The 72,089-nt window shown below is 40.6% G+C and overlaps 1 protein-coding gene across 1 annotated transcript; it reads left to right on the top strand.

Moving 5' to 3' along the window:
• The first annotated feature begins 698 nt into the window (after nt 1-698).
• Nucleotides 699-52,939, top strand: LOC115621465 (GATA-binding factor C). The gene is made up of 10 exons (XM_030515125.1): nt 699-810; nt 2,934-3,468; nt 22,374-22,660; nt 23,360-23,488; nt 23,525-24,146; nt 32,707-32,852; nt 46,075-46,218; nt 52,341-52,524; nt 52,608-52,795; nt 52,913-52,939. The coding sequence occupies exons 2-10, from the start codon at nt 3,177-3,179 to the stop codon at nt 52,937-52,939; spliced, it is 2,019 nt and encodes a 672-aa protein (XP_030370985.1). The 5' UTR covers nt 699-810; nt 2,934-3,176.
• The last annotated feature ends 19,150 nt before the right edge of the window (nt 52,940-72,089 follow it).

The following is a 72,089-nucleotide window of genomic DNA, read 5'->3' on the forward strand; positions in this document are numbered from 1 at the left end:
GATTATTGAACGATGCACTCGAGCATGACGCGTCGAAAAACAGCAACTACAACTACAACTAACATGCAACTGCAAATGCAAGGCAATAACAGCAACAATAATAACATCAACTTATGCAACAACAACAGCAATAACAACAGTTGAAAAACCGGTTTACCTGTATTCAACAAACAAAAAACACGCCCCACACAGCAAGTGCGACAGAGACAACTGTATGCCTGCAATATATATTCACTCTTACTCACACACACAAGCGCTAGGCTAAGCGCACGACCATCTTGTATGTGACAAGGCCCAACCCTCGTCAGACGAGTTCGCGCGCACACACACACACGCACACACTCAGCAAAAAAGTATAATTGCATTCGTGTTTGTTTCGCTGTGTGCGTGCGCGCGTCTGTGCTTGTCTTTCCTGTTTTGCGCTCGTGCCTGTTCAGTTGGTCTGCGACCGTTGACGTGTTTACAAGCGTGTTCGTTCGTTCGTTCGTCTCGACAGTTTCGTGCGTTGCGTGTGATAATCGAATCGAGTATCGGAACATAACGACCGACCCACAAGATATCGTCGCGCGTTGCGTTGCCGTCGTATTGCACTTGTTCTCAGCACAAACCAAAACAACAACAACAATCATAAAGCGACAACCACATACTTCAATAACAGTAGCAACGCGCATTTTTGCGACGGTAGTGCAAACATAAATTGAAAAATACAAAAAAAAATAAAAATAATGAATTCATGCAAAATTTAAGCAAAATAGTGTGACAGCATAAACAAATAAATTGAGCAAAGGCGCTTTAACAAATGTGCGAAATGTAAGCAGAGGCAAAGAAAAAAGCAAAGCTTAAGCAAACAAATGCTCTATAAATAAGATTCTTTTTTGGCGCAGTCGTTATCATTAGCAACTAATAATGTCAAATTGATAAGCGTTTTTTACTTTTTTTGGCATGCACTTGATTAAAAAAAACGTGATAAGCAGGCACATATGTTCGAGTATTGCAGCCAACATTTTGGGGATTTTATTTATCAATTTATTGCAATCAATTTACGGCTGTCAATTTATAAAGAAACATACAACTAAATCAGAGACATTCTAATGAAAAGTGTGCGTTTTCCCAAGCCACCACAACAACAATAACAAACAGTGCGGCTATTACCAATCGATAAATTGATTGAGTTTATGTCAGTTAGAGTATGTGACAAATTTACAGCCAAACCTTTAAAAAGCAAACTCTGAAATCAAAGACATTGTCATCATCGCCCAAAAATTATGTTGCCTTATCAGTCGTGGTCGTCTCCGTAGTCATCGTCTTGATATTTGTAGCGCAATTGTCAATTGTGTGCGATAAGCATCGAGCCAACAACAACAACATCAACATCAACGTACATGTCTTGGCACAACAACATGGGCTGCCTTTTTTCTATTATTAAATTCCAGAGCACTCTTCTAAACCAAACTACGCAGTGCTCCCCACCCTACGCACCCTACCGCATAGGAAAAAATCAACAGAAACTGAAAAATATTCGTAGTAGTAGTCTGATAACAAACTTAAACGTGGACTTTAACAAATCATCTATGTGTAACGCTGATAAAACTGTCAAAGCTGGCACAGCTACCTGTGGCAACCTGCCTTCATCAATTCTCGAAATGAGGCCCTCATCGAATGAGGCAGTCAATGAGGCATGCAATTTTAGCACCCGACCTAGTTGCATTGCATTGACATTTTAATTGTGCTAATTGCGGTTACCCGCGATCGTTGAAGCGGTACGAGAGAAAAGGGATAAACAGTTGCATTAGCGACGCGCATACATACACAGCTATTTAGCTGCTAATTGGTGGCATGTCCAGATGCCTCTTCTTAGCACCTTGAGTTGCCGTTGGCATACAGTATATATGTACAAGTATATGCAGAGGCGCATACGCACTCGAGACAATAAAAGGAGTACACATCCAGAATTAGACAAAAGAAAGAAAGGCGTGCGAAACTGTCAGATCTGACATTGTTTTGGTTTATTAGTTGATGGCTGGAATGTAAACAGGAATGTGCAACAAACAAACATTATTTGGCACAATGCAGGCGACAGACAGACAGACAAGTTTATTAGATCCCCTGGGAGGTGGCTGCAAAAGGCCTCTCATCTCTCCTGTTTCGTCCTTTTTTGCAGTCATCAATCAAAGACCAAAATACGTTTGGCAGTTCCCACACTTGAGTGCAAGGACTTGAGCCATACAATTCCCACAAAAAGGAGAGCCACACACAAGCACGCTCTACAGTGCACGCTCCTTATAGTAGGATGTATAAATAATGCAATTATCAGGCCTGCTGTTTAAAACGAGTTTCCACAAATTACTTCAAGTTTATGGCAATATTTGATGACATGTTTGACTCACACTATCTATGTGCAAGATTTTATGTTCGAATCTGATATCGAATTACACATATTTTGGAGGCATAGCATTATATTATTGATTGGGCACCCATCTGGGTGAATTATCTGACATCCAAAGTCAATTCTTACGACCACATAATTCTTTAAACCTTTTCTGTGAAACTGTTCCCCATATCGACTCCCATCTGTAATGTTTATATATAAGTGTGTTAGTGTGATCGTAAATCAACTGACCATCGATAGTTGACAAAATTTCGTTTAGTTTGTGCCTTATTTACAATTCGGAGCCGAACAAGTCATAGGCATACATAGCTCACAGGGTTATAAAAAGAAATGAAAACAAATATTGAGGCATTTTTGGGGGAACTGATAAGAAGACGACCACGCCGAAGGCGACAACGACAGTTTCTGTTTGGAGATATGAAAAGTGTTTGCAGATAACGACTGGCGCAAGGTGCTACTGAAAAAAAGAATCTTATCTTATGAATGCGTGCCACAGAGAGACAATTGAAGTGTAGAAAACCAAACCAATTATTTTAACTTGCAGCGTGCGCAGATTGTGAGGAGAACGACGAGAGAGGAAAGCGGGAAAGAAAAATGTGCTACAAGCTGCGCTAAAATCTGTGACAAGCTAAATTTGCAGGCTAGAGCAACAACAGCAACAATAGCAAGAACAGCAAATAACAAGAACAACAATAAGAGGAACAGGACGCTGCCAAATTTGTCGGGCAGCCAATTAAATTTTGCGCCCCGCCGTTTGTTCTAAAAAACATTCAAAATTATACTCGAAATGGATATGACCTCGACAGCGGAGGCTGCCGCACGCAGCTGGTACGACAGTCCGCGCTTAGGGGGCTCACCACAGACCAATGGATTGGGCAGTACCGGCAGCAGTCTGGCCCACAGCCACCACAGCCTATCCAGCGGTGCCTCGTCGGCGGGCAGCAGTGTCGGCGGCTTAGGCGGCGGTGCGGGCGGCACTGGCGCCGGCCTGGGACTCGACACCAGCGATATGAGCGCCTTCTATGCGCTGGAAAGCAATGGCCATCATCGTAGATACTATCCGAGCTATCATCAGCACAGTAAGTAACGCAGAAATCCACTAAAATACATAAACCAGACCTAGATTTATGCTTTTACCAACCAATAGCGATGGCGATGGCAATAGCGATGGCGATAGCGATGGCGAAGGCGACCACCATTTGTTCTAATGTCATTTCTAATGCGTTTTTAATGAATATTGTTGTCACGAATAGTGGGGGGCTGTGGGTTTGGTTGTTGGTTGTCGCAACCCACAAATCGATTTATTCGCGCCTTTTTTATGTTACCGACTGCGAGTTTCCTGTTGGCCGGTCGCAGGGTTGAAAGGACCCGCAATATAACTGACCGTCTGCTGGTTGTTGTCAACTATAGAAGACCAACTCATGTTGTTTAATTTCTCGGCTGAGAATTATATAACATTTTAGTGAAGAGTCGGCTTTAACATTCCATATCCAGACAGATTTCTCACAAATAGAACAATTTATTTTAACTTGTTAGTTTCTGCTTTAGAAGGATATTCTGCAAAACATATTCTTGGAAACTAAGTATTATTTAAAAATGATGAACAATTTTGACGAAATGTGCAAATTATTTTAACTTAGTTTATGTTTTAGAAGCATATTTTTTTTTATTAGTAGAGTGTTTTCATTTAAAACTGTCCACCGTGGATATAATTTATTTCATTTATGATGAGGTTTTAGTATCTGGCTAGTCCCAGGGGATATGAGAAAAAACATACTTATTCTTGAAAAATAAATTTAAAAATAAATTTGGTTTTTTAGAAGAACATGAGAAAATGTCGTATATGAGTAAAGGATTTTAACTAGAAATGCTGATATTTTGTAAAACATATTCTTGAAAACATTATTATTATTAGAAGAAATCAAAGATAAATATTTAAAGATAAGTTCATTTTCCTTAATGGCCCATCAAGTGGCGAATAAACAAAGAAGATTGGTACCAGCTTTTATTTATGAAGCCTAGTATACTATATAAATATGATTACCGACAAAGATGAAACATTGATTTTTAAATAAGTAGAGGTCACAAAGCCGTTAAAGATAAAGTTCTTTCAACACAACATTAACTGTTCCTCTTTCCTTTTAATTCACATATTCATCCCAAACTGTTGGTACAAACATTTTATTAGTTTCTCCTAGATATGTGAGCTTGAAGTTGTATTCAAATATCAAGCGAATAGAGAAGTTCTTTCAACACAACAGAGAGGAATAGTTATTCCTCTCAATTAATTTGAATTTCACTTGATTCACATATTCATCCCAAACTCTAGGGCCAAAACTTTGTTGATTTATGTTAGATAGCTATAGTACAAGTAGTATTCAAATATTAAGCGAATAGATTAGTCCTTCAACACAACACTAACTATTCCTATTCCTCGCAATATATTTGTATTAATTTTTGTTTGCATATTCATCCCAAACTCTAGGGACAAACATTTTATTAGTTTCTCCTAGATATGTGAGCTAGAAGTTGTATTCAAATATCAAGCGAATAGAGAGTATAAATAGAAGAATGTGATTACTTTTCTTCAAAATTTCTATTCTTTAAAGCGTTACACTTGACAGCTCGCTTGCGCTAGGCCCAGAACTGCTGGCCTGTGTAATTTTGACCATGTTCTCTAATTGCGCACAATTTGTTGGCAAACTAAACAGCAAATTATCTGGGCTCATTAGTGGCTGCCATTCCAGCCTGTGTGTTGCTCCAAAAATTAAAGCAAGCGCAGAGTAAAAATTTGAAACAGTTTACACACCACCGAGAGGGAAACTATGCTAGACCTTTGTCTGTGGCAGCGACACCATTTGGGGTTCACACGCCCACAAGAAATGGAGACGAGCACTCCGTTTGCCTCTACTCGTAAATGATGCTGAAAATGTGGGTAATCCACTACTGTTGTGGATTGATGGTTGACGGTTGAAAGTTGAAGGTTGAAGGGGGCCGTGGGTGGGGCGTGGCAGCTCAAATTAAAGTTCCGCTAAGTTAATTTTCAATTTGGAAAAGTAGGTGCCACCGTTGCGGCGTCTGTCATTTTTGACAGTTCAAGTTGACTCGCCAACGATACGAGTCTTTTCACTTGACACTTTTACCCCAAAAAAAAAATAAAAAAACAACAACTACAGCAGATACAATGAGCCAGTTTAAACATTAAGCTTTGCATTGGCATTGGTATTGCCATTGTTTTGGATCTGCCTGCATTTTGACAGTTCCACGTAAAATGCGCTTTTTGCGAATGCGAATGTGACTGTGACTGCGATTCTGGGTCTGGGCCTGGGGTCTGGGCTCTGTCTGACTCCCCCGTCCCAGGCGACGTGACATGCATCAATGCGGTTGAATTTATTTCCTGCTCGCAAGAGCGAGTGTGCGAAATTTTAATTTAAAATTTTGTATTTATTTATTTTTTTTTTTTGCCCACTACAGCACTTGCCGCTTAGACTTTTCACAGAGGCTGTGTGGCAAGTGATCGATCAGTTTTGGAGCCTTAGCTGTTGCCATTGCCTGCTGCTGTAGCTCCTTTGCATTTGGCTGGCATTTATGTTTAATTCATGTTATTCATACGTTGACTTTATTGATGCTTGATTTGATTCCCTGCTCGAAACTCAGAGCTCGGAGCTCGCAGCTTAGAGCTGAGGCCTCGCAGCCGTAATTCATTCATGGACCTGGGCTATAGAAAATCACTCAAAACGCGCATTCAAATCGGCATTACGTCTGCGTCTGACTCTTTGTTACTTTGACAGACAGTTTGTCTGCCTTTGCTTGACTGGCTGACTTACAGCAGCAACAGCAGCAACAATGTTGGGGCATGATTGGAACGAATGCAACGAGAGATGGCATGTTGCGCGCACCTGTGGTGAGCGTTGATTTTAAAATTCATTAGTCTGCATATGTCATTTGACTTTTTGATTGAAGGGCCGCGTGTAAAAGTTGTCAAAAGTAAATTTAGTTGTCATTATGAGTGGCTCTGGCTCGTTTGCTCGATCGTCGTTGTTACCACATTTAGTTGCCGTTATTAAGCCAAATTAAGCAACTTGGGCGACGCTCAAATCGTGCCACATTTACATACATTTAGACACATGCTGAGCAATGAATTTTTATAGCTTTTGACGCGCAAACAAACAGGGCGGGAGCGAGATAGACAGCTTTCAGTTAGCCAGCTCGTTCGCACAGATTTTTATGATACCCATGGCCATAAAACTACAACAAAAACATGCTGCGGTATTAGCAATAACGTAAAATTTAAATTTCAAAAGCAAACATGCCGAAATTTGGCAATAACTTTTGTCTCGCACTCATGTGTGTGTTTTTTTTCTCCACTCTTCTCCTTTTTTTTGCTTAAACAATTTTTGTACAAAAAATACAAGTTAAAATACAAATTTTTTGTTTTGGAAGCGCCGCGTCTGTTTGGTCTTGTGATTTCTCTTGTAGTTTTATTTTATTGTCATGGCGGCATGATGACGGTCGCAGCAGCAATAAGGACTGTCTTAGCCGCAAACAAATGTGTAATTATTGCCAAAGAGTTGTTGCATTTGAGCAGACATGGGTTCAGAGGTCATAGTTGATTCTTGTAGTTGAACGAAATTGTATTGCCATAACCAACTAAATCGCTAGTAGACCAACAGAACTTCTTTTACTTTGTTGCCCTTTTTAAATGTCCATTGATTTCAAATGCTGCCATAACTTTGGATCCATTTCAAACATAGCTCTTTATGTGCTATGGTTCGGCTATTAAATCGAATCGTTTTTCTCTCTCATTCAAGTGCAATTATATCGCGTAATTGTACACCTAATACACGGTAGATTGGTTCCAGAAACAAGCGTGTAAAAAAAAAACATTGATGATATGCAAAAATAGGTGATTGGTTCCTTATCTCTAAAGAAAAATACATATCTATCAATCTCTAATTCTGCAGTTGTCTTTGTAGAATTCAAACATTACTTAAAATTATATTAAGCGATATTATTCAGCCCTAAACATTGTTCATTAAGCTATAATATTGCAAAATTAATTTTCAGATACAAATTATTACCACTCCTTGGAGCATTATTGATGGATATTATTGATGGTTAGCTACATGATTATTTTAATTATTCACAGCCCATCTAAAATATGCTTTGAATAAATTTGAAAACATTCTCTGTTCATTACAAGTGAAAATATTACAAGTACAATTTTAACGAAAAGAAAACGTACTTCGGATCTAGGACAGTGAATACTGCAGCCGCTATTCTAGCTTACCTCGAGATAAATTAAATCGTAAATCACCTTAATAGAATGATCCTAGTTTTGTTGCCTACTTGTCATTTAAAATGACACAATATTTCGAGGATGATTCTGAAGTGACAGCGTCCTGTTCCTGAATAGAATTTTTATCTATTTCAACTTAATGTATCTCATCAAGGTTTAAGGTTCTCATGGATGCTATTGTCAAGCGTCGGCTTTCAATTAAAAAAGGAATAATCAGACAAGAGTTCTGAGGTAACAAGCACAAAAAAAAAATTACAGTCGAATTGAGAACCTTCTTTTTTGAAGTCGGTTAAAAAACATCGTTTTTCAGCGGACAATTTTGAAGTTATGGATAGAAAAACTGTTCTTTTCCATCACATTTTCTTATGTTATGGAATTCACGTTCAATTTGCAGATAATTGTAAGGTTTCTGCAACCACTTGAAAAACTTAACGAACACTCTTTGCTCTGCCTCCACCTCCTATTTAACATTTTGTAAAACAAAGTATCTGCTTTTGATGACTTTGCTTGCGTCTTTTATCAACGAAAATTTTCCCATGCACACACACATACTGGAACCCCTTCGAAATGATGCCAATGTGTCACGCACAGTGGCGAAGCCAAAGGGCGAGTGAAGTTGGATTTCCATGCGGGCCCATTCAAATGGCCAGGCAGGCATCAAAGTCTATTTAGCAACCAATTTCATTTTGCGAACAAGCCAAGCAATGCAATTGCCTAGCCTGTTAGACATTGTCCCTGCTACCAGGTGTTATTGCTGCTGTTGTTGTTGTTGTTGTGGCACACACATAGCAAGGAGTCATAAATTTAGTTGGCCAAGTTTAACGCACATAAAACTTAAATTTCCAAGAAATTACAACAAGTAACAAAAGCACAAACATAGACACAAACACAACAGCAACACATACTGCTATATGCTCATAATCTCGAGTGCATTTAAACACTCACATACATACTAGTGCATGTGTGTGTGTGTGGAGAGTGGCAGCTACATAGGCAGCGACATGCCTGCCACAGCCTGCAGACAGTCAGGCACTGGAGTCGCCGAGTCCCCGAGTCTGGCACTGGTTGGTCGAGGCCTTGCATAGAGAGAGAAATATGCCTGGTAATAGTTGTTGTAATTTACTGACTCCAGGGTGCAGCAGCGGCTGCGGCAGTGGCAGCGACAGGAGCGGCAGCTTATGCAGTTGGTCTTGGTCTGGGTCTGGGCATGGGCATGGCGTGTTGCGCTATGGTTCTATGTTTGTAGTTGCTGCAAGTCTTGGCAGCTTGATATACGAATCGGAGCTGCAAATCTTAATCCCGGTGCGCAAGTTTTCAACGAATTGTGTGGAAGTGAGGAAGAAGAAGTTGCGCGTATTCAAACTATAAAAATGAGTTATGGTATTGCAATTGAACAGCTGGGCCACCGCTGCGTATGATTGATGTGCTTTTAAATGTGTTCTGTTGTGTGTGCATGTGCGTGCGTCTGTGCGTTGTACGACTGGAGACCGAGTGACACTTTCTATAGCAAGAGCAGCAACAACAGCAACAATAAATATAACAAAAGCAGGATTTAACTAAAACGCTACCGTTCGCAGCTGTCGTTCAATAAGTGAGGCAAGGGCGTAGGCGCAGACGAAGGGGTTGCCATTCGTTTTGATTAAAATGTCTTGAAATCATGCCACATTAATTATGACCCAAATTCCTGGAAACATTCTTTATGCACATCATACGATGCAACAATAATAACAACGACAACGGCAACTGCAACTGCATCGTCGGCAAAAGTTGAAGCCTATCGTTTAGTGTTGCTTTGCAAATTGTTTATTGCATTGACAGTGGCGGTCATTCATTCATTCCTTCATTTATGCCGCCCGCGTTGCCTCTCATATTGCTGTTGTTTTCTTGCTACTTGTTGTTGCTGCCGTGAAGGCTGCTGTTGCTGTTGCTGTTGCTGTTGCAGCAAGAACGCGCGATATTTTAATTGAGGCTGCTAGCAGCAAACTGTCTGCTTAATTAAATGACATAATTATAACAATTCTAGAGCTCTGGCTACAACACAACTTGACAACTTGCAACTTCAAGCAACCTACGCGGCATGCAACACGTGATGTTGCCCCGCTGTCGTTGACATTGGCGTTGCTGCCGCGATGCTTCAATTAATTTCAACAGCAACAGTAAATGCAGCAAGCTGTTCGAGTTCGAGGCTGCTTTGCATGCCTGCCACATGGCCTGCCACAGACAGCGGCAAGGTGTTGTCACTGATGGCCTGTCCTACTACTTACTTACTTACCAAAAGGTGCCGCCAATTCTCTCCATTCGCTATTCGCCATTCGCCATTGTCCATTGTCCGTCTTGCAGAAACGTCTTCGCAGTCGCATTCGTTTGCTACACGTTTCGCATTCTAATTTGACATTTTTCCTTTGCCTAGAGTGTGAAATGCCCGCCAACAGCTGTCCTTCAATCAATGTTGTTACTTTTGTTGTTGTAGTTAGCCGTTGTTGCTGTTGCTGTTGTTGCTGCTGCTGCTGCGCATCAATCTCGGCAAGATGGCGGCATTTGCATCGTTTGTTGTCTCCGCCATCTAGCCAACTAGGCAGGCATTTCCAGCGAACTGTCCAGCGGTAGCCATAACTGGGCCGGAAGTCTTTGAGCTTCTTTTCAACTTTTTATTTCATTTTTTTTTTATTATTTGCAAACCTACATCCTTTGGCCTTGTATGCCTCATTTGTCAGACTCACACACACACACACAAACATTTATTTATTGTGTGGAATTCGTGGAAGATATGGTCATGTTGCTCGGCTTGATATTCATCATCAATAATGTTGTTGTTGCTCATGTTGCTGTTGTTGTCTTTGCCATATTAATTTGTTAAATCAAAACTGTGCTCAGCACAGATTTATAAGCCACACCGCCACTGCCACCGCCACAACTGACGCCCGCCTTACGCATGTTGCAGCAACATGTAATCGCAACGTGCAACACCGGCAGCAACAGCAGCAATCGCGCCTCTTTACTGTTGTTGTTTGTTGTTGTTATTGTGATTTGTCTAACACAGCAAGCGGTCAATATGTTGGGGGCCCAGGCCCAGGCCCAGGCACAGTCACAGGCCCAGGTTCAGGACCAGGCACAAAACGCAATGTGGCAGTGCTCATTAATTTTATAGCCAGCCATTGACTTGGCAGCAACGACAGACAGCACTCGTACAGGCTGTGCAACATGTTGCCAGGCTGTCTGCAAGCAGCCAAGCAGGCGGCGGTGGCACGATTTGTGACTGCAATTACAATATTGAATATTAGCGCATTGTTGCAGTTGCCAACTCACGGCTGCCGTGGCAAGCTGGTGATCGTTGCAGTTGCAGTTGCAGTTGCGGTTGCATCGCCCCCGCTGCCAATCTACACACTGGTTCATAGACGAGCAAAGTTATTGATAAATCAATAAATCCACGGCATCTATCCAGAATTCCTCTTCTCTTTCTCATAAAGTTCATCATCTACTTATAGGTCGCGTAAAAAATCAAGCGACAAACAATCCTAAAGAAGTTTCGGCATTATATTGCTTTATCGATTACAAAATAAACGAATCTTACAACACTATATTTTAGTATTGAGTACTACTTCCTTTTTTGTAAGTACTTTAAAGCTTCCAAAGTATCCTTCCTCTTTTCAAGGAAATTAGATGTCTTGTGTAATTCAGTTGCAGACTTTCGTTCAACAGAGCAACAACTCGTCGTAAATATTTACTTTATTTTAATATTATATTTTTTATTTTCATTTCATTTATTCACAAAAACAATATTATATTAATATTTTAGAGGGGCCATTGCCTCTCTTAATTTCGTCGAAGGAAAGAATTGCCTAATTTGTACTTTAGTAATGCGTATTATGATGATGATTATTTTTATTATATAACGATTTTATTTATATTTATTATTTATACTTTTGGTATTTATTTACCAGCGTGCGAATGTTTTGAAACAAAAAACAAAAAATGCAGTTTTGAATCCTTGCCAAAAATAGTGTCTGGTTATAGTTTTGGGCTATATACATATATAGTAGTTGAAGGCAAAAATGTAAAATAGCTGTTCCTAAAAGTTTAAAAGAGGATACTAAAACCTAATTAAAGTCCAGATAATATCCTTCTTTACTCGTTAGTTAGTTAAGGAGCCTGTCTATGACTTCTAATACCCAGAAGTCATACAATAGTTTAACGCTAGAATGCCAAAATAGTTGTTTTTAATTATTGAAAGATGAACCTAATACACAATTTAAGTCCACTAATACCCTGCTTCATACAGTTTGTTAGTTATGCAGGCTGTCTGTGATTTGTGGATGTTACAATATAATAATGCTGAAATGGAAAAATAGCTGTTAAAGTTCGAAATAGGATACTAAAACCTAATTAAAGTCCAGATAGTACACTTCTTCACTCATTAGTTAGTTATGGAGCAAGACAGGGTCCATAACTATTACCATACAATAGTTTAACGCTAGAATGCAAAAATAGCTGTTCTTAAAGATCGAAAGATGAACCTAATACACAATTTAAGTTCAGCTATTACCCTGCCTGGAGCCTGTAAGTTATGGAGCCTGTCTTTTTTGGGGGTGCAGAGTAAATGAATTTGTTTGCCTTCTTGTTAGGTTTGCAGCCAATGTGCGATGTTAGTGGCAACATTTGTACTGCTGATAAATTGTTGCTAATACATTTGTGCCGCCGTTGCCATTGTAAGTGGAATCGAGTGTGTCGCAGTGTCAGGCTTACAAATGAGTTTGGCAGTTCGAAACGGTGGCTGCGACACTGCTCTTAACTGATCTTGGGCGCAGCTTTCCCATAGAGAGCCAGCAATGGTAAGGGAGCGAGAGAGAGAAGCTAACATCAACAAATCAAAATCCAATGCCTTATTAATCACAAAAGCCCAAGTCATTGTACTACGATCAGCTTAATGGCTTCCAAGAAGCTCGTTTAATGTGCAAAACTATCAAATAGAACAATCTAACAAGTTTAGCCAGCGACCGACCAACTACCTAGAACTCCAACCAGAACCAACAACAACAAGATGAGATAGATGTGTGGACCACCTGTTTAGGTTTCTAGACAAATGACGCCCCCCCTCCTACATTAACATTTGTCAATGTTCGCATTGATGTGCGTTAAAATTTGTTGTTGTTCATGTTGTTGTTGTTGTTGTTGCTGTTATCGTTGTCGTTGTTAGTGGCTGCAAAAACGTGTTTGCATATTTAAGCAACTAGCGGGTAGCGGCGTTTCTGTGTTTTCTTGCTTTCATCGGTTTATTTGAAGACAGCTGAAATTTAATGCCCAAGCATTTAGCATAAATGCAAAACCAACTGCGCAGGTTTTGTTTTGTTTTCTTATGGTTTTTTTTTTTTATTTTGTTCATTTCGAATCGCAGCTTCCTTGAATCGAAGCGGGCATGGGCGATGGACAATGCAGCAATAAATGCGACAGACGACAGAGCACAAAAGTCAAAAATATGTCATATGAGTGTGTCGCAAGAGCCGCCGCCAAAAATTTGTTGCACGCAGCCACAGTTCGCGGCATGGGGATTGCGAAAAGGATCGCTGCAGACCTACAGGCACGATTTTCGTTTGGATCCTTTTTTGGGGCGGCCTATTTAGCATAATTTGCCAACCGCAGCCGAGTCCAGAGAGCGAACGATAGAGATTGGGGGCATGGTGTGGGGAAGGGGGGAGAGGGTGCGGCTGAGGCTGAGGACTCTTCTCTGATCGTTGATGTCGGCGCGTGTGTTTAATAAAATATTTTATTAATATGCGCGCTGGTCAACGTGTGTGGAGGAGCGCAGTTCCAGCTTCAACCTCAACAGCATAAGCAACACAGCAGCAGCAGCAACATCAATTGAATTTCTCAAGCTTATGAATTTATGCAACATTTTTTTACTCCTTTCTTGTTGTTGTTGTTGAATTGTTGCTGTTGCACAGTTTTCGGCAAAGCGCAAACGTTGCAAAATGCTGGGCCAGGGCCATGGCTTTTGTATCTCAGGCCCTTTGTTGCTCTTGTGATAAATGTCAACGCGTTCTTATTTATGACATGTGAAGCAGCGCCTCGGTGGTATGAGGTATGAGAAGTAACAAATAATGGTGGGCACCAGCGTCAAGCTCAACCGAATATCGAATACCCTGTACTAGAGAGGAGAGCCTGTCGAGGGCATCAAAATATCATTGAAACCTGAAAACACTACCCCTTATATTTAAAAAAAAGGCAGAATACCTGCAAGGTTTCTATAGCAAAGGTTTTTTTCATCTTAAGATAAAATATCGCTTCTTCATTCGTAAATAAAATGGGTCGATTTAGAACTAGTCTATTACGTCATGCGTGATGCTCATTTATTAGCTTCAACTAACTTAATCTGTGTATAGCTTCGCAGACGATCTGCCTAAATCGATTAGAAAGCTAATGTATGTATATTGTCAACGAAACAGTTAGCTATTTAAAATCTACCTGGCCTACTCTTGCTCTACACGTTTACATACAAATGCTTGAATTCAATATGCCCGATGTCATTGTCATTGTCTGGGCCGGCTGGCTATAAAGCGGCAGCAATGATGACAATGACGAAGACGCCAAGGCGATTGTGGCAGAGCACGTAGGCGCTACATTTAAGCAACTTGTCAGAGAAAGAGGAAAAAATAACAAAAACAACAACACTTCAAACGTTGCGTGGCTTCATACGTTGGCCAAATTTGGATTTGTCATAAAAACTTGTCAATTTTAATGATTTTACTGACGCTTCGAACTGTCATAAGTGTGCGAGGCATCCATGGCGGTCGGCTCCCAATCATCATTGGTGGCCATTGGCATCCTTAGCGAGTGGTGTGGTCCTCTGCCGCCTGCCTGCCTGCCTGCATGCATCTATAGGTGTTTTACCACTGCTGGCTGGCTGGCTAGCTAGCTGGCTGGTTGGCTGGCTAGCTGGCTGGGTGGCTGGCTCATTAACTATGCCTTAAATGCGCGCACTCGTGTGCTTGTTACCAATAAATTGAATGGCAATGTCCGCCATGTGTCAACGTTTCAAATGCAACACTGCCGCAATTCCTTTCCTCCAGTTATTCATCCGTTCATTCGTTTTGCCCGCCAAGCGACACAGTCAGTGAGTGAGTGAGTGAGTGAGTGAGTGAATGAGTGAGTGACAGTCCAAACAGTTGGCCAATCACTCCTGTAGGCCAGCAGCATTTGCATAAATTTATTATGTGCACTGTTTGCGTGTGGCAGGATCAGCACCACCAGCAGCAGCAGCAGCAGCAACTGCTGCAACAACAATGTTGCCTGGCTCGGGTTCAATGCACGCGTGTCTGCTACGACGAAATGCCAACTGCAAATGCAACCGCATTATTAACATTTTTGTAGCAGCAACAGCAGCGAAAAAAGCGGCACCCACCACAGCAACAACAACAACCAACGAAAAAGTAAAAGCAGCAAGAAAATGGTGTGGCCGTGCTACAACAACAACAACACTCACAACAAATGGCAACAAAAATGGCGCACTTCAAACCCTCGCACATTCAAAGTTGTACGAGTTGTGTTTTTGTGTTGCTTTGCAACATTTGTCGCTGCTTTTGTTCCTGCTCTTGTTGTTGCTCTTCTTGTTGTTGTTGTTTCGGCTTGAGCTTTTTCTACTGCCTGACTGGCTGGCCGGCTACATGTATGCCTGGCTAACAAGAAACTAAATAAGAAATACTTATACCGCTCGTCAACCGTTTACCGCTGACATTTTCATGCATACATCCACGCATACAGTAGGTGGTAATAGTGTTTTGACCCGCTTCGACAAGTGTCAGCGTAATTTCAACTTCACTGAAAGTGGGTTCCTTATGCGCTAATTGTTGACACATTTCGGAATTTTCTAATTTATTAAAATTTAATCAATTATCTACTTATTTTGTGTCCTACTTTGATATTTAATTTCAATAAATTACATTTACTATACAAGTATTTACAAAAATAAATGAACATTAGTTTTAGTTTAAAATACAAATACTTAAAAATATGATAATGTTCAAATAGAAGTTGAAATATTTATCCTACTTATTAAAGATTAAAGATTTGTTTACTTTTTTTGGGTCACAGCTCGTGATCCAATAGGGATCTACAATATTTTCAATATACAACTACGCGTATTAATAGTGTCTGTCAAAAGAAAGCCTCTGAGCAATGCTTCATCCCAATAGCTACTATATAAGAATGTTGGCGGAAGACTAATGTAAACAGACATTTGGATATAGATTTGCCTCGACATGCTGATCAGTAATAATTCCATTTGGTCCCCTTCATAAGCAATATACCCCTACGCTTTTAAGTTTAGGATACACTTCCTAATCCATAATTACAAAGCTGTATTTTACGGATTGAAAAATATACTAAAATTGTGAGCAACAATTGCAATTTTATTGAAATGTAAAAAAATGATTAGCCGTGCCAACAGCTTGGTTAAGTTATTAACTAAAACAGAGTGAATAAAATGTTGACCCTATAAGGCAATTCTTCATAGCACAAGTACTGAAAAGATAAGTATTTTATTGGTACATTGAAAAAAGGTTAATTTTTGTAGCTTAGACACTGTTTCGAGTGTGTACAGAAATATATGTTTTACTTGTATTTTTAGGAAGGCAAATATTTGCAGATTTCTTTGAGGTTTCTCAACTTGATTTGAAAACTTTTGCCAGTTACTGTGCCGGCCCGCATTGCTTGCAGCATTTGCTGTGCGACATTTTTGCACGTTGCCACGTATGCAAGTTGCAGCTTTGTAGCTTTGCAGCTTTCCAGCTCTGAGCGCGTAATTCACACGTTGCGCTAAATATGCTCGTTAGGCCTTACGGGCGCATTGTCTTGCCCATAAGTTGGGCATCGCCGGGACCATAAATAATATGCAGCCGTAGCCGCAGCAGCAGCAGCACTTCTGCACTTCTCCTCTGGCTGCATCTGGTTGTTGCGCAACAGCAGCAGCAGCAACAAAAAAAAAAAAACAACAAAAAACAATAAGAGCAATAAAAAGAAGGAAAAACTATACAATAATATGATGCCGCATAACTTGCAGTGCAATTTAATGCGCTACTTGAGTTATTAAACATATTAACATAAATACAATTGACAACTTATGACTAATGATAAGCTGGCATGCAACTTCCAGCCGGCGCAAATAAAGTGTTAATAATATAGATGGCAAGGCAATGAGGCAGGCACTGAGGCAGGCCCAATGCAGTTTGCGCTTAATAAAGTGCAGCAACTGTCAGTCAGTCAGGCAGGCAGTCAGACAGGCAGGCAGGCAGTCAGTCAGTAAGTCGAGCCGTCAGTCAAGCAGACATTTGCTCAGTTGGCACGCAACGGCAGCAGAAATTATGAAAAAGCAAAGAAATAATAATTAAAACAAACAAGCGCGCAAAATGCTAAACAGGCTACTCGGCTCTGCTCTGCTCTGCTCAGCTCAACTCAGCTGAGCTGAGCTCAGCTCAAAACTCAAGTCAAGGTGTCTTTTGAAGGTGCCTCGGACTGACCTACGTATGTGCGAGTTGTTGTTGTTGCTTGGTCGGTGGTTGGTAGCAGGAACATGAATCCGTTATAGTTTATTGCTGACGCTGCTGCATTTTTCAATTTGGAGCAGGTGTAAGCGTCGGCATGCAGCAGACACTTGACCGCATTTTGGAGCAGACACCAGCACGAACAACGGCACAGGCACGCGCCTCGAAGGATCACCTACTATACAACAACTAAACGGGAAGCCGAGCAGGTGAAAAGTCTTTGTCTTTCACGATTAGTGACGCCACAAAGGGTCCGTCCGTCCGTCTGGCTATAAATTAAGCAAGTGCCCAGCCGAGGGGTTGCAGCTCAAGATGCTCTTAAGGGAGAGTCTCACACAGTTGCCAGCTCTCTCTCTCTCTGTCCAACTTTTGTATGATTGATTGTTGCTTAATGTGAGCGGAAGCAGCTGAAGCTGAAATTTCACTAAATCGATTCTGAATGACGACTGACAACACATACAAACGTTACATATCAGTCAGTCAGTCAGTCAAGCAGTCAAGCAGTCCGTCTGTCCGTCAGTTAGAGACTCGTTTCACTCATTTGCGGATCTGATTTACTTGACGATAAGGCGCCAACGACTCACCCCTAATCCCCCCTTCCCCTCTCTCTATTTGCGGCTGGTGTGAATTTAATTTACCAAAGAGCTGCCAGCCAGCAAATCCTTTTTTTTGTCAGCCAGAGGAACAGAACAGAACAGAAAAGACAAGCCAACAAAAAAAAACAAAAAGTATGAAACTGTTACATTTTTCACATTTCATTTGTAGCCCGCTCTCGCCTCTGGGCTTATCAAGATGTTCGCGCTTTTGGTTACAATGCCGCTGCCTGTTTGGTGAGTGTCGCTCTGCTCCGCTTCGCATTCAGCAGCATTCAAATGAGAGATTTTTGCTCTCTGATAAGCAAGGGGTTTGAAAGGATGCTCGGGCTTTTGTGAGCGTCTCTCGGTGTGTGTGTGTGCGCTAGAGATTTTCCGCTATCCAATGATAAGCAGCTGCAACCTCTGTGGCCATTGCATTTCGCTAATTGAATTGCTTTGGTCACTCTAGCAGCTGCAAGGAATACCAAACGTATTCCATCTATTTTCTCAATTTTTTGATTATAACTAAAAACAGTCTTTCTCTCTCTGTCTCTCAATGTGACGCTGTCTGTGCATGTCATGCATGTCATCTTCAAATGTCCAACACGTCAGCCTGAGTGCCGTCAGCTCGGACCAAGCCGTTAGCGTCGATCGCAGCTAAATACGCTGCGCATACAATTAATTATGTCATTCACGTAGCACGGCGCTGCAATTAAAAGGCGCTTTTGCCGTGGCCGGGGCCGGAGTCGAAGTCTTTGGGCAATCGAGAGATAGAACGAGAGTGACTTAAAAGCCCACAGCAACGAGCATGGCTTGAGCTTTTTCAATTACATACAACCACATACTATAGAGCCACAGAGACGGCATAAAACTGTCTCGCAATGTCTTCAGATCGTACTTTTGCTGCTGACTGAGCGTTGAGTGCTGTCAAACGCTTTTAAAATGCCACAGAAATGTCCAAGCGTGGCTTCAAGTGTCTTTTACACACACACACACACACACACACACACTGCTTTGTATGTATGTATGTAGCTGAGCCAGCTCAGTCATACACACGCTTACAGGGCAACTCTGGCGGCGGCTTTGGCGCTTTGATCTGTCAGTTTGAAGAAATCAAGCGCATGCGCGCAGGCTAAAACTCCAAATGTTTTTGTTGCTGTTCTGCTTCTCGTTTAGCGTAACAACAAATACAACGACGACGACAACAACAACCATAGCAACAGAAAATTAAAGCCAGATTTTATTGTAGCTGATTGTTTGTTATTTTTGTTCTTTTTTTGCCTTATTGTTGTTGTTCTGTAGAACGTGTCAGCTTGGCAAGGGCAACAAGCATCGCTTTCCACAAGCACGAGCTTTGCATACCGACAATCGCTTCTCCAGCTCGCCACAGCAAAAATGTCGTTGTCGCTTGCATAAACATGTAATTGTGTGTGTGAGTGTGTGTTTTTTGCAACTTTAATTGCTGTACTCAACTTGATTTATTAGTGAATTGTTTTATATAAAAGCTAAAAGCTCAGCCGGCCGCTGTGATTTACATTTCAGCTCGAGGCAAAAGTCCCAGACCCTCAAAAGAGCCATAACAGAGCGCTCTGACTCATCTAACAGAGCGCTGTTATGTGTCTGCAAATTGTTTTTCATTTCCCTGCCTTATCCGCCCCCCTCCAAAGTCCACGCTTATCACCAACACCATCACAAATTAAACTGCAATGTGCGTACACAGGCACTCCGTTTCATTTTCGATCTGCATCTTGGGCCACAATTAAAGCCTTCAACAAGTCGGGCCCAATTGACTGGCCAGTTGTTTCTTCTAATTGGTACAAACCCACGATATGTATGTACATATGTACATATGTATGCAGCATGTACGAGTATATACGGGAATGTGTGGCTGCACCTATAATTTGGTGTATCCAACGCGCTTATTTCGCTGCTGCCAAATTATATGAAGCGACTTCATATTAAATCTGAGCTGTGACGATGCGCCTTGTAGTTTTTGTACAGTGATAATTGACAGCTATTGAACATGGTATGAATGAGATTGAATATTGAATGAGTGATGTCCATGCACAAATGAACATTTGCGCAAAGCATTCCAAAGTACAGAAGGTTGCCGAAAATTTTAAGTTCCAATTAGATCCAGAGCTCGTCATGTTTTGAATTTTTTTGTTTCGTAAACTTTCACAAACATTTCAGTAATAAGTTTTGTATTTACATGAATGACTTATCTAAATAGGTCGGAGCCCATGCTCCCAAAAGTCAATAAAATTCATTCAAGCTAGTCTATGGCCAAGAAAGTAAGAAATTATGAAGGCCGTGTTGCTTGTGGAGGTTGCCTTTATGCAACTTTTACTGTATATTTTGTTGATTGTATCACTGCAATTGTTGTTGCAGCGCAAAAGTGTGAAATTGTTTCTTATTGTGTTGTTGCATGTAACAACTGCAACAACTGATTGAGGCATTGTTAGTGGTATTGTTGTCTGACAAAGGTAAGAGAGCTCAGCAAAGGTAACTGAAACCAAAACTTCCAACTGCCACAAGTCCAAGATGAGGACGACTATCGATGCTGCGGCTGCTGCGGCTGCTGTTGTCTTGCATAATTTCTATAATCAGACACACGTACATATAATATCGCCGCTAAAGCACTGTTATTAGGATAATCAAATGGATATTATCGCAGGCAGCGATCGAACGAGAGACGATCATTGATTGCCTGCACACAACACACGGATGGCTTTTGCTGTTGCTGTTCTTGCTGGATATTAAATTGTTGCCGTTGTTGTTGCTGCTGTTGTTGGGGCTTTTGTGTCTGCCTCCAATTTCCTGCACTGGCAAATCCATCAGAGCGTGCGTCGAACTTCTGGCCGGCTGCCAATACTTGTACTCGTACAGTCCATGGGGCTCACCGCTGACCTACTGCTTCCTAGGACAGCAACAAATCGCTAGCTGCTGTGCCAAGTGACGACCACTGCCACACAAACAATAACAACAGCAACAGCAACAACAACAGCAATGGTGGCTGCTGCATAATCAAAAATAATTTTACATACAAACATACGAAAAAAAAAAAAACAAATCAAAATAAAGCCCCAAAGCTAGCAAAACACGAGTCGAGCACAGCAGAAAGTAATATTAATGATAATAATAAAAATAAGTGTGCGCCCCAAACAATTGCAACACCCCTCGCAGTCGCAGTCGCAGTCGCACTCACACTAGCACTGTCAGCGAGCGTACCGAGTGAGCGGGCACCTGGCAACCATATGGGGCAGGATATTGGCGGCCAGCAACAGAAGCATTAAACACATAAATCTCACTTGGTGTCCGCTAAATTATACAGTGCAAGACATTTAGGCTACACTTTTGAGAGAGCGAGAGCACGGCCGGAGAGAGAGCGCAGTGTGTAGAACAACTGAGCTACAGTAGACACAATAGATATGCTCATTTCTTCTAAAACAAGACACCATTGATCCATCCAAGTGGCTCCCTACACTAAAACCTATTTGAAATATTCTCATCCATCTAGATTTCGATTAGGAGGTCTTCACAATTTCTGGCTAAAGTACTTTTCTCTAATAAAATAAGTTTTATTTTTATAGCTGTCTGATATTTCTTTAAAAATCTTTGACCAAAATTTATGATTCAACATGATTTCAAAAATAATTTATCAAATGAACAAATGAACAAGAAATACGAATTATTTGATATACTTTTAAGAGAATGTTTTAAAAAATTGCAAACTTTCGAATCGTCAAGCTTTAATATCCTTCTAAGTGAGCAGCTCTCCTTAACTATTGCGCTCAGCTAATTCCTTAAATAGGCTTTACTGTACTAACAATAAATGGAACACTGAACAACAGGCGTTGGTTTTGCGACTGCGGCTGCGGCTTTAGCTACCCAATGATCGATCTTTTTAGCTTTGGGACAAAAGTTTAACGCGATTGTTTATGATACAAATTAAACAATTTATGACAATGCAACAGCAGTTGCTGCCGCCACTCTGGACGCTTCGGACGCGTTTCTGTTTCGTATGCAAAGTCGTTGCATTCGAGTTGTGCCTGCGCTCCTCCACTTCCCATTCTTTCTGTTCTCCGTCTTTTCTGCATTGGCAGCTCAGCTCAGCCGCAAGCGTTTTGGCGCTGTGTGGTGAGCTGTTACAGCTGTTGTTGTTGTTGTTGTTTTTGCTGTTCGCAGTGCCTTACTGCCCAGTTGAATTGGGATTGGTGTTTCATAAATTATGCCTCAGCTTTTCCGCCAACGTTTTGCGCTTTTTCAAAAAAACAAAAAAGTTCAAGTAAAACACACCATTTATTATGAATTTTTATCGCTTCTGGTCTCAGTGATTGGGGCAGCGGCCACAGCTGAGCAGTGGTGGTGCTGGTGGTGGTGCCGGTGGTTGCGGCTTACGCGGCTAATCTGCGCGCATTGCCAACGCTGATGTGGACGGACGTACGCAAATTCATGTATAAATTTTGGCCATAATTGATTTAATGCAGCATTTAAGTTTAATTTATATTTTTATGTAGCTGCCCTGTCCTTATGCGAGGCATTAATTCTCTTGTTTTTGATGTGCTTGCTTACAGCTTCCCGTATGGCATCGTCACATGCCACGCCGCAAGTGTGTCGGCCGCACTTTCATACGCCGCTCAGCCCGTGGCTGACCAGCGAGCATAAATCATTTGCACCCGCTAGCGCTTGGAGCATGGGCCAGTTTGCTTGCCCGCAGGAGCCGCAGGTGGAGCACAAGCTCGGCCAAGTGGGCCAGAGTCATCAGACAACGGCAGCGGGCCAGCATTCGTTTCCATTCCCACCGACACCGCCAAAGGATTCGACACCCGATTCAGTACAAACCGGTCCATCGGAATATCAGGTAAGCAGTGCAAACTATCTTCAAGGATAGATTCAGATAGTACCGATATATTCTAGTTAGCTATTGATTCCATCGGCCAATTACAGCGGCTACAGAAATATAGTAAACAATAATATAAGGGAATAAAATAAACGCAGTTTAGGGATAATTTATGTCTGCCTAAAAGCTAAGAAAACTACATGGCTCAGAAAACCATTTGAAAATCAAAAATCTACAGCCACAAAATCCGATCTGAAAAATGTAGAATACGAGTCCAGAATTGATACATCCAAATAATTAATAATAAAAATATTAGGGAATAAAATAAACGCAGTTTAGGGATAATTTATGTCTGCATAAGTTAAGAAAACTACATGGTTCAGAAAACCATTTGAAAATCACAAATCTACAGCCACAAAATCCGATTTAGATCTAGAATTAATAGATTATAATAATTAACAACAACACTCTTTAAAACTATTATTGAACTACTCCCCTTTGGGCACTAGGTGTTTTGTTTTGGTTTTCTTTTTACAAAAAATATTAATTTGATAAAGCCATTAGGATAGGTTATACCACACAGATCAGGATATGGACCCACCATAGTGTTGTTCAAGATAAGTTTGGAGGGCGTTTAATAGATCTGTTACAATCTTTCAGCGAGGCAACCATTTGTAGAATGACTCCTTCCTAACAACCTCTTTAATTCTTTCATTGTAGGCCGTGATGAACGCGTTCATGCATCAGCAGGCGACGGGCACTACCTCATTAACGGACGCCAGTTGTGCGCTGGACATCAAGCCGGCGCTACAAAATGGCGTCGGCGTCGGCATCTCCGGGAGCAGCGCAGCGGCAGCAGCGGCGCATGCCCATGCCAGCAGTCAGTCGCAATCGTCGGCCCCCAAGCAGCGTGAAGGTAGTTCAAGCAGTAACAATAATTCTAATAGCAACAACAACAACAACAGCAGCAGTGGCAGCCAAGCGCCGCAGCAGCAACAGCAGCAACAACAGCAGAACAGTAACAACAACAATAACAGCAATGCCTCAGCCTCCTCCGCCTCCACATCGAATGGTCTGTTTGATGGCACGGCCCAAGCGCATTACGCCAACAGTCAGGCGGTAGCAGCGGCCGCGGCGGCCAACAACTACGACTCCAGTTATGCCTCCTACCATCATGCGGCGGCCCAGCACCAAGCGGCTGTGGCAGCGGCCAACATGTTCCAAAGTTCCTCCGTGGCAGCGGCCGCCGTGCGGCATAGCATGGGCGCAGCAGCGGCAGCGGCGCACCATCATCATCATAGTCATCATCATGGTGTGGGTGCGTCCGGGTCGGCTGTAGGGGCTAGTTCTGGACATATGCATGGTGGCAGCGGAGGAGCTGGCGGCATGGGCGGCATGTTGGGCAATGGCCTGCAACCGCATGGCGGCAACGGGGGCAACAGCAACAACAACAACTCCAGCAGCAACGACATAAAGCCCGTGCGCACGAAACCCCGGACCAGTGCTGGTAAGCAAGACAAAATTTGACATTTGCGATTCGAAGCGTACAGAGCGAGCATTATTTGTGGTGCTGTACGTGGTGTGGGTGAATAATAATTGTTAAACCTAATCGAATTTAATTTATTGTAACTGGTTGGCTGGTCTTGCATGAAAACAGAGCTTTAAACAAATAAAGGCATCACAGAATATCGTAAGATATTCCATTGAATATTAAAAATTGATTACAAGTATATTAAAAACGGAAGTTTTCTCTGCGAGACCAACAAACTGTTTTGTACATTGAACGCAATTTAGCGTTGAATATATTTTCATTTAGTTGTTCCTTGTGTATACGTATTCTTTAGTCTTAGTTTAATGCCTAAGTTTTGATGCTTTGTTGTTGTTATTTATATTTTTTGTTGGTTTATGTCTTTTGTGTTTCACACGCCAACGTGGGAAGCGCGCGCACACACACACACACACACACTTACACACACACACATACACACTCGTTTGTTGTTTTTGTTGTTGCCCACTTGGCAATGTAAACAAGCAACGCACTTGACATGTGCAGCGGACAGCTTGCTGCTTGCTACATGCTACTTGCAACGACGGCCGCAACATTCCCGCCACTTAAACATGTTTCCATCTGCCGCGATGCGCACAATGAAAGCAAAGACAAGAAATTAACTTTTATTCGCTTCCCGTGTTGCGAAAATTAATATGCATACGCCCACTTCACTCCATTTGCAACCACCACCACCACCACCACCACCACCATGCCCCATGCCTTGCCCCTTCGCCATGCCATTCAATTGTGGCGGCATTCCAAGTCACTCGCATTGTTTTGCTGGCATTGCGTATACGCCGAGTATGCGCTGCGCCCGCATTGGACGTCGTTTGTTCTGCCATTTGCTGACTGGCGCGCGCTCATTCACCATGAAATCAGCGCATTACAATGACAACAACAATAATAATAACGACAACAACAAAATCCACTAATACCATGATAATAGCTATAACAACAAGAACAACATTGAGAACAGTCTGACTTCTATAAATTAGAAAAGTAGGGCTAGCTGGGGGCTTTTTCTTTCTGTTTACATACATATCTAAAATGTATGAGCTTTACAAAAATGTGTCTCTTTGTGGCTATCAAAAAGTTTTTAATGTAATTAATTTCTTTCGAGCCTGTTTGCTGGACATACCCAGAAGAACTCTATATGCCTCGTTACCTCAACTAGGCGATCCACAAATTTGTAAAGAAGGGTACTTTTTTCGATCAGTTCTATGCAAGTTAAGAGTTCTATATTACCAAACCCTTATTTTGACTACATTTTCAAAGCTTCAAAACGCATAATATAATTCGGTTGGCTTTGTCCCAAGCTTAAAAGTCTTTCAAAACTTTTATGCTATTCAGATTGTTTGTTCAGTTATCATCTGCTGCTAACAGTTGACGACTCCGATTAGGTTTGTTCGTCAACATTTAGCTTGACTGTACATTAGTTCAAGCTGCATTGCTATTGTCAACGCTTTGCCTTTGCTTTTTCGCTTATTGCCTTTGCCTTGTTGCCTTTGTGCCGCCATCCCCATGGGGCAGAAACATAAAAATTGCTGAGCTGCGTCATCATCAAATGCGCCTCCAACGCTTGTTATTGTTGTTGTTGTTGTTGTCGTTGTATTGTCGTTGTTAATTACTTCATGTTGCTACTATTTTAAAGACCAACAGCAACACACAGCTGCACAGCACAGCACAGCACACGCACACACAAATACTTAAAATACATACATACATTAGCTGCGGAAGTTTGCCGCTGCACCTGCTCTCACTCGCAGTCGCAGTCGCAGTTGCCGTCGCTGCCGCTGCCGCTGTCTCTGTCGGTTTCGCTGTTTCTCGTCTCAGCCGGTTTGTTGGCATTGCGTTTTCGCATGCCCGACAGCAGCGGCAGCGACAGCAGCAGCAACAACAACAACAAGAACAGAACAACTTTATAACACGTCGGTCTGTGGGTCTGTGGCTCTGTGGCGAATGCGTGAGGGTCGCTGGCATGCAGTTGCCGTTGTTAAAGCTGCTGTTGTTGTTGTCATTGCATGCAACCCCCTAAGCACACTCACTCATACACCTGCACCCCCCCTCTCTCTCTCTCTCTCTCTCTCTCTCTCTCTCTCTCTCTCTCTCTCTCTCTCTCTCTCTTACACAAGCCAGCATATAAAACTGGAAAAGCTAACAGTGTCTTTACAGCACGCTGTTCAACAGCAGTAGGCAGCTACGCACTGTTGTTCTTTCTTTTCTTGTCCTTGTTGTTGTCGTTATTGTTGTTGTTGTTAGCACCAAAATACTAAAAACAAAAGCACGCTTTCTTTCTACATCCAATATAAGAGTATGTACTGAAGTTTGTCGCCTAAGTCTTTCATGGCAACAAAATTGCAGGCAAATGAGCCCAAGGAGTCAATAGAGGCCCAGCCAGTTGCGGGAGCATTGACAAAATGCTTTGCTTGTTATATTGTGTGCGCTCTTTTCTTTATTTTATTTTATTTCATTTTTAGTGCCTGGCGACAGTTTCTGGCTTATTCGCATTTTTTTTTCTTTTTTATTTTGTTTTTGTTTAAACGTCAAGGCACGAACAACAGAGCCAGCAGCCAGCAGCCAGTCGAGCCTTTTAACTAACCAAAAAATTGTCTGCGACATTATTGTTGCCTGATCGTCGTCGTTAGTCGTCTGCGTCTGTCCTCAACTTTGCAGCCTCCTAGCGACTGCCTGTCTCCCTCTCACTCGCTATATACATATATGTGTAGTACATATATACGTGTGTGTGTGTGTGTCCCACTCTTGTTACGTGTATGTATTTATTTATCGTTTATCGCAACTGACTGCGATAAGTTTTTCGGGCGCAAGAACATGTGTTGCCTTTTGCCTTTGCCACTGTCAGACGGCAACTCCTTTTCTTCGTCCATCGCCTACACCGCCTCACCTCCTGCTCCAGTCAACAATCAATAGTTCGAAGAGCGCTTCGTGCTCTTCGGCTTTACGCTTGGTTTGGCTTGTCTTGGCCTGAGTTTGCACAAAATTGATTGGATGCCATTTTGGCTTTTGTCAGGTGAAAATAAAAAATGTTGTGAATGAGCTTTAAGTAATTGATATGGGTTCAGTGCAACAGCAACAGCACAGCAACAGCAGCAGCAGCAGCACCAACCTTCACTCAATCAGCGTCTGTGGGTCCGCGGGTCCACAAGTCCACTGGACCAGTGGTCCACAAGTCCATGGATCCGTCCACTGCATTAAGCCTAACAGCAGGGATGAGCTTCTTGTGCGCCCATTGTTCCTTTGTTCGAAACTGACAGCTGTGCGAGCTGAGCTCAAAATGAGGCGCTTGGCGTTTATTTGTGGCATGCGTGGCACGGACGCGACGCCGCGTGTAAATTATTCATGCCACAGCATTTTCACTTAACATTTTTCTTTAGTCATTATCATTTATGTATAGATATATAAATATATATTGTATATTGTATATGTATTGTATTGTTTGTGTGCCATTTCGGTTTATTAATTTTCATTTCATTTAACCCGAAAAAACCAACAATTTAAATTCAAATTCAAACAACAACTATTTACTCACACATCCATGTGTCTTTTGTCTTGTTCACCAGTAATTGTAAATTTGTCTCTTAACTACTATCTTCTACTACTCTATACATACATATATAAGTATGCTAAATGCGCCTTCTCAATGTTTTACTAATATCATCAACAACAGCAACAACTATAGCTATTAATTAAACTGCAGCTGTAGTGCCTAAACACACTCACTCACACACTCTAACACACACACACACACATTGCTTCTCACATACAAATTAACTAGAATTTTGTTTTGGCCCCTTCGAGAAAAAGGTACAGCACATAAATTCTAGACAATTATGGACAACGACGCCAAATGTCAAATCAACAAGACACTGAGCCAGAGCCAGTTAGCCAGTTAGTCAGTTAGTCAGTTGGTCAGTTAGTCAGCGACAACCTTTAGACCTCGGGCCCGTGCTTGAGTCAACCTTAATGCCAAATCAGGCCCTAAAAACAGGTTCAGCTACAGTTTTGGACGAGGACGGCGACATTGTCACACGGGCCATAAAACAATACCCGAGAAAATTCAGAAAAACCAAAAATTTAAGAAGAGCACTCTAAAACGAAAACGAAATACCAAAGTGTGCACAAATTTCCAAGAAATTACAACGCATGGACCACAATACCACAAGATCTCGGCGCATAGAAACAGTTAGAGGAGACTACTAAATCATAGCGGAGAGACCTAACTTGAGCTAACCTGCTCCATGTGAATTTTTAGAAAATGAAATGAAAATAAATAAAAAGTAAAAACTGTCATAGGCCAGCCAGCCAGCCAGCCAGCCATCCACATGCGAGTATTCGTAGACCACAAGCAGGGAACGCAGCAGCAGCGGCGACAGGCAAATTGAAATCAAAACAAAGCAGACAATCAACAACAACAAAAGCAGCCAACTGCTTAATGGCCATAAAACACACACAGCGTTGCCGTTGCCGTTGTTGCCGTTGCTTGAGAGAACAAGAGCAGAGACTAACTGCCCAACAAAAGGATCGTAGCAGCAGCACCAGCAGCAGAAATCAAATAAAAATGTTGTAAAAAAAAAACAACAAAGGCCACCAACCCAAGTGCAGGTGAGAGGAACAGTGAGACATAGACACAGGCACAGGCACAGAGAGCGAGGAAGCGAGAGAGTGAGATAGATGAAGAGAGGACACTAGGGGTATGACAGTGCGCGTGCGCATTGGAGAGCGGGGCCATAGTTGTCGCATCGCTCGTTCTCTGTGGTCAGGCTTATTGTTGTTGCTGTTGTTGTTGTTGCTGCTGCCTTTGTTGTCAAAAGTGGGCACGTAAGGTAAAAACATCATTAACACGTTTGATTTATTAGCTGTGGAATGGAGCTCGGCAGCAGCCTCAGCCACAGCCATAGCCACAGCCTCAACCTCAGAACTGAACTTCATTGGAATTGTTGTAACAAGAAGAAGACTGGCAGCACAGGGCATAGGGGGGACATTGAAAATAAAGCAAAAACAGCTACCAAGAGACACCGCTGGCACACTTTATGGCTTAATATGCTGCCAAGACCTTATACAACAAGCTAACAAGCAAGCAGATAAACAAACATACAGCAGTAGCAGCAGCAAAAACAAGAACAACAAACGTCGGCTGCTCGCTCATAGTTCTTTGGGCCAACCCTTTATAATGGGCGCTAAATTTTATGCGGAAAGCAGCGCGCGGCTGCACAGTTGGAGCTTCGGAGCTTCGGCACACTTGCCACTTCTGAAATGGAACGCCACCATTTGACAAACTAATAAATTCATAAAGTTTTCAATTTACACAAACGGCTACTGTTAGAGTTAGATGCTATGCCAGCTAAACAAAGTCCCTAAAGTGCCTAATCGATAAAGTGAACTAACAAATTGTTAGATAGGGATTAACATTGAATTCGCTTAAAAGTCTTTCCAACTTATAACTTCTCTTAGGAAGGAATTAAAACTCCACTCCTATCCAAGTGTAAGGATTCGAATATGAATCTGATATTGAAATTGATTTAGAACACAACGACATATTATTACAACACAGTAAATTAGTAACCATTTGAAGATAGAATTTCTACATATAAATATCAATTTGCTTATGTACTTGTATGAAGAGAGACAACTTGCTCTGAGCTACAGATCAGCTAAATAGCAATGCTTTTAAAATAAAATATATCATGTTCATCGATGCATGGAAGGTGACGAAAGGAATGCCAGCCTTCATACAGACTGAGGTATAAAAGTTCGTAAAACGGAGCTTCAATCATTTAAAAAGTATAAAACTATTTCTACATTCAAGCCAGTTCTTTCTTCATCATCCATAATGTATACGCTTTAAGGACTAAGCACTGTACATTTCATTTTGGTACGCGTATTTCGTATGTGTAGCTCTAATTTATGCAACTTTAATTTTGTGGGTGTTGTATTTTTGATTGGCGGCAATTTTTGCTCAAAGAAAGAAACAAACTGTGGGGCACACCCAAAGCGTCAGCAGAAACAACAATGTGCGGCAATTAAAAGTGTCCAAAAAGACGACCAAAAAAATATGAGGAAAGAAGCGCGCTATTAAAACAAACACAAACGCAAAGCCAACTTATGATTAAATGAAAACAAATGAACTGTTTATTTAACGCGCCTTCGCAATGAGAATGAGCACTGTACAGTACAGTGGAGCACTGAGGGAGTGGAGTGGAGTGGAGTGGATTGAATGAGAGAGTGGTGGTCAAGCTGTGCGCCATAAACACGCAGAACGTTTAATTTAATTTCTTTGAAAGCTCAAAAACAAAATGTTTGGCATGCCAACGAAGACACAAGAACATGGCAACGCATGTGGATGGAGGGCCACTCTTTATACGAGTATATAGTATAGACTATAAAAAAAGCGCAAATCACGTGAAGTCCACACATAAGGACATGCGAAGCACGCCACTGAACGCTGGACAGTGTTTAGGTTGACATTGGAGTATGAAGTTTTGTTAAAACATCAAATGGGAGGCACTAATGGCATTTGAACAGGCAACGAGTTGACAACGAACGCACTTAATGAGCCAAATGCCCACCCAGAAAAGCACAAAGCTACGCCAAAGGGTGTGTCGCTAATATTCAATAAAAAGTTATGCTTATGTGGCCGTGTAAAGCGCAACGTTAATTAATTATTACATTCAAGCGAATGCCTTAAAACACAATTAGGTATAGCGGGAATGCAAAGCAAAGTCAAGCAGCGTTAAATCTTTCCCTCTATATACATACATAGTTGTGTATGTGTACTTTGGCATTCATTTGTGCCGCTGGTGTGGGGTACGTTTTATGACTAAATTTCAATTTGAAATTAGAAACAAACAGCAGCGCGTAACAAATAAAAACATAAAAAATAAAACAAGCGCGGCAACAAACGAAATAATGAAGCCCATTTAGTGGCGTCATTAAATGGGAGAAAAAAATATATGAAAAAGGTCAAATTATAAACACAATACGCACAACACAATGCACACACACACACATACATATGTATGTATACATATAGACAACAAACTGAACGCAACTGTAACATGAACGTTAATAACGCGTTACATTTGCAACTTCATTTCGCTTAGGACGGGCACCACACAATGAAGAGGTGGGGGCGGAGACGGGAGTGTGTGTGTGTGTGTGTGTGTGTTGGTGAAGCCAAGTCAGGCCAAGTCGCTTACAAATTATGTCTAAAGATATTTAAATGAGTTGCGTTTCGGACCAGCTCGTCGGAATGGAGGAACAACAGTTAGAGCAACTACTGCCGCAAGCTTGGGGACGACTGCAGCAACTAGAACGCCGACGTTGACTTTGGCAGCGACGCCAGCTGCTTAATTAAAATGTGTAGAGTCAGCAGAGTCGAAGCAGTCGCAGAGGCGCTGTTGCTGCAGCAAAAAGCCAAGCGAATCCATCATTTCCGCTTCCATGCGTTTGCCAAGCGTTGAAAAAAGGCCGCAAAAAGAAAGCCAAAACCTACAAAAATATATACAAAATGCTAGGCTTGGGGAGCCAACGACACACCGACATATACTCGGAGAGTCAGACAGACAGACAGACAGATGGAGAGACAAGCGGACAGGCGGGCATGCGGACAGTTGGACTGCCGACTCACTGACTAACCAAAGAAACAGCTGAAAAATTTGTTCCTATTCCTGTTGTTCGTATTGTTGTTGTTGCTTGCCGTTCGTTGCTGTTGTTGTTTTACTGGTTGTTGTTGTTGTTGTTGTTCTTGTTGTTGTTGTCGCGCGCGCTTAGACTGGCCCATTATTTTGCACGGCTTGGCAACATTGTTGCCTGAAAACCAAACGCGCCTCTCCCCAGTAGTTCGGCAACTTTTTTTCATTATTCATTGAAGGCGTGTATGAAGCCGCAAATTGTTAAATATTTTAATATAGGAATGGAATATATTGCTACTCTAAACAAGTTACCTAAGAAAAAGAAGTGAAATAAAAATATTCAATAACAAAAATCGAAAACTTAAGATATTGGAACACTGGAACTTGAGACTTTATACAAGTATTGGAATATATATTTTAAATAAATATTTGTTCGCTAGAAACCTTGGCGAATAATTTACCAAACTGATTTAAAAGGTCACCAAAAATCATGGAAAACAAAACTACTTTTGTGTCGATTCACGCTTGCCATTATTATAAACTTTTTATAAATTTTACACTTTAAAAGAATTGAAATATGTTCAATTCATTCACTTAAAAGGCAATCACATATAAATATGAAATCATTACTTGTTCAAATAGAACAGCAAATGTGAATTAATGAGAAATCAACTTAATCATTTATCTGTTTCATTCGTCATTACAACTCTCTACTTTCCACGTTGGAAAAACAATTACACTTCTGAGGAAAAGTTTGGTGTACTATTAACTCAGTAAATAAGTTGGGTATTCTGTTGTTGGTTGCTCTTATTTGAAAACTAATCAGACGCCACTTTATATATAATTTTCTATTTGCTATCTATTTGCAGAGGGCCGGGAATGCGTGAACTGTGGTGCCACCTCAACGCCATTGTGGCGACGTGATGGCACTGGCCACTATCTGTGCAACGCCTGTGGCTTATACTACAAAATGAATGGCCAAAACCGACCGTTGATCAAGCCAAAGCGAAGACTGGTAAGTTGGTTATAAAATCACAAAAAATTCAACATAATTTTGAAGGCGCCCAACGGCTGGTTCTGCGTCAACGTGCTTCCACACATTGCCGCAAATTAACCAATAAATTTCATAATTTTCATGGGAAGTCATCATCATGGGGCATCAATCTGCTGAACAAGCTGTGCCTGCCCCCACACACACACCAACACACACACACAAATATACAAACTGTCGCCAAAAGCCATAAAAGCAGCGTGAAAGTTCTCAAATGTCATAATAATTCCAAGAACAGAATGCAGCAAACTCACATAAATACACACACGCATGCATATTTAATTATCATTTTCTCTGGCCAGTTCGACTGGCTCAGAGCCTTGATTGCGAGCTCGAACTCTACCTTAACAGAAAAATGCTGCGCCGTGGCGATAAAAATCAACGCGCATCATCATTATCACTTAACGCACTAAAAACATAATCAAGCAGCCCCCAGATGCATTTCTATAAACATATATGTGAGAGAGAGAGCGAGAGTGTGTCCGTGTCTGTGTATGTGTGTATGTGTGTGTGCGTTTGGGTCTGGGTTAGCTGAGTCTGTCTGCCAGTAAAAACTTATGTACATACAAACAATATCTTGTCTGTCGCACCGTGGACATTATCGTTTTTTATCGGGCGCGAGCATCAACAGCAACAAACTATGAAAATATATGTAACGCAGCATACAAGCACACACTCGAACACACACACACACACAGACACACATACTCGTGTGAGTGGCGCCAACTACATCAACGAAAAAGACCAACAGAAAACAAGCAACTCACACACAAAAAAAAAAACGAAAGACTTAAGCAACGAACTCACACGCTGCATTGTCTGGGGATCGATTGGAGAACGTGCGTGTGTGGGAGCGGGACAAAAAATTGGGAGCAACAAAATTAGTCTATTAAACATGCGTAAAAACTGAACAACAACCATAACAAGCTTGAACAACAACAATAACAGCAAGAAACTGTTAAATGCAGTTTTATTGCCCAACCTTTTGTTTTGGTTTTGTTTTTTTGTTTATGGTTTGTGTTTTGGCTTGCTCGCCTCAGAAACTAATACTCTATAACTAAAGGATATGTTAATTCTAATAGCAGACTTGACAGTTGGATTGGAGAACAAAAGATTTATTTTTTAAAGAGCAAGCAAAAACAAATAAATACCAAATAGTAATCGGAAAATATTCCAAAACAATCTGGGATCTTAAATGAGCCTTCATAGTAGATACAAAGTTTTAGTTTGAAGTATCTGTAAAATAGTTGCCAAACCCATAATTGTAGAAATCAAAGGAAGAAGAAAAACTGGTTAATACAAGTCAAATGTTTAAGATCTACTTGTATAGTAGCTACTAGCTAGTTACCAAAATTCGGGGAATGCAGGGCATCTATCTAGTTAAGCACGCCCTCGCCTATGGAACACTATCGTGTTGTCTTAGTCAACTGTCTCATCTGTGGTGCGTTGATTTTTTATTGCCATTTAAATCGTATGCATTTTGATTGCATAACATTAACATAAATAAACCATTATTAAGCTGAAGAGAAGTCTGAGGTGACGCGAGACGGGGCAGGCAACAAGGAATGTGAGGCACAGGAGGCAGAGATTGTGGCAGCAAACGAGGGAATTCCCAAGAAATTCACAGCTGGAGTCACACAGTTTTATGGCTGAGCAGCAGCAGCAGCAGCAGCAGCGACAGTCGGAGAGGGAATACGCCGGGGAGGGGGGGAGGGGGAAGCTTGGGTGTTTGTTGATTTTTCGTTGACATCCATAATATGCGCCGTGTGTGTTGACAAAATATGCAACAAATTAAAATTGATGTGCCTGCCGACTGCTGACTCTTATACTTTACTACTACCAGTTATTTTTAAATAAATATACATGTACACGTTTATAGGCTAACGAGTTTGGTTGCGACGGCGTCTGGAGGCAAACAGGATGCAGCACATCAATGTCCTTTTTGAAACGCCGTCGTTAAAGTGGCCGTCGCAACATTGCTTTGTGCATGAAATGCAATTCAATTGTTTTGGCCGCTTGGCATTGAAGTTCACAAGCCAGACAGGAGGCCAGTCAGGAGGGCAGGCAGGAGGAGGAGCAGGAGCAGGAGGAAGGTGGGGTAGGGTGCCGAAGGGCTAAGCGGCGCTCGCTGCCATTCTGGGTGGCAATTGTATTGATTTCGTACAAACATTTTGCAACATGACTTGACCGCCAACGGGCCTCGCTCGTTCATTCGCTGCGGCCGTTCGTCTTTGTCTGTCTGTCTGTCTGTCTGTCTGTTTGTCTGTTTGTCCGTTCGTCTGTCTGTTTGTGTGCCGCACCAGCATGTGAGGGTCAAGCGTGGAGCGTTTTGCATATTGCCAAATGGCTGCACCTGCGACGCTGATGTTGCTGCTGCTGCTGCGGCTGCCGCCGCCATCGTCGTCTTCATGGCTGCGCATCTCATTGTCTGCTGCCGCCTTTAATTAAATTTCCGAATTGTATGAAAACAGTCAACAAGTCGTAACTTAAATTCGCCTTGTAGAGTACAAACAAATTCTTTTTGTTGCCCCAGACTCGACGAGCTGTGTGTGTGTGCGTGTGTGTTGCTTCGGACGTTTGTTTGGTTTTCAGGCTAAAATACATAAATTAAAAATTTGCATTGTTCTGTTTCAATAACAACAAAAACAACAACAACAACAAGAATAGCAGCAGCAACAGTCTTACACATGTATTTATGTTTTCGTAGTTGCTGTTATTGTTGTTGTTGTTGTTGTTGACTGTTTAACAGCCGCTGGCATTTCAATAATTGCATTTAATTATAAGGCAAGAAACTTTAGCAAAAGTTTGCGTTGCCTAGTCGCCTGAGGCGCCTCCAACTGGCCGTATTTCGAAGGCTCGGGCTTGGACTTTGCCGCAGCGACTGTGCAATGGTGACGGCGCCGCATCGTTGCCGCCTTAATGTGCCGTTAAATGTGCAACCTTGACTTGATTTGTCACATTCGGCCATAGATGTTGCTGTTGCTGTTGTTGTTGTTGTTGCTGGGGTTACACCCCCATTGACAGTGTTAATTGAAAATGCATGTCACATGGATAATGCAACGTCTACAACTACTAGAGAGCCACGGATACTTGTGTTAAGGTCAGACAGCTGAGTGGCTCATCTTAGCAGCCGCAGTAGCTCGTGACTTATATAAGCAGCCTCTATGTAGATGTGTGTGTTTTTAGTGTATGTGTGTGTGCTTAGTTGTTCTTGCCAAGGGGGCAACACTCAAGTTGGAGGCAAGGCGCTTGCATTTTGCATAATATTTATGCCTCAGCGCAGTTTTAATTTATGCGAATTTTCACACAATAAATTGAACAAAACGTTGCCGACTCAACTTGCTGCTGTTGTTGTTGTTGTTGTTGCTGTTATTGTTGTCATCGTCTCTTTTGTTGTTGCGATTGCATTAGTATTTTCTTATATTCAACATATTTGCTTTGTAAATTGTTTATTTTTATGCCTGTTACGTCTTTTCATGTCATTTGCATGCAAAGCAGCTACATGCAAAGAAAAAAATTAAAAAAAAGAGACGCGAACACAACAATTTACTTTGATCATGTGGAAGTTGCTGTTGTTGTTCCTGCAACAATAAACACATCAACACGTTGACACAACCATTTATAAATGCATTCGTTTGAACGACAAGCCGCATTCATTAATTTATTATTAATCAATGACAAGCATTTCATCAATGCAGTCACTTAAGCTACGAGCATTCGTAAATTCGGGCTTACATTTAGGAAAAGAAAATTCTCTATTTCACTCTGATTATTAAAATAATTAAAAGAACAATTCTTCAGAAAATACACAATATTTGGGACATGAATAAAACATTATTAAAATGTAATAATTGTAAAAAGCAAATATGTAACAAAAGCAAAGAAAAGCTAAGAACAAATATTTAAGTTTCTTAAGCGCAGAGTCATTTCATGTTTTTAATGTTCAATGCTAAAGTAATTTTATTTGTATATTAACTAATTAACTTGTAGCTTTTGTGCGGATTTTGGTTGTCAAAAGTTGTGAACATTTTCAAATTATTCGCCATGTATACTTATTTTTGATAAGAAAGCGAAGAAGCAACTGCTTTATCTTTTCCAAGTAGGCAACAGGGATAAGCTGTGTGCTCAATAATTGAACTTAAAAGAGTGAGGCATCCAACTGTGCATTTAACCACAATAATTAGAACAACAACAAGCATTACAGCAACAATAGATACAGCAATAAAACGCTACAAAGCGAGCTATTCCTATGTTCGAGAAGCTCAGTCAGCCATCAATAATTTTGTAAAGTGTAAAGCGTCAAATCATCGACTATTCTGACTCGACAATCTTCGGCTATATAAGCACTATAAAAAGCATGGGCATCATGAAATAAAAACCTAATTAACACATTTTCGTATGGTTCGTGGGGCTTGCGCCATATGTGCGCTAGACTGCCAAAAAGAAAAAAGAAAAAATGATGAAAAGAAACGGCTGCCACTTCGACTAAGATGGTTAACCCTTTGGCGTGGGAATTTCGTATGGAGGGAATTAAAAAATCAAAACAGCGCCCAGAGCAATAACAACAACAACCACATCAATTTTGTATGTAGGCAGTGACGTCGAAAAATTAAACTCAACTCAGCGTATAAATCAAGTCGCAACAGACATTCTGCAGCTACTACTAAAATAAAAAGGAAAGTCGAAACGATCGATAAAATACAATACACAAAGGGCCAACAACAAGAATCAAATCAAAACTAAAGCAGCAGCCACATCTACTCGAGTTCAATGCACGTTCAAATGGGGCGTATACGCAACGAACGAAGCGAAAAAATGAAAGGAGCAGCCTACAAAACTATTGCAAAAATATATATACGAGTATATACATATAAGTAGTGTATAAGAAATCAAAAGATTTTGGACTGCTTACGCACAAAGGATGCAACAGAGTTCGGCTAGAAGCTTGTTAAGACAAAGGCAACAACGGCTAATGTTATTAAAATGCACTTTAAGCAACAGCAACAACAACAAATGGAGAAGAAAACAACAGTCTCCGCGGGCAGTCAACGTCTGCAGCATCATCCTCATCAGCCGCCTTGCCATCAGTCTCATCGTCATTCTTGTCGATCTGCCAAAAAGCGAGCTGACGAACTTATCGACTGGCAACTGCAACAAACTTGTTGATACCCCCTCCCCATCCCCCACCTATAAGATAGTCCGCTCTGAGCTTGCTGCTGATGCTGCTGCTGCTGCTGCTGCTGCTTTGTGAAGATCAATTAAAAATTAACGATATGAAGCGCAGCGCAGGCTGTGCCAAGTGGGCGTGCCAATAATATAATGAAACAGGCTCTCCATTCGACCATACCCGCCCTCCCTCTCTGTCTCTCCGCTTCCCCCAGTCCATGTTTCAAGCTTTACCGTAAGATGATTAAAGCCTTGCTGATGCCTGCTGCCTGTAAATGCGGCAAGGAGTGAGCTTGTTAATGTGGCCAATGCGGAAGACCTTAAGCGTAATGTGTACAAGTTCCAGCCTGTGGCGCTGTTAACTTAACAGTGAGGCAACACTGAAACAACAACAACAACAACAACAAGAGCCTGAACCCGAAGCTTAAGCTATGAGGTGCCTTATGCACAGGATACACTCGTATATTGTAAAAGCACATGGAAAGGCGCACACTCGCAGACATTAACATAAAGCCAGTCACTCACTCACTCCTGCACTCACTCCTTCAGTCGGTCAGTCAGCCGCCCCTCAATAAAATGTATTGTGCCAAAAGCCTATTTAATATGCAAACGCATAATTTTCCTGTGCTCCTGCGCGCTTTTGTTTTTGCACACGTCACATGAAAATCCTTTTCAGCTCCTTGCCAGGGGTTGCCCGCATTCTAACCCTTTTGGCAGACAACAATATGGAAAAATGAATGCAAACACGCAGCCAAGCTGCTCAAGCCAACGAAGCCGGCCAAGCGAGCGCGTGTTAAGCTCACATTCATTTTGGAATGGCCCAAACGAATGTGGCCCAGGTGCTCTATATCCATGCCTCTGTCCCTGCTTTTGGCCATGCGACCAGCAAGCCTAGTTCACTGCTTTCGTATGTATAATTTATTTAGTTGTAGCCAAAGCATTCAGTGTCCAGTGACAAATATTAATGACGATTTTCATGCCTCCAAAAATGGACACAATGTTCATATGTAAGTGTGTGTGTGTGCTTAGCCTCATTGCAATGTTGCATGTGGCAACAATGTAGCTGCACTTGGCTCAGTCGACCAGCTCAGTGGCTACTGTTTGCTAAGCACGCTACAGTAAATGTTGCTTAAATATGACGGCAGAGAATCAATATAACTAGAATAAACATCTCATCTAATTATTTGAATATAGCACAGACGTAGAATTCTGTAATTACTTCAGATAACCTACCACTTCTATATAGTCGTATATGGAACCTGAATTACAATTTTCAAATTCTTACTAGGAAAACTTGGTAATAGGTTTAAATAAGGGATTTTAAGTGTGACTGCAAAGAATCAGCATAACATACTATTCATTAAGTCTCAACGTCTAAATAGAATAAAAAACTCATCTAATTATTGAAATAGAGCAGTTCTGGACAGTTGTAGAATTCTGCAACTCTAACTTCAAACAACTAAGCACTTCTACATATACGGAATCACAAATAAAATCTTTCGGCTTTCGGTGGTGAAATTTAAAAGTTGTATACTTGTAGGTTTAATAAGAAAAATAGGTAATAGTTTTAGGTTTAATAAATAAGGGTTTTTAAAATTTAGAAATTTATTACAATGAAGCGATCTCTTTCACTGCAGCCCTCTCAACAGAACCTAACCTAAGAGGAAGAGGAAACAATTTGCAGTTTGAATTTATAGCACATTCATGTCGGTTACTTCTATGGGTTTTAGAAACCTCTTCAACTTTAAATACATCTTTGATTTTTTGTGACTATTATATATATTTCCATTGCTACATTTATTTTTGTATATTAAGTTGTATTTAAGCAGCCTCCACTGCATCGGTCATTGCTGTTGTTGGTGTTGTTGTTGTCCGCTTTATAGACCAGAGACAAGTGGTCTCTTTAAAATTTATAAGGCAAACCTTTTGGGCGACATCTGCGACAAATTTCAATGCCATGTAAAGCGCACGGGCTGCGCCATCTTTGGCCACGGCTCGTAAAATTCATTGAGCAGCATTAATGAGCGACATTAATTCGCTGTTGTTGCTTGTCGCTGTTGCTGTTGCTGTTGCTGTTGCTGATCGTTGTTGGCTTAGCATTTTATTGATTTTCTTGGGGCCATTCGTTTTATGTGCTGCGAGCATTGCTGTTGTTTTTTGTTGGGCAGGTGTGATTTTTAGCAATAGTTGGTCATTAAAGCGCCAGCGCCTGCGTGTGCGCCAAGTTAGAAGCAAACTAAATGAGAAAAATGAAAATGAGCTTAGCTGATGTTTTAATTAGGCAAATGCGCCTGATGTGGCAAAGGGGTAACACAACGACAACAATACAAATAACAGGAACACAACAAAGCCAATCAACAAGCGGCGTTTTGAATTGCTGCTTTCTGAATTCTTAAGTGCAACCCTTACCACGAATATCAAGTGGTTTCCGCAATACTTAGAACTAAACACAGACACACAAACAAACAAACTGCTTTATAAAGGGGTAGTTGATTGTAACAGCAACATTAGTGCCACGCCCCATGCAGAGCATGTGGCACAGAAACAGAAGCTGTGACCGCATTTATATGAAGGCAGAGATGAAACATTGAGGAAATGAGCGCACATAAAATAGAAGCCTAGCATTTTTCCGGCGTGCAGCAACAAAATGAAATTTGAATTTTTAAATTAAATTTGGAATGCCACAAAACTTTGCAAGGCACCCAATCCCTCTTCAGACACACAAACTTGCAGACACACGTACACACCGAAAGGCATTTAGAGAGACAACAGAGCGCACAAAGGCGACGGCAAATATATACGTATGTACTTATATATATATAAAGTATATATAGCATGTATATATAAATGTGTGTGTATGAATGTAACTGTAACTGTTATTGCCAGGCCATTTTGTTAGAGATGCTGTTGGGGCTGTGCTCCGCTGCGCTTCCCTGCCATCATTTCATTTCATTTTGTTGCCTTTCCTACCATTTTTGCCACCCACAGCATCAGATATAGACAATTTTCGTTGCGCTGCTGCCGAGATCTCTGCTATCTTTTGCCATCTTCCTTTTGTGTGTGTTGGTGTGTGTGTCTGTATCGCTGAGTAGATGGTTGGTTGGGTGGGTGGCAGTGTGGATCCAACAAACAACCCCCAATGTACAGACTGTCAGCCACCCCCCGAGCTTGAGGGTTGCCAACTGAAAACGATTTTTGCTCTGCTATTTTTTTCTGTTGTTGCAAAAAAAAAAAAACTTAATGAATGTTTTGTCAGATAAAAAATGAGTTGATAAAATGTCGTCTGAGTGGGCAGTGGGGCAAGGAGCACACCACACACACACACACACACACACATATCTACAGCAATGTAAGTCAAAGCAGCCCCCAGCAAAAGATGTTACAGTGAGATAAAAGTAACACTGCGGACTGCTTGTGCTCTGTATCTGTATCTGTAGGTGTGTGTGTGTTTGTATCTGAAAATTTGTATCTGCGCAATACGCGCGCCAACATCTCTCTAGTATCCGTCTCCGTTACGTCTCCGTCTTGGTCGTCGTCGTCGTCTCATATCTAAGATGGCAAAGGGCATTGCCATCCAGCTCAGCTTTTGTGTGTGGCTGTGTGCCTATGTACATATGTATATGTGTGTATGTGTGTTTGTGTATTTGTGTGTGCGGCAATAAATAGAAGTGTGTACATATTTACTTTACTAAGCTGTACACTTTTCATTGCGGTTGCCACGATTTTCGTTGAATTTGCCGTCGCTACTTTAAAGAAATTTGTGGCACATTTTGTTGCTGCTGCTGTTTTCTGTTTTCTCATTGTTTGTTTCCATAAAAATTTAATTAAATATTTAAATGTTTTGAGCGCGCTTTAGTTATTTATTTTCATTTTCTTCTTCGCTTTTGCTTTTTTTGAAATTTATTTATAAATGCTTGAAAATGAAAACAAAACATTTGCATACAATTTTTAACGCAACAAAATCACATAAATTGAGAGTCTAAAAAAAAACATTTTTTAAATGCATATCTATACATGCTCGAATATATTCATTTTTGTCTGTCTACGCCATTTTGTGCTGCGGACATTTTGAACTCACGTCGGCGACGGCAACGGCGTCACTGCTGCTACTGCCACATAAATCACAACAAAAGGTGCGAAGTGTAAGCCACACAACCACCAGCAACAACAAGAACAACAACAACGACGACTACAAAAGAAAAACAACAATGACAAAAGCCACATAATATGCCAAAGAGTGCGCAACGCATTTTGTCATGCGCTTAAACGCACTTATAAATCAAAATTGATTTACTTGCACACACGCACACACATACACCTACAAGTACATGCATACATACATAGGTTCTTATAAGTGCCTGGCTTAAATGTATGCCTTTATGTATTTCCAATGTGCTGCATTGTACTGTTATTTATCAGAAGCGCCATCTTGTTTGTTTTGGCGCTTGCGCTTTTTGCATTTCAATTAAAATACGCCTGTCAATGTTTGACAGTTTGTCAAGTTTTCCCAGTTCGATATGAAATACACACGTACACACACACACACACACACACACACACACTCACTCTGCACAAGTATGTATGCGAGTATGTACTTGTATGTGTTCACATGTGTGGGTGACATTGATTTATGTGCGCTGATTGTTGTCTGCTTTGGGGCGCATTTAAATCAAAATTTAGCGGCGCCAGCAGTCAACAGCGCTCTGTTAACTAACAGTTCCTGCCTAACAGTTCAAGCCAGTGCACATTCTAATTATTTCAATGGCCTCATTCCAAAATGTTATAAATAAACAGAGGTAGTGTCTCCGACTCTCGAACACACAAACATACAAGTGGTATCCGGAGAGACAAGCGGACATACAAACATGCGAACTCGTTGAAAATTTTGCACCTACAACCAGAAACTGCTGCAGAAGTTATCCTGAACGTGCTGACTCTGTGAGTCTTAACCCTTTTAACATTAGCGGCACCAAAATGCCGCAATTTTTCCCACCTCAAAAGCAATTATTACATTATTTTTGTGAGATGAGGGAAAAGATTGTTTTGATTTGGAAACCATGATTTTAATGCGCTTTTAGTCCAAAACAAGAGAGAACGCTACAGTCGAGCAAGCCCGACAGTGTAATACCCTGTACCCAGGTAAACTTCCGTCACTGAGTTATATGCGCCCAAAGCAGCAGCAAAAAGAGGAAGAAGAAGAGCGAACTGGTTGCTGCAGTTTGTGGGGGTTGTACTGGCGAGAATTTGTTTCGCTAATAACTTTTCTTAGAATTGACCGAATTGAATAAAATTTTGAACAACAGTAGACAATTATATATAAATTATGTGTGTAAAGTTTGGTTTAGGTAGCATTTGAAATGTGGACGCTATTGACGAAATTCTGTAGCGGGGGAAGGGGGGGAAAATTAAAAAAATAAAATAAACTCGTCCTTTCTCGGACCTAGGAGAATCTGGATGCCAACTTTGGTTATTCTAGCTTTTATAGTTTCTGAGATCCTCGCGTTCATCCAGACGGACGGACAGACGGACAGACGGACGGACGGACATGTCTAGATCGATTTCTCTCGTCATGCTGATCAAGAATATATATACTTTATGGGGTCGGAGATGCTTCCTTCTGTATGTTACATACTTTGCACAAACCTAATATACCCTTTTTACCCTACGGGTACAGGGTATAAAAACGTAGTGCCTATTAGATTATTCAATTCCTTCAGAAGAGCGTAGTAAAATTATGATATTCATAAAACACTTTTTTACTTTTTTTTGCTTGTTGTAATTTCTATATATTATTTCAATATTATTTATATAACGATTTTTTCAAATTAATTTAATTCGTATGACTTTTAACCGTTTTTTCATCCTAAAATTAATTATTTTTAAAAGCACACACTTGTTCTTCGTTTAAAAATTGTCAAGTCTTTAAGTGTTTGGATATGATCATTTAAATCTTCGGGCTAGTACAAGTAAATACTATTATATCAACTCGATCAACAAATTCAAGTAATACTTCCTAAGGAATATTTCATTTTGTGGCCAAATGTTGTGTGATGTTAATTGGCTTTAATTGGAAATCAAGCCATTATGGGGTTAAGAATCTGACTTCAATTTGGCTGTGGCTGGCTGACTGTGTCTCTCCGACTGCCCTGCTGTAAGAGTGTTTTGTCGCATTGTCATGTTAACAACTTAATTTATATACATTTTGGCCATGTTGTCAGTTGTTGTCAGGCCCAAAAGGCAGTTGCGTTAACTTCTCTTCATGGACTACACATAATTACCAATGCAGTCGCATTCCGGCAACAGAAATACAAATAACAACAGCAACAACAACAACGACACTACGATTACAACTGAACCACAACAACATCAACAGTGAGAAACACTTGCAGTGCGCGGCAAGTTTGTAGGCGTTGAAATTAATTTTGAGTTTCGCACTTTTCTCAGACAACACAGACAACTACTGGACCAGTCAGGCAGTCAGGCGATCTGACGACGATCAGGCGAACTTAAACTGTAGAGCCTGCCCAGCTGCTTGTGCAAGTTGCTCGAAGTGTACGCAAAATTGTTACAAGCTCGTTAACACAACACAGTGCCACCAAAATCTGCAACAAAAACCGCTGCAGCTCAGGCAAAACTTATAGCCAAAGCCCCGATATGACCTCTGATTTATGTTAATACGCCAGGCAGGCAGAAAGAAGTACAGCAACGACAACGGCAACAACAACAACAACATGAAGTCAAGACAAGAACAGGTGAGCCACTGAGCTCAATTGTTGTCGATGAAGTTGCCACGAGGTCTTCAGCGGCCATTGGTAGGCAGAATATAAGGCAACAATTAAAAATCAAAGTCAAACATGATCAACGCCAGTTTAAGGCCTCGTAGCAATGTGTTGTACGAGCAACATGAACATGGGGAAACAAAACAAAGATGCCCAAGCGATCGCGATCGAAGTACAGTTCAACTCTTCTATAATGAATGCCAAGGGTATCAGATAAGAATGCCCTACTAATGAAATGCATAATTCTGCTGCTGACAGCACATCATCATCTCAGCAAAAAAATTAGCAACAACTCTTTCAAGCATCACAAAAACATTTTGGGAGAATTTTAAGTCTATGCTATAATTAACTTCAGATAGACTTTAATAAAAGCCCAGACTTAGTTCTGCCAGAGATATCTCTTAGTTAATCATGTTAATCATGTTTCACACTATCTGTCATCGTCTTTCAATAGCTTTATTAAAATAAATTTCCTTGTAATATCATTGAAGGAGTTTCCACTGTAGTTTGCTTAGCTTTTGGGCTGCCTGGGTAATTGCGTGAAATATTCTGTGCTGTACCCCAGCCCCAAAAGCAAGGCAATATGCCCAGCTCCAGCTTCAGCTTCAGCTGAAGAGCTTGTCTGTGGACATGGCTTGGGCCTCTTCAGCCAACTCAGCCAACTCAGGCAACTCGGCTGCTGCACGTAGCTGCGACTTGGGTTCAGTTCTTGTAGCCAATTCGTGGAAATTTAAGCGTGGCGCGTTGCCTGCTTTGGAGCAGACGTGCGGTTGTTTCTTGTTTTGTTGTTTCTTTTCGGGCAGTTTTGTAAAAATTGTCATTTTAATGAATTGATGCTGCTGTTAACTAAACTTGAGTGGAGTTATCCCTTTTTTTTCCCCCATTCCATTCCTGGCTTGGTATGCGATGTCGTCGCCACAGACACGCATTTAAAAAATGTTGTTGTGTGTTTGTCGAGCAACTTTGTTTTCTGACTATCTGGCTGGCTGGCTGTCTGGCTGGCTTGCTGGCTGCTTGTTTTGTTGACTCTTTAGCTGAAGCTGTTGGCTGTCTGCTGTCCGCTGTCCGCAATCCGCTGGCCCTACTCCGACTGCCTGATCATGCGTTAGTTTTGGCACCGTTCAATTAGCGCGCCAACATATTTGTGGGCGTGCGGCATTAGCATAATCAATTTTGGCTTTATACACTTGACTAACTTTCCGATTTATCTTTCTTTCTCTCTCTCTCCCTTTGCGTTGCAGACCCTGCAGTCACTACAGAGCGCTGCGAAGCGTGCGGGAACATCGTGTGCGAACTGCAAAACCACAACCACAACCCTTTGGCGACGTAATGCCAGCGGCGAGCCTGTCTGCAATGCCTGCGGTCTCTACTACAAGCTGCACAATGTAAGTAAAATACAATTCTATTCAAATGTTATATAGTACATACATACATACATATAGTAGAGAAATTGTCTGTACAAAAATCTGAGCATTGACTCTTTCCGGTAAGAAGTGTGACGTGTGGCGCCCATAAAACAACGGGGCAGCGGAACTATTAGCGCATTAAGCCGTTTCAGAGATGTGTCTGCGTGCCGTTGGGTCAGCTTTACATATAAAGCAAATTTTGAGCAAGTCACCCCATCACACTATAGTATACTTGTATAGATGACGCTGATGTTAGTTTAATGATAGCGCATCGATTTACGATCGTCGGTCGAGACTGGCTGCTCCAGCAGCAAATCCTCGCGCTTAACCCTCGTTAAACGCTTAAGCGATTTAACGCAACATTTAACATGCGCTCGGCTCAGCGCACTCGAGCGTGTGGCCCAGGGACGCTCGCAGCGCTCTTTTCCAGAAAGTATGCTGTGAAAACTGAACCGGAAGCTCACCACCCAGCGATGACGATGATGCCGTCGTTGCGGAAAGCACATACAGATTAAAAGTGACAAAAATGAAGTCGACGTCGTTGCCGTTGCCGTTGTTGCCGTTGTTGTTGTTGTGTCGAGTCGGAAGCGTACAGATCAGGGCGTGCTTTTGCAGACAGACAGGCAGGGGGCGGCATGCTCGCAGGTTGCACCCTCGGCCTTCGCACAATGATGAATTGTTGATGATTATTTAAAGATGCCCGCCACCCGTTGCTGCTGTTCGCTGCTCGATAAGATAAGCGTCTGGTGTTTGGCTGTGAAAATGCGATAAGCTTTGATTTTGTTATGCCACCAGGCAGCGGGGGGAGTGGCTGCCATAAATTGGCGTAATTTATGTAATAGACCGACTCACTCACTCGGCTATTCAGTTGGCCAATGATGATGCTGCCGAGCCAAGTGGAAACTAAATTTAATAACATTTTTCTTCCTGCCACGCATTGTTAATCATTTGTGTGGAGCGGTCGAAAAAGTTAAAAATGTGGGCTGTATATCCTGCAAGGGTGGGTTGCTTGTTTTGTTTATGCAAACGACTCGCTTATTAAATATTCATTAGCTTTTTACTCCCCCTGAACAAAAAGAGAGTGAAAAACGAAACCCAAACCTAGGCTAGAACATAAACACTTCAACATGCCAGCTACTTAGACCTGCACTTTTTCCTTTCCTTTTCCTTTATTTTTGTTCCCTCTCGTTTACCGACAGGCATTTTATTTTAATGAGAAAAAGTTTTGTCGCAAACTTTTGCGTCATTTAAAAAAAAAAAAAAAAAAAAAAAATGAGGGGAAAAATGGCTTCCTAGTCAGTTTGGCACATTTACATGTCAGTGGCCGAGCTGCTCGAACTTTGCCGCCAGCGTCAGTCAAATGATGGGCCACCTGTACATGAATATGTCTGCGAGTGTGTTGGCAAACTAATTAAACAGTATCCGAGTGTGTATGTGTGCCACGCATGGCGGCGTGCTCAAAAGTTCAACTGCAATCGATGACTATCAGAAAAGGCAAAATATTTTAATTGAGCGTAGCAAGCAGCAACAAGAAAAATAGATGATATATATGTGCTCGTATATATATAGAAAATATCAAAGCGACCGGACCAAACTTGAGGCCACAAACTACTTGTGAGCATGTGTCAGGGCAGGCTATCTGATTTGTAAAGTTTGCTGTAAACAAGCGAGTGCAGTGGCAAAAGAAAAAAGAATTGCGCACGTACAATGCGGCGTATGAGCAACGCGCCAAAAAACCGCAGCGGCGGCACATTGGGTGGCATTTTAATGAAGCCTGTGTATATAGCTGGGCTATTAGCTGACAACTGTAGTTACTCACACATACATACAAACGTATAAGACCCCGGCATGAGTGACTTCATTTGGTTGCCAATGGTGTCGAGTGAATCATAGGACTTTGAGTTTTCCACCTCACGCTCTATACGCATGTACATATTTGGTTTAAATATTGTTGCTTATAAGCTAGCTTAAAAGCGAAAGCTGATAACTTAAATTGAGTCGAAAATGAAATGTGTACTTTAAAGTGTACAAGCTGAATCAAAACTTATGTTTTATTACAACAGATTCCACGGCTGAAGATATTATTATTTAAAGCCAAGTTTAAAATTATCTCCTGCAGTACTCTAATATATTCATACAGATAGATGAATGAATAAAGACGAAATTGATAACTTTAATTGAGTCGAAAATTTAAGACTTTAATTTATATAACAACAGAAAGCTGACTCTAGTGAAAGGCGTAAAAACAGGATCAAAACATATATTTTATTACAACAGAATCCACAGCTGAATATAGTATAGTTGAACGCCAAACAGAGAAAAATATGAAACACTCACTATACACATGTTTTAAAAATTAACTAATGCAGTGATCTAATACATATATTCATATAGATAGATGAATGAATAAAGCTAGTATTGTTGAAGGCCAAACCGAGATAAAAATGAAACACTCAGCATGCACTTGGTTGAAAAATTAACTACTGCAGTACTCTAATATATTCATACAGATAGATGAATGTACTTGTATTTATATATGCCACACACTCATAGACGCGAAATTTATTTTGCAAAAATTTTCTTTCAATTGGACAGTGTCCCATCTTGATAAGATGCCAATCAGCGCGCTTGCACTGCACAGACACAAGCACACAGTTGTTTTTGTTGTTGTTGTTGCTGCTGCTGGGGCTGCATTTGTTGGCAGTAGTTCATTTCAATTCAATTCGCTTGTCATTTGGCCGCCACCGTCACTGCACACGCTCCACAACTGTCTCTCTGCGGAGCCCCTCCACTTCGCTTCCTCTCCTCACCACACACACATACAGACTAACATCATTCCGTGGAATTGTGAGGCTGTCAGATGTGTGTGTGTGTGGGCCTTTTGCGATCGGCATCTGATTGGCGTTTTATGGAAATGCTTGCTATTTGCGTACGAAATCATTTTAGCCCGCTGCACTTCCCAACATTTCCCAGCGGGCCGAATGAGAGAGTGTGGAAAGGTGGCAGTGCGGGTTGGAGGGGAGGGGGAATTGGGTATTTTTGGCTGCGTGTCTTGACGCACTTTTCATGGAAAAAAGAAATCAGCAGCATGTTAATTAAGAGCAAATGAGACAATTGCCGCCGTTGCCGGCTATCGCAGGCAGTTTATCAGTTCTGCCAGCCCTATCCGGATAGGCATGCATGCACATATATTTTCTGATATCCTGCTGTGCACTTGTCTCGAACGCCTTTCTCTCGGGTGCGGGTGTGCTGGTGAGTGAGTGTCCTGTGGCGTCGCAATGATAAATGCGGGTGTACCTGTGTGTGTGTGTGTGTGTCCGTATCGTGTATGGGTATTATTTCATAATGTCAGCAGCGGTCGAAAGGTGCACATGAAGGCACCGTTAGGTCAGCTGGTAGCTGGTAGCTGGCTGAGTGGCGCCACAACCAGTGCAACATGTCACAGTCAATTTAGCCACAACAGGCAACGCGTTTGTCTCAGCTCGCTGCCCAAATGAGCTCTGCACTGCGACCACCCACCCACCCATCCAGCCAGCTAGCCAGCCGATCCCAAGGCAGAGGCAGAGGCATTCAGTGAGCAACAGCCTGCCTGTCAGAAACCAAGTCAACTGCAACGCTTATGAAGTCGGGCGCTGAGGCGGCGCGCGTTCGCCTGCCATGCTCGATTAAGATTTTATGCATAAATATCTTGCCGCTCAGCTCCAGCTCCAAGTCGGTCCAATGCTAAGCTGGTAGCGTCGTGTGCGCTCCACAATTCTTTTGAATTTCTTAATGAGCACGGCATGGCAGCTCTGGCAGTGCAAAAGCCTACAGTGTGACTTCATTAAAGTGCATATTAAATTTCTCCAGTGAAACGTTTAACAAGGATGGGACTTATGCTGCTTACAAAAATGTTTCATTGATTCTATTATATCGGTCGCTATTAGCTTATATAATTCTCCAAAACATATTCTTGTAACGGCCAACAAATGTTTTCAAGTATTCAAGTACTTTTTTGCCAGCGTAAATATTCTTAAAATTATATTCGCAGCCACAGGCAAACTAAAAATTAATTAAAATGTTTGTTTAGTTTCCTTTAAAACGTTTGGTTTAGTACGATTTGTAAATTCTTTATTTGGAAGCGGATAAGCCTAGATGATACGGCGAATGTCCTCTAGTTAAGCGGAGTATTTTTAAAGGACATAGTGCAGCTTTTCATTTAAATCGCGCTCCAACTAATTCTGTAATACGCGTTACTTAATGCCATTATTTTGCTAATTAGTTGTAGAGGAAAATTGTGGTATTTGTCGTTTTCCTTTCGCAGTCACGTTTTTCGAGTTAAAACTGTCTGCTTTAGTTGTTGATTTTTTGCTTTGCTGGCAAATTAACAACTTTATGGTTTGTTTAGTTTATGCATTTCGCCAGCATATCAATTAAATTTGTTTAAACACAAAGCTTAAGCCGTTTTAATGGACTTGCACTAAAGACAGCTGTTGCTACTTAATGCTGCTTTTATTCGCAACCTCGGCTAATTGCCACAATTTGCGCTAAACGTTAGGGGCAAGACTATCAATTACGGCTAGCAATTATTTTGCAGAGAGGCAACAGCATCCTCCTGCCCACAAATCCCTAAGTATATTATACACATATAGGCATAATGCTCGAATGGGTGTACTCGTATGTGTGTGTGTGTGTGTCAACGCCAGGCGCTTGAGTTTCTGATCAGGCGTTGCCCGCGCCCTGTAAGCGATACGTTTGTATTTCTTTTTTTTTTTTTTTGTATTATTCTCTGTGTTTTTCGGCATGCGGCTCATTGCACAATTTACTTTTGTCATAGCTGGGAACTCAGCCTTTCAAGCAAAAATCTCAATGCACACACAGACACACAGACACACACACACACACATACACACACACACACACAATTGCCGGCAATTTAACAATTTGTGTGTTTGTTTTGTGAGCCCGACGTCGGGACGTCGCGACGGATCGCAAACGTTGGGCAAAAAAGGTACAACAATGTCGTAATTCACGCCCAGGTACCTGGAGGGCGCACGCTCGACGGTTTGTTGGTCGATCCGCTCGCTCTACATAATGTAACTTTTCTTTTGTCGCGGCAAACGAATTTGGCATCGCAACGCATCGCATCGCATCGCATCGGGTAGGGGAATGGGGGAATGGGTAACTCAATATTGTAATTGTAGCGCAATGAAGCGCATGCGGCGCTGCCGCTTAGATGTTCGCAAGTGATAAGAAATTGCATATGAAGTACACAGCAACAACAACAACAACAGCAACAACAGCACAGTGCGCTTTATTTCCTTTTGCTACAATGCCAGTGCTTATGAACAAAAACGAGAAGTGGAAGAAGAAGCAGAGAATATGCACAGACTAGGTCCGGGCACTCAAAAAAGTTTCGAGCAGGGCAGGCGGCAGCAACGCATCTATGTCATTGTTGTTGTTGTTGTTGCTGGGTGCTGGTTGCTGGGTGCTGCTGCTATCAGCGCCAACTAATCGCATTCGCAAATGTCGCTTATCTGATCGTGTAGAAATGCTTGTAATACTTCATTTTCACTTCCCGGTGCGTTGGGCTGCACGCTGCTACCGCTGCCATTGCCTCTACCTCCGCCTCTATCTCCGCCTCTTCCCCTTGCTCTCATACTCTTTGGCTCTCCGGCAGACTCGTAAGTGCAACAGACAGCGTGTGCAGTTAGCGGCATTTCCGGCCAGCCAACCAGACAGCCAGAGTGCCGAGCACAGCCCAACCCAACCCAATCCAGGCCGAGGCAGGGGCAGGGGCAGCGGCAGAGCTAGCGTGAATTTGCATAAATTTGACCCATTTTTGTGCCAACGCATGGTCAAACACACACACACACACACACATATACACACTCACCCACACATACAAGCGCTGCGACTTATTGATTTTTCGCCTTGACGTTTGCACAAACTACACTTGGCAAAAAAAAAAGTTCAAAAATCCAAGTCAATCAATCGCCAGAGTTCAGCAACATTTTTCGAGAGCGCACTGTAGCTGTTCTTGTTGTTGTTTTTTTTTTTTGTAATTGTAGGTGCAACTATCGTCCAAGTGTTACCAATGCCATTTGTTCTTTCTTTTCCAGGTCAATCGTCCACTCACCATGAAGAAGGAAGGCATACAGACGCGTAATCGCAAACTGAGCTCAAAATCAAAGAAGAAAAAGGGTCTGGGCGGCGGCTGCCTACCAATCGGCGGTCATTTGGGCATGGGCGACTTCAAGCCACTCGATCCGTCCAAGGGCTTCGGTGGCGGCTTCTCATCGATGGGTAAGCATCGACTATAGTCGGCGTGAGTCAGCGACCAATGAACTAACTATTTCATTTTCTCCCACTCCCATTGCTCCTTCCAGCACAACACGGACACCTTTCCAGCGGTCTCCATCCCGCACATGCGCACATGCATGGTAGCTGGTATACCGGCGGCATGGGCGCATTGGGCGCCTCAAGTGGCCTGCAAGGTGGTTTCTCCACGGCCGGTTCATTGGGGGGCGGTGTGGTGCCGCACTCCCAGCCCTATCACTTGGGTCTGAGCTCCATGGTGAGTGCGACACAAACAATTGGCTCTGATTTATAAGAGCTGGCTGATGTATAAGAGAAGAATGTTTGCTAATATTTCGTCTTCTTTGTTTTTCTCCTCTCCCATTGGCATTTGCAGGGCACTTGGCGGACTGACTATACGTGATGGAGCGGGAACAATTTGAATAATAATTTGTTCAGTTAGGGCAGCGGATTAATGTCTGACTTCAGTTAAACCACAAGCTGCTGCTGCAACAACAGCAGCAACACAACCAACAACAACCACAACACAATGCCAAACTGAGGACTCGAACGCAGAAATTGACCAGAGCAGCAGCAGCAACAACAACAACAACAGGAACCACACTAACAAGGCACAGGCAGGGGCTCAAGACTCAACCATGGGCGTTGCGGTTTGTCTACAGGGCGAGGGATTATATAGGCTTATCCCGGCGTCGCCACAGACAACAAATCGCGTCTAATGGGCGGAAGGAAGTGAACAAACCTGCTCACCATTAGGCCGTCTGCCAGGCTTAAAGGCAATGTCTAAGCCCCTGACGGGCTACCGAGCAACGCATAGCTGGCTCCGAGAACATGTGTGTATGTGTTTCTGTGTGTTTGTATGAGTGTGTGTGTGTGTGTGTCTGTGCTGGTCAAAAGCTGAATTTTTCCTAATTGTAAACATTGCGTGCAATTTTTAATTATTTAAGTTTTCGTTTCATTTTTCGTCAACGAGCGCGGGCAGCAACAAAAAGCCATTAAAATTAATTAAAGGGCTACACATAGTATTTCGAGAGTTTTTCGTATACTTGTATTGTTTTATTTTTTTTCTTTATTGCCGCACGTGTTTGCACAAAATGTGCATGTGCGTGAATTTTGATATTTGCCTAATTAATTTAATTAGAAGCAGCCATAAAACTGAAATGTAAAACTTAAGGGAATGCAGCCCGCAAGAGCGCCAAAAAGCAACATTTTTCATAAATATTCATGTACATAAACATAAATAAAAGAAGCACAGAGAAACTAACAAACGATAACTATGCTACAAAATTAACAATTAAAATGCACGTCCAAAACAAAAGAAAACGAAACAAAAAACAAACTTTTTGTAAAAAGTGAAGCAGCAGCATGTTTGTCCTATTTCACATTGCAATTGTAAATTGCAATAATTTATATGTGTATGTATATGTATGTATGTATAATGTAAATTAGTTAAATTATTAGACATTAAACAAACAGACGTGATAAAATCAAGCATAACTCTAACACTCTACATAATGTTTAATTGTAAAATAAAATGAAAATCAAATCAAATCAGCAAGTAAATGGGCGCGTTAACTTTTTAATTACACACACAAAAATAAAAAATGTGAAAAATATAGAAAAAAAAAAAACAAACAAACAAACAATGTTCAATGGTTATGCCTAAGTCTTATGCATATAAATATAATTAAATATATGAAACTAAATGTTAATGGCAATTTGTAACATACGTAGAGATAAAGCGATTTGTTAGCAATTTTTGTATAATTTTAGCAAAAAGTATTTATAATTAACAAAACAAATCAATGTTTTAAGTTGTGTATTTGTGTATAAAGAAAATGAACTTAGTCTTAACGCTAATTTATGTCTGAGGTATAAAAAAAAATATATATATATATATGTAATAATGTACCATCTATGATCATAAGCTGTAACTGTATTGTAATTGGCCATATTGATAGTTGAATATAAAAAAGAAAAAGGAAATACAAAAGTAACTTTACATATTTAAAAAAAAATATAAAAATAAAAATTGTATTAAACTTAAAGGCAATCACAAAAAAATATAAACAAAACAAAAAAGGCAAATCCACAACAAAAAAAACACAAAAAATAAATAAAATAATTTATGAAAAAAATGCGCAATGAGTGCTTACTAATTGTGTACCTACGAGTATATATATATATATAGAATTGTGGCGTCTGGTAAATTAGACAACGGTACTTGACGCAAGCTGCCAAAATGTTGATTAATTGCTGCCACATGAGTGGACAGAAATTCGACTCAGGGCACAATACGAGCACCAAATGAAAGCAAACGAAACGAAACGAAATCGATGCATAAATAGCCACAACTTGACAGCACCGTGGGGCCGCTCACCACTAATACCCTGCACTCGCCAGAGCTGGGCATTTCGGTTCAAAAATGGAAACAAGTTCTATGGTTTACAGTGTCAGAATTCTGCATTCTTTCTTCTCTGTAGAAACATTGTGGATTTTATTTGCAAAACCATTTTATAATGCTGAGTACAGCCATAAAGATGTTGCCTCGCTCATATTTTTGTGATGTCTGATCTGCTTTATTTGGTTCAAAGTAAGGCTCAGAGAAATACTATTAAAATACAATCAAATATTTTGAAACTCTCTGAGGAAGTGAGTAACAGCCCAACATAATTCTTCGTAGTTTAGTTTACTCAAACAGTTGAATTGATTATTTGAATTGAATGGTTGATTTTTCAATTACTTGACTTATTTAGAAAAACAAACTAGCAATAATTGGGTTATTTTGGAGTTATATTTCAAAATACATACCTCAAAAAAGAAAATTGATAATAAAAAATGAGACCAAAAGTCTTCAGGTTCGCAATGATTTCGTTGGCTTCACTTTTATTATAAAATTTGTAGGAAATTTAACTATTAGTTCAATTTGTGGAACCTTTTCAAAGGGCATCAACACAGCACTAGCATTTGTTTGTGCCCAGTGATGGCTTTATTTATTATGCCCATTTGTGCCTATGAATTGCTCTTTAAATTTCGATACGTCTTCAATACAAAACGTGCACGCCAAGCCACCAATAACAATACCAACAACTGCCGCCAGTGACGTAGACATTGAGGTGTTCGTTTTATTGCCCGATGGTCCTATGTACACATGTAAGTACGGGGCCGCCTTACTGGGTCATTTGTTATGCAGCATTTGTTTTTATTGAACCGCATGAATTATGAGTTGAAGATACATTTTGTTGTACTGAGGCGTGAAATCGCATGTTCATTTAAATGTAAGGTCTGCGAAATAAGTCACCTTATCATGCTTATAACGTAATGCCACAGATTTACCATTTATGTTTTCCATTTCATTTTTTGCATAGTTTGCTTTCATCTAATTCTCTTGCTTAAAACAGTAAGGAGAAGCAGAAATCCGTTGTTACTACCGTTATTTCTATCGAAAATTGCTGCTGCCTCTCTTTACACAACGAAATAATTGAGCTGATCAAATCAGTTTTTGTCATTGTACCAGTGCATTCAAGGGCCATTTTCATCAAAATTTTGGGATTTATAATTTAAAATATTAAATAAGTGAGTTTTGACTTTAATCCAGGCTTAGAATATTAGATCAGATTATAATTAACCATAATTTTAGTAGAAATGCATCAAGGCCGTTACCTATCTGATAAAGAAAGAGCTAAAATATTAGCATATCGAGAAACTGGAATGCCCTTACGTGAAATTGCTTCCAAAATACAAAGGAGCTTTTTTGAAAGACCCCGAACACCACGGAAAAAAGCCACGCTCCGGTCGCCCGCCATTGGTACAAAATCGCATAAGAGGAGAATAAAATCGTTAGCACTCAAATAAAACCTGAGCGCAGGCGAAATTTGTCAGGAACTGGATCTCTCAGTGTCAAAACGTCGCGTGCAACAAATTTTACGAGCCGATCAATTCATTTCATATGAAAAAAAAACCGTCAAATGTGAACTACTTCCTCGGCACAAAGTTGCCCGCATGCACTTTGCAGAGATGCAAAGTTTTGGGACCTATAGTGAAAAAAAATTATTTTCAATGATGAAAAAAAATTTAATTTAGATGGACCAGATGGGTATCAATATTATTATCGTGACCTCAGGACCCCCAAACAAATGAAAGTGTCGCGCAATTTTCAAGGAGGATCGCTAATGGTGTGGGCTGCATTTTGCTTTGCTGGAAAGAGTCCTATATGCTTTGTCTCACATAAAATGAACTCCGAAAACTATGTAGAGCTATTGGACGAAAACCTGATTCATTTTGGAGAAGAAATGTGTGGAGATTATTGGACATTCCAGCAGGACAATGCTCCAATCCATGTCTCAAAACGCACAAAACAATTTTTGAGGATAAAAAAATACCACTTTTGATGTGGCCTGCAAAAAGTCCAGATCTTAATCCCATAGAGAACCTTTGGGGAATCCTTTCCAGTAAGGTTTACATGCATGGCAGACAATTTAGATCCTTGAAAGAATTAAAAGAAGCAATCGTAACAGAGTGGGCCAAATTGGACGGATCACTTCTTCAAAACTTGGTTAGTTCAATGCCAGATCGCATGTTAAGAGTAATTAATAGTAATGGAGGACATATCTAAACAATTACCGCTAAAAACACAAGTAAATCGAGATATAAATATAGTTTTTTGAATTTGATCAGTTCAATTATTTCGTTCGGAAAAATTTTCATTTAATTTTTAAAAAAGTTTCCTTTAATTTCTTAAATATTACTAAACTGAATTTAAACGGTCATTTTATAAAGTTTAAGGAAAAATTACAATCATTTTAAAATATCGAAGATTTTTGTTTTAATTAAGAAAAATATGTTGATAAGGTGACTTATTTCGCAGGCCTTATGTGCGATGCGAGGTGTAAATGCCGGCGAAGGCGGCAAGTTTGTGCCGAGTTTGTTGCTTAAGTCTTTCGTTTCAGCGGATTCCAAGTTTAAGACAGCATTTGGAATGTGGATAGCAAATAATATTGAAATCTGTCTTATAATGTCAAGTAACTCATGGAAATTTTGAAGTCGAGAAAGAAGTCTGTTGTGAAAAATCGTTCACTTAATAATAGTTTAATAAAGTTTAGAGTTAGTTTAGTAACGAATAGTTTAGAGTAATTTGATAGAGTTTCGCGCTGGGAAGATGAATATCTTTCGAGCTGGATAAGCTTATGCATTAAAATCGGAATAAAGAATTTTAGGGAGTCTTACTTTATTAAAATAGAACGATTAAGAAGGAAGACTTACGATAAGAACATTAGAAAAAAAAGTTCTAACTGTGGTAGAGCAATAATCAATTCCAAATAAAATTAATTTAATATATATAAGATTTTGTTGAAAAGAATTTCATCCAAGAAGGGCTATTTGCAAGAGCGTAAGCAGCTTTTTCCAAAGGAGAGGCCAAAAAATTTAAATTTTGATTAAATAATGCACGATGTGTTTAAAAATACTTTATGCATATGATCAATAAAAAAAAATTTCAACAAATCCAACTCACCAAAATTCACTTGTAACCTATTCTTCGATAACTTCAAGGGAAGAAATCAACCTATCTAGTATATTTTTTAAAATCTCGTGTCACAAACGTTTGTCATTGCTGAACTTCAAAACCACTAAAGCGATTATACTTGTATTCAAATTTCACATGTATCTGTAAATTGGTTTAACTAAAAACATTGGATAGTTTTTTTTATCTCAATTATTTATCATTTGGATATTTTAATCGCGAATTTAATATTCTCAGGAAATTGTTCGTATTATGTCATCGATATGTTTTGGATATGTACATCGAAAGTAAGACTGAAACCTTAACTCAGACTGAAATATAGCGTCGAGTTAGTGTTAGCTAGTTCTTAAAGTGTTGAACGAAAGTGTGTGTGTTTTCCGGTAATAAGAAAGATTCGGGTATGATCTAAAAAGGCTGATTAATTAACTATGTATATATTCCTTCGAAACTACTGAATACTGAGGGTAAATCGGCCGCGCTCATTCCATTATAAGTAACAGCACTATTTAATAGTAAATAGGATGATTGAAAATTTGATTTTGAAATGAGAAATGCCCACAAAGTACTTAGTGCCCGCTCAAATGCTGTGTAGCCAAGCACCCCCGATCAGCTATCATCTTCTATATATGCACATATCTATATGATTTTTTAAGCAACAGCTCGCTCTATTCGGTTCGTCCAATTGTTTTTATTAATGGCTTGTTTTGGCCAAGACTAGAGCGCGTGTTCGGCCTCCATAAAGCAATGCCCGTTGCCCTCATTCACTGCTGCCACGTATCAATGCCCATTCGTTTTAATGTCATCAGCTATATCCGCTTCCGTTGGATGCGATGAGCGCCTTGTGCTAAATTTTGCAGCGAAATAACTAAAATGAATGAATCAACTATAGTGCTTATCATTCATATCTTTCGGCTAAAAATATGTGTACAAGTATAATGACTAATTACGCAACAATTAAATGCACGTAAAGGGTTTTTCATCGAATGCATTCGAACAGAAGCCAACTCGTTGGCTTGACATGATATGGCGACCATAGTTAATTGCAAGCATGTTTTAATTGCAGTTTGATTTTGATTTTAGCTATGGATATTGACAACACAATATACCACATACTTGTAGTGCGGCCCAGTCAGCATCATATGTGAGCGCAACAATTCGAGTAATTGCGACTAAATACAAGTATACTTACTTGTGACAAAATTGTTACCCCAACTAACTAACTGACTCCCTGGCTATCGTGGTGCCGTTGCCCGCTTACTTGTCTACCTAACCCGTAATGGGTATATAATTACAATGTAATTGAACAACAAAATAATTGTTCCTATTGCCTTTGTAATTAGGTTGGTTGGCAGTAAAACCAACAATAAATCGTTTGCAAATGTGTAGGTATCATTAATACATTTAAGTTGATCAGCTATTTGTTATTTTGTCTATTTCCACTGCCACACGCGGTGATCAATGCATAAAAAATGACACAAACAACTCTTTACGCTGGCCATATAAATCAGCTAATTATAATCAGCATCTGAGATAAAAATGTTTAACCAAAATATAAACGCCATGGAAATTATTAACATATGTGTCTCTGGCTGGGAAAAATACCAACCAACAACCAATAAAGTAAAAAAGTGAATAGACGTGCACGCACAAAACCATAAACAAGTCAAACAATATATATATGCATAAATCAATTGCTTTATGTTATAGAAAGCTTTACGAGTATATTTGTTTGTTTGTATATATGTATCTATGTGTGTGTGTATGTGTGTGTATGATGGACAAAACAAAGCAACGACAAATATTTGGGCATGCATTAACTAATTAGTAACACAGTCAAAGGCAGTAGCGGACAGGACGATGAGGATGGGGATGGGGATGGGACCGTGGTCTGCGTCTGTGTCTGAGGCATTCGTGCGTTTTGGTGCGTGTTTATCTGATTGGAAACGGCTCGGGCAGAGCTAACAATGGCGACACAGTTGCACGCACACACACACACACACACACACACACACACACACACACAGAAACACTTCTTTAGATGATTAGCTGCGATAGGTTGCCACTGGCTACTCGCCACTGTCCATTGGCTATTGAATTCCAATACATTTGGTAAATTTAAATGGATTTTAATGCAGCTCGCTTCAACACCCAGGCACCCCAGCACCCCAGTACCACAGCGTCCTGTCGTCCTTTCGTCCTCCCCGGCTCAACGGCTGCATTTCAATTTAATTAGCGAGCTTGTCTATGTGGGTACAAAAGGTTTAATCTGCCCAGCAATTCCATTTGCTTTATTTATCACGCTGCATATCATCATCGTAATGCCCACTGACCAGCAACAACTACAACAACAATAACAAAGCTCATCAATGCATTTGGCCAACTGCTAAATGTAATTGCTTCTCTATACGAACGAGCGAGCTCGGGGCTCGCTGTACGCGTATGTGTGTGTTGGCCTATTCATTAATTTTACAATGGCTGCCACAATTTCAATTAAATTTCAGTTACCACACACACACACCCACACACACACACACACACGGTCAGTTGCAAACAATGATTGTGCATGGCTGATAGCAGCCATAACAGCAGCAGCTCATCGTTCTAATTAGAATTATTCTAATGAAATTAAATTGCGCAAATTGTGTGACAGTCCATGTACAGTATATTTGTAGGCGTGTATGTGTCATATTAATTATTGAAATTGCCATTTATAATTAGTCGGCATGGCCAGGCATATGCTCTCAAATTGAACATGCAATTGCAATTGCAATTGCAAATGCCTGCTTGCTGTCATAATTTGCTTTAGATTTACACACTCTGTTGATTAGCTACAATGGGAGAGAATCCTTATCGTGATTGTAAAGTCAGAAAAGCTAAACAATTCTATAACGGGTTTCCACATTTCTTATCTAACAATGCTTAAGAAATGTGCTCAATTAACAGTTCATTTACAATTAAATTGATAGAACCAGCATTGAACTTGTTTGGTGAAAAGTAGATATATCGATATAGGCATTGATTTAGACAACATATCATCTAAAACAAAGGGCAAGATCTAACAAATAATGAAAAGAAAGCTTTAAGTATTATGATGCTCATGTAAACTTGTACTTGCCACCCGCTTGACCTTTCATTCCGGGTCAACTTGAGTCTTCCAGATATTTTTCATTTTAATATTTTCTTCATCCACATCAACAACATCATTTTGTAGCTCCAAGTTAAATAAGAAAAATTTATGTATTCTTGTCCTTTATAAGATACACTACTCAAAGCACATGAAATGATTTAATAATTGTCCATTTATATATACGTGTATATATCTTTTGAATTAAAATTAATTACAAATAATTAAGCAATAACAGCTTCTGGCGGAGCATGGGCACAGCTTACAGTAATGGCTCTAACTGACCAAAGAATATTAATTTATGAATGAAACTTGATATAAGGACACAAACACTATTCCAATAGGTAGGAACTATAAAAAATAAACACAGTATAAGCCATAGAAAATAAACCCAGACTCATTGCTTATGGCTCAGCAGAATATTTATATTAAGAGTGTCCATACTATTTCTTACGAGTATCCGAGATCCTTTCATTCATACAGATGAGAGTATGTAAATATATTTGTGAACCTGCTACACTTCCTTATGTTCTTTGTACTATATATACATTTACCAGTTGGGCGCATTTTGCATTCCCTAAGATATATAGTATATATTTGTGTAAAGCGTTTAGCTCCAATAAGCTCCGAGATAAGCTCCAAAATATATTGAAATCCAATTCCTAGATGCATCATTTAAAACAAAGAGGTGTTTGAAAAGTTCAAATCATAAATGTATTTAATAGGGTTTTTGTTAGAATGCTACTTATTTAAACATTTTGGTGAATGTTGAAATGTTGAAGAAACCCCCAAAATTATCACATTTTGAGAATTCTCCAATATTTGCTTCTAACATAAATTGTAAAAACAAAACTACAATTCAAATTTGTGTATAATAATCATCAAATCATATAACCAATCGTTCAGTTGCGTATACGCACTACACTAACACACACACCCAACCCTTGCAACATATCCATTTTGCAACTAATTTGATTAAATTAGCCATGACGATGTGCCTGGTCGGCGCTCAGTCCATTTGGCCAAGCCAATGGTCGCTTTAATGTCACAACATGTCGCCCGAACTTGTCTTGCTGCTTGCCACACAATTTAACAAGGCAAATGGCCAAGGCAAATGCATCGCACACGCAGAAAAAAATATCTGCCCCCGAATTGAAACACTCCAAAATTTCTTAAGTATGTTATGCTTACAAAAAAGAATATGTTTTGTATGCTTTCTTCGATATGTATAATCATAGCATGGCCCCCAGCCTTGATGACTATTCATACTTGTATATTTTCTATCTATATTACCAAATTCCATTTACAACTGTGCCGTAAATTTATTTCTACCTATATAACTTATTTTAAAAACTTTTTTCTTTTTCAAGTTTTTATTTTTTGAACCGAAACTATTAGAACTACATTCCTATATTTCCCAAATTCACATCATCTACCAGTGCGCCGTCAATTTATTAATACACCAAATTCTGTTTTTACACGGTAGATTGGTTCCAGAAACAACCGTGTAAAAAAAGACATTGATGATATGCGAAAATAGGTGATGGTTCCTTATCTCTACCGTGTTATATCAAAATCGTGTAAAAACATAATTAGGTGTACTGTGTATTTTTTAAGTATTACAGATTCTTTTTCTGACAAAATTTATAAATCAACAAACTATTTATAACCGAAACTATTGACTGAAACTGAAACTATTGACGCTATCTACCTCTTGTTTATTTTTTAAGTCCCAGATTATTTCTCTACGAAGAAATTAAAGGTTAACATTTTTTATTATTTTCCATATTTTTTGATCAGAAATTCTTTTTCTGATTAAAAGCATCAACTATCTATAATTTTTCAAAACTTCCTTCCACCACAATTTCCGCATACAACAGCGTTGAATTTAAAGCGCACTTAAGGAAACTTTTTCAATCCTTCAGCTCCCCACTTCTACCTGTAAAATTATGGGAAAAAATTGCAACTTAAAGCTAGAATATATTTGCAGTGCATATCAAATGCTTAATGGCCAAATGGCGCAATGGCAAGCGGCCCATGTCAGTTCGTGGCATATTAAATAGGAAAATTGGCATGGCAATTGAACAGATATTAGTTTTCGTCGGAGTCAGAGTCCGCGTCCGAGTCCGAGCCGGACTCACCATAGTAACCAATAGCCAACGTCGTCTGTCGTCGTTGTCGTCGTCGTCGTCGTCGTCGTTACGCGCATTTGTGCGCCTATCGCAAAAAGCCATCGAATTGTAGCAATGTGTGCGCGTGTATGTGTGTGTTCTTGTGAGTGTGTGTGTTTGTGCGTTTTGCATGGCACATGCAATAAGTTTACCTTTTAGGCAGTTGGCCTGGCCTTTTTCTTAGTTGCTGACAACGTTCGCCATATTTGTGTATTTATGTATATTGTTAAGCGACAGCCGCATGTTTATTTTCTCAGTTTTTCTTTATTTGCGGGTATTTGTTTTATTTTTTTAGGGCACTTCCTTTAAAATATGACAAAGGCACATAAATTCGGTAGCCCAAGTGCTGCATTTTGTTGGTCAAAAGCTTCACGCACATAATAAATGCCCAGTCACATCGAAGTGAACTGTTGCCCATATGTCTGGCACTGCGTGCGTGGCAACATGAGGGATGGGAGCGGAGGAAGCGGAGGAAGCTGCGCACACAAAGTGTCAAATTTCACGCAACATGATGCGCCAAATGTGTTGCCAGCAACTGTGCAACACTCTGCCCGTTTTGTCTGTGATTGTTGGCTGCCGTGTCTGAAAGTCAGAGACTCTGCGACTCTGAGACTCAGTGTCTGCATTCGAGTGTACGAGTGGCTTTGGCTTATCCTTCTGCCTGGGCAGCAGTTGCATGTTTATTGTAAATATTATGAAATGTTGATACCTCGACTGCTGCTGCTGCTGTTGCTGTTTCTTGTTGCCTTAACCTGGCGCGAATTTATTGATGCAACACGATAAACGTGCCCCAAGCATGCTGCCACACATATGAATATACAGTGGAGGTCAGCAATTTAGCACACTTCCAACATAGACTCCAACAGTTGTATGGTTAAATCAAAATAATATTAAATCAAAATAATTGCAATTATATAATAGTGTTATATACATAGAAGCCTTTTAAATGGACCCTCAGTCGACAACTGCCAATATTTTCTATGATATCAGGGACATCTTAAACAATAAATATTAATAAGAAATGTCATGTACATTGTCTGTTCAAAAGTTTTAATTTTTTTGAAAGTATTTTTTTGTTCATCAATAACCATTTTGACCCCTTCAAAGTGAGGGACTACTTTTCAGATATAATGCACCTATGCCAGCGCTTCTTCCAATCCTCGAAGTACTTCTGAAATGTGCTTTTCGGTATCATTTTAATTTTGTCTCTTCAATTTGGCAAAACGCTTTCATTTCATTAGTCTCTTTAGTTTTGGGAATAGGAAAAGGTCGCAGCGAGTCATGGCATAAGTGCATTATATTGTATCTGAGGGGGATTGCTTTGGAGAGGACAAGTTGGACTTTGATGAAAAATAAATGCTTTTCAAAGGAATGAAAATAAACCATTTCTTTTGAACAGACCTTGCAAACCTATACCTATATATACACGCAATCGTTCTAGAATTTCCTTGCAGTATTCCTTATTAACCGTACGTCCTGTTGGTAAGAACTCATGATGCACCACCCTCGCCTGTTCTTTTGAAAACTTATATCTCATCTTCTACTCGACTGATTACTGTTGATTAATTAACCAGTTTTTGAAACCTCGAAGCCCCAATTTTACAAACTTATCATACTTTAACAAGTAAGCTTAATACTTTAAGATAGCACGACACTGCTTCACTAAGCTTTATACATACAGATTAAAGACAGTATGCAAATATCCAGCCTTATGATGAACAGGACTTGACCTCGCGGCTGGATTTTTTGCAGCTCTTGTTAGTAGATTTTTAATGCATCTACTAAGTTAAGTAAAAACTGTTTACTGTGCGTTAAATAGATCTGATTGGTCATCAAAGGGCATTGCAAGTTAATGACCAATTAGAAAGAAAGCGGCTCAAATTGTTGACCACCACTGTATGGATGCCTGGTCGAGCATGCAACAAAGAGGTAAGAGGCATAAATTTCATTTTCTCAGAATTAAGTCAACGAATTATTGTTTTCGACATAATTTTTGTTGTAATTGCTTACTGACCAGCAAGACTGCTAAGTCGATTGCAGGCCGCATTTGCTGGTGATAAGCATGCAACACTTTCGCGAAAGTGTAAAACAGATAGCTCGAACACGATTAGCAACTGCTGCAAGCACGGCAGGCGCAGCACGAAAGACTTAGACGACGAACTTTCGTCATCATTAAGCGGCAGTTACTGGCAGCAGCAGCAACAACAACAACAACAACAGCAGCAGCAGCCACCACAACATCATCATCGTTTGGCTCGACGTCGGGCACATTTTTATTGCCAACGACAGCATTTGACAGGCGATAAGTGGCCCAGGCATGTGAAACAATAGCATAGTTTTTGGACCGGCGGACCACTTGGCGACGAACATTAACCTGTTAACCCAAACTGACGCGACTCTGAACCGCACGGACTGTTGTGCAGTGCAGTGCTGTGAAGGGAAGTGTAGTGGAGTGGAGTCCCCAAGCAAGAGCCGAGCTCTGGCATCGCCTACATTTGGGACTTGCCGGTGCGCCGGTGCAGTTGCATGAATAATGCGCGCCCACAGCTCAATAAATTTTCACTCTTTTCGCCGCAGCCACGGGCCAGCAGCATATGAAAAAAATTCACACATCGTGTACCCAGCGAGGGGGAGAGGGGGATAGGTGGGGTGAGGAGGCGGCGATCAGACTCTCCGGTATGCGCACGGCTGGACACTCAGACTCTCGCCAGAGCTGGCACAGTTGGCACAACTCGACGCCACAGCAGGGAGGTGCTCAGTTGGGATGATTCATTTGGACTGCGGCAGCAAACAAACTCAACAAAAACGATATAAAAACCATTTAAAGGAATTCTCCAGAGTTGTTGTTGTTGTTGTTGCTGATGTGCTCTTGTTGTTGTTGGTGTGGCAAAAGTTAGAAGCCAGACACGACCAACGCGACTTGGCTATGGCCACGGCCAAAGTCAGCAAGTCACAGGCATTAACCGAAAACCTTGCAGACTGCTTGGGGTCTCTGCAGTATCGTCGTCATCGTCGCACGTTCCACCTTCCACGTCCCACGTCCCATACCCCAGTCCCCAGTCCCGAGCCCGAACTTGAACCCAGTCCAAGTCCCAACCGCTGCTCCGACTATCAGTCTGCAGTTACATTGCGATTTTATTTCCTTTTTCTGTATGATTTCCTCGCCATTCTGCCGTTGCGTTCCGCCTGCGCCCACAATTGTAGAAAGATTAGAGATGCTGTAATTCCATGCGACGCTCCGATACGATGGCAACCAACCAGCTAGCCAGGTAGGCAGCCACCACGACGTCGACAATGACTCGAGCTTATCACGTTTGTCGGAGACTGTGAGACGCTCTCAGCGTTTACACGTTTCCATTTTGCTAATAAAGTTCCTTCAATGATGGTTATACCAGAATCTATATAATATATAGTTTATAGAAGACCTCCCTCTCTCTCTCTCCCTCTCTCTCTCTTTTAATGCAACTCTGCTAATTACCGAGCGTTATCAACTACAACTAACTCAGCTCGTGGTTTCAAGGTAATATTCTGACCATTTCATTCAGTTCGTCGAAAAACATTATCATCAAAAACAGATTAGAACTTTTTTTCAAAACATAAAATTCTGTTCATGCCCATTTAATGACACACTTAGCAAAGACCAGGATCACCTTAGCCCAGCCATGATTAGTTTATAAATAAGGGAGGAAACATTCAGAACTTTTATCAAATATGTTAAATTAAAATTTCTTCAAAATATCAAATAAGCAAAAAGTCACGGAAACTTTGATTCTAAAATGGCAGACGCAGCAATATTTCCCTGCGTGTTCAATAATTTTTTAAGATCTTTTCTCCAATAGACTGGTGCTATGTAAGGAAAGGATCATATTTTCATATATGTACAAACTTCATTACTTTAAAAGAATTGCAAGATTAAAATCTTGTTTGAAGCAAAATAATTATATTTCTCTGTCTTATCTTAATTTTGTTATTTCTATTTGTGTTTTATTTTATTTGTGTTGAAGATAAGCAAATTCTTTTAAAATGTTAAGCAAAGCTATACTTATTATTATATTATACTTAACAAGGTGGTGCTATTGCTTATATTTAAACAAAGACTAAACATTTTTATCAACAAATCCCCTAGGTTTTTTAAAACTAATCGACTTCTGGCCGAAAGAGAAGTAAACTTTAGAATTTAGTTGTAATGCTCTCAATTGGAAAGATAGAATGATACAGAATTTTGAGAGCACAATAGAAGTTGAAATTTTGTCTATAATTGTCCGGGGCTTGAGAGTTTTTTTAAACATCATCTTTGTGATCTTTGGGGCTCTTAAACATTGTTTAATATCAGCTTTGTCACTAAACATTTTTGGTTGATATTTCAAATGTATAATCCATTTTTATTTCTTCTCTAACACCCTTCATTATTTGTCTAAGGTTTAAGTGGTTTTCGAAACATGTTTAACCATTTAGTACTTGAATTTCTGAACACATTTTTGTTTATCCAATTAATATGATAAGCATACATTATACAAATTTAAAATTTTTATAAAAATTATGTTTTTATGTTTTTGACTTGTTAACCTAAAGCTGTTGTTTAGCTCCGCATAAACCCAAAATTCCCCAACAGCTAACCCCATTGGGAGCATCAGTGTCTATGTCTGTGTCTAACAATGGCCACCGCAACGGCAACTTGCCGTGAGAATGCATGTGTGTGTGTGTGTGTGTTTGTGAGTGTTTGTATTAGTTAGTTGGGACCATCTGGTAACTGCTGGGAGATCGACGTGCCGCACGCCGCCAACGCCCCCTGGTGCATTGCATAAGAAAAATATTTGTGCAATTTGATTTCGCAGAATTGCGAATTCGTTGGAATGACTTGCCGCCAACCTGCCTCCCTCCTTCCCTCCCTGCTATTCTACAATCATCCTTTGCACTCTATCGTACCCGACTGGGGCGGCTTGAGCGGCTTATGCGCATTATGATTATGATGATATCCATTGCTGTTGCCGTTTTGTTGCTGTTGCTGTTGCCTGTTTGCAGTTGACTGTTTGTGTGTGTTTTCGCCTTGTTTTCTGGTTTGTTAGTCGCTAGTTGCGATTATTATTGTTCAAATTCTATGCAGCGCAGAGTCATGACCGGAGCAGCAGCAGCAGCAGCAGCAACTAAAAAGAAGAAAACTGAGGGAAATTCTGCGGAAAACGTTGTGCGGCATGCGCATGATGACGGCCCGCTCATTCTCATTCGTATTCGCATTCGCCTCTCAGATCAACATGCCGAGATTGTGTTTGCAATCATTACAGCTGCGATGATTGCCGACGATCGCCTGGCCGAGGCGGGCCGGGCCGGGCCAGACAACGTGCCTGCTTGCCAGCCTGCCCGACTGCTGACTTCCTAGTGGGTGCCGATTTGTTTTGATTGGGTGGCATACAATTTGTTAGACCAGCCCAGAGTCTAACTATTAGGAACTGAGCTCCAATTATTTTCTGTTTGCCATAACTACTTGTGTTAAACAAATGATTTTTTAATTAAAACGCATACCAAGCGACTGCCACGAGAGGCCATTAGCGCATTACAACAACAACAACAACACACTGCACAGTTTTGTAAATGTGCCCCAGAAACATTTAAAATAACATTATGTGGAATACGTTTCAAAGACTGGGCAACCGGTTTGCTTGTAATAATTTTTACACCCTCGTAAAAAAAATAAAGAACAAACATACAGAAAACTATAAACTAAAAGAGCCAAAAAATGAATGTTGTTGATTGTGTGTGTATGTGTGTGTGTGTGTTTTGTGTTGTGTAATTTAAATGCAAGTGTAGGACACTCAAGGTCTCGGCACGGCGACAATTTACTCACGAAAGCCGCAGGGCGTGTATTGCACTCGAATTGCACACACACGAAATGAAATGGAAAACGTGCAGGAGGGGGGCGAGGCAGGTGAGGGCCCGACTGGTGGACAGTGCACCAACTACTGACCGGCTCGACGGCTCGACGGCATGGCTGGCATGGCAGGCAAGCTGCTAGGAAAATGAGACGACAACGACGACGACGACGACGTCGCTTATCTAAATCTTCATAGTTGGCTAAACGCGGCCTTTTGCGCCTCCGCTTTTGTACGCTGCTTCGTTTGGTCACCGCCAGCCAGTACCTCCTCGGCTTTTCATTTTTGTGTTTTTATTTTTTCATTTTTAATTGCAGCCGAAACGTGAGCGAAATGTAACCAAAAATGCAATTGTGAGCTGCGCCGGACAACGCTGCGTTTTTATATGTTCATTTTTTTGTGTGTGTCTGTCTGTATTTCTTTCCTTTTTTTTTTGGTCATTCCTTTGGCTAGTTAATCGCGCGCATTCGTGCAGCATTCCTTTGGGCAGTCGTCGTCGGCGTCGTCGTTGTCCCCGCCATTTAATGAGGGCGTGTGGATGTGCTGCCGCACTCTCCAGTTTGCAGTTGCAGTTGCTGTTGCAGCTACAGTTGCTCTGTTGCAGTGGCTACGAGCGCGTGAACAAGTCGTTTGGCCTAAAGGGTCGTCGCTTTGCCTCTACTACGCTCTCCTACTATTTGTTTTTTTTGACTAGCAGGCTGCATTTGTCATCAAAACGTGTAATTATGCCACTTTGTGTCAAGTTCGGCTCAAAGTAATTTACAATACGCAGTACGAAAGCATCTAACGGATGCCTCGAAACATTCGAGGGAGTGTGTGTTGCGAGCATTGCTTAGCAACATGTTGCTGAGAGGAAGTGCATGTTGCCGACTTGTAATTGCCACTTTACGTGCGGTTGGCGCATTTCAGCACCCAAAACGCTGTCATTCGCACACGAATACACGACAATTAAACGAGGGAGTGAACCCTGGCATCATGCAAGGCAGCGCCACTCAATCACACAGGCAGGCACACATCATGCTACAGAGTAGTTATGTACGTGTGAGCTTGGCTTAGGTTTCGCATAAAAGTTAGACTCAGTAAAAGCTGCTTTGGTGGAACTCTTCTACAACAAATAAGATCACATTCTGGAAAATAGACGTAAGGAACCACTTTTCTGTCAGTTTTCATTTTTAAGCAGCTACCCATGTAATCATTTCCATACAATAAGAGCATATAATTTGTTCACTGCTTTATTATACTTTTATTATTAAATATATTATTTTTCTTTCGGCCTTAGAAAGAAACTCTATCAGATGATTGAATCTTCTACGAGCCCTAACCACTTTTAATTGGTACGGCTAGCTGAAAAACGACGCACAGCGTGCTCTGTCTGGATTAAAATCAAATTGCAGAAATTGTTGGACTTGAAGAATGTCCAAATTTAGTTAATACTATTAAAAAGAGGATTAAAGTTATTATTAAAAACAAAAGATGATACTCAGGTTTAATTAGTAAATATTGTTGCCGCACCAATTAATAATGGTCAAAAATATTTTGTGTATTATGAAGTTGTCTTATTTAAATTATGTGCATGTTTTGATATGAACTGAAAGGTAATTCAATGGCCGTTTCAAAAAGTATAAATATGTTTGTGCAATCATAACCCACAAATCAAAAAAGGTCAATGATAGTTGCACTATCGAAAAAAAACCTAGCCGCACCAATTAAAAGTGGTTCGGGCTCGTAGTATATAAAAATGTTCCCTATAAACTCAGAAACCTCTCAACCGATTTTGATCAAATTTTGTGGCAATATTCAAAATAGACCCGTGGTTGCATTTGTGAAGTTTTGTGGCGATTGCTCTGGCTTATTTCTGTTCAATTTCATTTGTTTGACAGTCACTGTTTACTATGTCAGTGTTTCATTCGTAAATAAATAAAATTGTAAAATCGAATACAAAAAAATTTCACCAAAATAAAACCATACTATCAAAAAAGATGGGCGACAAAAGAGCAACTGAAAATGCCGATGAACACGAATCACGTTTACAAGATCTGCGCGAAAGAGCATCCACATCTAAAGCCATGCAAATAGAAACGGAACAAGAACGGAAGTCGCGGTTAATTAATAAAGAACAACTTTCAGATTTTTGATCCGAGTCCAGGGGGTAGAACCCCTGTTAAATAATTATATGTGCAAAAACTGTTTCCTGTGTTCCTCACTGTAAAAATAATGGTACTTTGTTTATTGGTATGCAGTTGTTTTTTTTAATTTTCCATCCACCTCATTTGTAGTTCCGGTATTACTGATAAACCATAGAAGACGAAAATTTCATAGAGAATAATTATATGTGCAAAACGACGATACAGAAGGCAACTTCTGTATGCGTTAAACTGAACAAATAATTAAAAAATGTTAATTCAAGTGCAACTATAGTTAAAAGTAAGTGAGCGATTGTGTAAAGCTAAAGAAAATCGAGAGTTTATTAACATTAGTTAATAGTAAGAAATGCCACGTGGAGCGGAATAGGACACGGAAATGGTAGGACACGGGAAATGAGCGATGCTGGTATAAAAATAGGCCAAATAGCTTCTGCCATAATCGTAATACAGTAGCAAACTTTTCAAAAGATTCCGAAATTTATATGTATAAAGCAAGAACAGTTTTTTATTAACTTTGTGCTTCTACGGCACCGCTTTGCTAATGACAATGCATCAAATTACTTTTGTTACGACCCATTAAAAGTTCCAATTGCAAAAGTTGCAGCTTGAGTTTTATCTCACGCGATAGTCATCTGATGATACTAGAGATATATCAAACGCAATGATGATTAGCAATTTACTCACAGATGATTGAGAACTTTCATTGCACTCGTAAGCCCAAAAGCC

The sequence above is a fragment of the Scaptodrosophila lebanonensis genome, unplaced genomic scaffold (assembly GCF_003285725.1).
Source record: "Scaptodrosophila lebanonensis strain 11010-0011.00,11010-0021.00 unplaced genomic scaffold, SlebRS2 tig00000024-arrow-pilon, whole genome shotgun sequence".
In the NCBI taxonomy this organism is placed as follows: Eukaryota; Metazoa; Arthropoda; class Insecta; order Diptera; family Drosophilidae; genus Scaptodrosophila; species Scaptodrosophila lebanonensis.

Coding starts and splice junctions, on each gene's coding strand:
- LOC115621465 (XM_030515125.1), top strand. CDS start 3,177: ATGGATATGACCTCGACAGCGGAGGCTGCCGCACGCAGCTGGTACGAC. Junction 23,489..23,524: donor GCATCTCCGGGAGCAGCGCA/GCGGCAGCAGCG, acceptor GCCAGCAGTCAG/TCGCAATCGTCGGCCCCCAA. Junction 52,796..52,912: donor ACTTGGGTCTGAGCTCCATG/GTGAGTGCGACA, acceptor TGGCATTTGCAG/GGCACTTGGCGGACTGACTA.